This window comes from Nanorana parkeri, unplaced genomic scaffold (assembly GCF_000935625.1).
Source record: "Nanorana parkeri isolate BGI_ZX_2015 unplaced genomic scaffold, ASM93562v1 scaffold537, whole genome shotgun sequence".
Taxonomy (NCBI): domain Eukaryota; kingdom Metazoa; phylum Chordata; class Amphibia; order Anura; family Dicroglossidae; genus Nanorana; species Nanorana parkeri.
In genome coordinates, this window is record NW_017306805.1 from 933,941 (window position 1) to 999,102 (window position 65,162).

The 65,162-nt window shown below is 42.8% G+C and overlaps 3 protein-coding genes across 7 annotated transcripts in view; 2 read left to right on the plus strand and 1 right to left on the minus strand.

Moving 5' to 3' along the window:
• Positions 1-1,968: 1,968 nt before the first annotated feature.
• On the minus strand, positions 1,969-26,482 carry LOC108791239 (hydroxysteroid 11-beta-dehydrogenase 1-like protein). The gene is made up of 7 exons (XM_018561662.1): positions 26,161-26,482; positions 24,732-24,862; positions 14,364-14,475; positions 7,234-7,325; positions 6,950-7,043; positions 5,758-5,923; positions 1,969-2,288 (listed from the first exon to the last, which is right to left on the minus strand). Exons 1-7 carry the CDS (start codon positions 26,480-26,482, stop codon positions 2,093-2,095), a joined length of 1,113 nt encoding a protein of 370 aa, XP_018417164.1. The 3' UTR covers positions 1,969-2,092.
• Positions 26,483-33,683: 7,201 nt separating this feature from the next.
• On the plus strand, positions 33,684-46,219 carry CUNH19orf70 (chromosome unknown C19orf70 homolog). Its single transcript, XM_018561679.1, has 4 exons — positions 33,684-33,774; positions 38,686-38,842; positions 43,596-43,647; positions 46,081-46,219. Exons 1-4 carry the CDS (start codon positions 33,746-33,748, stop codon positions 46,176-46,178), a joined length of 336 nt encoding a protein of 111 aa, XP_018417181.1. The 5' UTR covers positions 33,684-33,745; the 3' UTR covers positions 46,179-46,219.
• A 15,396-nt stretch (positions 46,220-61,615) lies between these two features.
• LOC108791243 (survival motor neuron protein-like) overlaps positions 61,616-65,162 on the plus strand; it is a 25,833-nt gene continuing 22,286 nt past the window's right edge. For all 5 annotated transcript variants that reach the window (XM_018561669.1, XM_018561670.1, XM_018561672.1 and 2 more), the window contains exon 1: positions 61,616-61,838. In XM_018561669.1, coding sequence (XP_018417171.1) covers positions 61,791-61,838 — 48 coding nt within the window. In that variant the 5' untranslated portion in view covers positions 61,616-61,790. The remainder of the gene's footprint in view (positions 61,839-65,162) is intronic.

Genomic DNA, 65,162 nt, shown 5'->3' on the forward strand with positions numbered 1-65,162 from the left:
TTTACTATTGGCTATTGCAAATTGAAATAGCCAATAGTAATGTAGCAATGTATTTAAATGGGAAAAAATGTTTGTTTGTTTTTTTTCTATTCTGACATCGCTCCGTGTCAGAATAAAGAAAAAAAAGAAAAAGCAGTGTTTCTCTCCTTGGCGGCCGGGAGATCACGGCTGGCTCCGCCCAGCTTTCAGAAGCAGGCTGTCGACCGGCCAATGGCTGGCCGCTCGGCCAGCTTCAGCTTACTGGGGCGGAAGTTAGCCGAAGGATCGGCCGAAGCTACGGCTAGATCCTTCGGCAGCTTCGTGAATAGACCCCTTAGTTATATGCTGCCATCTAGTGACCCTTTGTGATAATGCACTTGTTTTTCATATTCCTTTTGCTGAGATCGATGATACATTTCCCTTTTGTATATGTTCCACCCTTCCTCCTCGTCAGTACTTCCTGTGTCATGGATGCAGCTACAGGCCACATGTAACAAGGGACACATGTATTCCACATAGTACGCTACGAAAGCATCATCTTTTGACCGCATAATACTGAAACCATTCATTCATCTGTTGTTTCCTGTCATCTGCTGTAACCTGATGTTCACAATAAAGCAACCCTTGTGGATGAAACAGTATTGGTGAGTTCAGCTATCTGACAATGATTGTCCTCAGTGATTGAATCTGCTTATACAGGCCAGGCATTGAGGTCTCAGCAAGGGATAAGTCACTAGCACAACAATCGGAGTCAGAATATACACCACAATATGGTGCACGTGTATGTTATGTGTATCAGGGAGGGGAGGTTTGTGCTTTTTAAAAAAAAATTATTTACACATTTTTTATTTTTTTATTATTATTTTACTGTTGGGGGGGGGGGGGAGTTCATTCATAACTGGGGACACATAGTACTATGTGTCCCCAGTTATTTACAAACACCGGAGTGATCAGACAATTGCTCCAGAGTATGTGCTTCACACCGAGGATCGGTAAATATCAATGATACTTACCGATCCCATGCTCGGCCACGCACACAGCCGCTGTCATCCTGAAACTGACAGGAGGACAGCGGCTCCGCTCTCCTCCCTGCCTGCCGCTCGACCTCTCCCCTCCATTTTTTTCTGGATCCGGGCCTCCCCCAGTGCCGCGGGCCCCATAGTGACCGCATTGGTCGCTATGGTGGTAGTTCCGCCACTAGTTAGAACCTTTTATTTGATTGCTAACTGTGGAGATTTCCCCCGCTTAATACAAACTCCCATGAGAATGAGACAGAAAAAAAAAATCAGATGTTCTCTCATATTTTATCCAAAACTAAAAAAAATCTGCTAACTCTATTGCAAAAGATGTTTTTATTATCATTTGTCACTGAAAAAATCTACTGTTTTGGCTGCCACTGAGGCAGGAAATGAGGGGAAATCATATACAGTAAACTCCCAGTTATCCGGCATCCACTGGGATTGGCAGATTCCGGATAAATGTAGTTTCTGGTTGCGTTGAGAGTTACTATTAAAAATAGGTCGAACTAATGCCATATGCTATACCATATCATAACATAAACTCTGTATTGACTTCATATTAATATTGAAATGCAGTAATCAAAAGCAAATTAAGTCAAATAGACACACAATCATTTCCAGGATAATACATGCCGCAGATCAGCAGAACAGTGAAAACACAGGATTTTTTATTCTGATTAAATGAGAGTTCTGGTTAGTTAAATACCGGATAACAGAGCGTTTACTGTATATGCAATATATATATATATATAAACATGTTTGTAGCATCCAGGGAATCTGGGAATCCAGATGGTGGGCACCAGAAGGCTGTATCCTTTACTGGTCGGGGCCTGCTTTGTATTTAAGTACACATAAGTCTAGGAACTGTATACTTCACGGGTTAATTTGAAAATTCCAAGCTTTCTTCATGCAATGGATTATGAAGAGGAGCTTGTTAAAGCTTTAAAAATAACCTGCATGAGGGTTTTTTTTAATAAAGACTGGTAAGCAGTTTGGTATTTTAAAAACAAATTTTACATTAACATCACAAACAATATCATAATGCAAGTTTTGCTTATAATAAAAAAAAAATGGTTTCTAGTACTTTTAATTTTTTAGTGCTTCTCATCTGACGCTTGTTGGTATGACCTCTGTATCATCCAGTCTCTGCTCTGTGGAAACCAGTCTCTGACGAAGCAGACGGGTCTTACATACCAAGGATAATACATCTCTGACACACGGCTGGTCCCAGCTGACACCACTGCTAAGGCTGCATCTTGGGCAGGGTAAGCAGGCATAGCGATCTTATCTCTAGAGATTAAAAAAGACAAGAACATGTAAATGGTCTACCTTTCTGTGCCCCGACAGCTTCAGATAACCTCCTCTTTAGTTTCCCTTTTCCCAGCTCAAACATATAACAAACCAATACCTGGGAACACCTTCCTTTATTCTAAAACAGATGCCTTAAAATGCTAAAGAACACAGGGCTGATTTGAAAAAAAATGCAGCAAGGGCATTGTGATGGACGTTTGAGAAAGCTTATTTTGTGGTTCTTCTTTTCTACGTCTTTTTAAAGCAGCTCTGTCTAGCTAGATGCTAAGATGCTAGCAAAAATCTGAGTGCAGAAAGTAAATATCCAAAACTGAACTATAAGGATGATGGCACCACTATTCTCTATGGCAGGTGTATCCAAATTTGGCCCTCCAACTGTGATGAAACAATAAAACCCATTAAGCATCATCCTTTGAGAGTCATGCCTGTGGCTGCCAGTCTTGTAATGCGTTATGGGACTATAGTTCCACAACAGCTGGAGAGCTGAAGTTTGGCTACCCCTGGTCTATGCCATGATCCTACCGCTCTACCAGAGCCAATGGAGTAGTACACTGTAAATTGGGAAGGAAAGTTGTACAGAACAAGACAGCAGTACTAGAAACTGATGTGCGTATTTGGGTAGTTTGGAAATGAGGACACAGTGACACTCTCTGGGATGATGCCTTAGAGCTAACCTCGTCAGTTTTCATCAAGCTTCAGCTCATTGCAGGCAGGGAAGCTCATCTGTGGCAGAAAATGAAATGTCTGATCACCATGGTGGTCTGAATGCGGTAATTATTACTATTTTGTCCAACTCATAAAAATGTTTAACTGCTTGCATACCAACCCGCAAATACCCCCTTCATTACCAGGCCATTTACTGTATCAGTGCTGTAATAGTTTGACTGACAATTACTCAGACATGCACTGTACATGCACTTTACTGAATGTAAAATTCATTTTATACCATTTATATGGAAGGTAGCCGAGTGAATAAAGGAGCAGAAGTGAAGTGAGCCGAACGCTGTTCGGCTATTCACTTCAGCCTTGTACGGCTGATTTCAGCCGTACATCTACTAAAATCAGCCGTACATCGGTTGCCTTCGGTCAGCCGAACATGCTCTGTATGTTCGGCTGAGCCGAAGTGCAGAAGGAGTTCGACTCAGCCGATCCATCATCTAGATCGGCTGAGCCGAAGCTCCGGCAGCTCACTCGCTGCCGTTCGCCTCTATTCTCATAGGGGCCAAACGGCGGTGAGTGAATAGCCGAATGTTGCCGAGCAGGATTTGGCTCGGCAGAATAGAAAAAAACATAAATGAAAAAAAGAAATGTTGAAAAATGATTTTAAAAAAGTTAAAAAAATATGAAAATGTAAATCTAATTAAGAAAATAATACAAATATTTTAAAGAAAAAATTAAATAAATAAATAATATTTTTTTTAAAACACAATGCACACAGAATAATGTTGAATCTTACAGATGCCGGCAAATTATAAACAATTGGGCGGAGCTAGCAGTGGCATCACCTCCAGCTCCGTCCAACTGTATTCTATTGGCCGGCACCTGCCCGAGTCTTCTAGCTGGTCCCGGGCAAAAAATAACAACTGGGCGGAGCCGGCCATGACGTCACGGCCAGCTCCGCCCAGTTGTTATTGTTTAATGAGAGATCAGCTTCCCCAGGTCATGTGGGGACGCTGATGTGTCATTACAATTGAGCGCAGCGAGCCGTGAGATCACAGCTGGCTCTGCCTAGCTGTCATTTGCGTGAAGAACGGTCGGCCCCTCGGCCGACCTTTCTTCACGCTTCGGGTGTCACTACGGCTCAGCCGAGCTGAAGCATATGGGTTCGGCTCGGCTGCATTTAGCTGCTGTACAGGCTATAGCAAATAGCCCGTACAGCAGCTCTTCGGTTAAACGGGCTCCGGCGGCCGAAGTGAGCCGAAGGATCAGCCGAAGCTACGGCTGTGTCCTTTGGCTTTATAGTGAATAAAGCTTTCTTTTGGTGGTATTTAACTAGTTTGCTACCAGAGTAATTTTTTTGCACACATGTTAAAATCTGCATATTTGGCTAGAAAATTACACAGAGGCCCTGTAGAATAGAAATTTGAACAACTGTTTATAAAATCTAAATTTACAGTACAAAATACACTAAAATAGATTTTGAGTACACACAAACACAATGTAACCCCAATTTCTGTGTAAACAATGCAAAGGTGACTTTGTTTCTAGTAAACAGAGACCAAACATGTATGCCTCAAAACTGCATGTGCCAGCAAAATGGCAAAAAATTATGGTAGCGAAAATGATCAATAGGTGACACTTCAATTGCTCATCAATTTAGAGTTAATGAGAGACCAAGAAATATTTTTCTCATTCTGGCGTGAGCGGCAACACCCAATATGTGTTGCGCTATCATTGTTTATATGTTAGCTTTTTTATGTGTGCGTGCAGAGCGACAGGAACAGACATCCAATGTGATAGTATTGGGCAGGTGACAGGTACTCTTTCTGGAGACATCAGGGGTCTATTAGACCCGAGATTTTTACAGCTCTAAACATGGAAATGCTCAGAGCTGAGCGCTTTTTGAGCCACACACTGGAGAGGACATCAGGGAACATCCGTTCACCATCCTGAGACTGTTGTGGTCCCTGGCTCCCAGGAGGAGTTGGAGAGCCTGGAAACCATGAAGTGGGGACGTCTGGAAGGGGAAGACATACCTCACGAGTCACATTAAAGTGATCAGGTGGCCTTACAGGTGCCCAGATCGCTTTCATGTAAAAGCCCTAAGCTGCCAAAACAAAAACAAAACAAGCTCACGTCTGCTACAACGCACTAGCCTGCCCACTTAAATGGACCGCTTTAGGGCCCGGAAAGAAACAGAGATTGAAGCAACACCCCACCCCCTTCTTTTACTTTGTTCTAATTCTGAACTTGCCAAATGTTGTTTTACTTTACTTAAAGAACTTCGGGCATGTATAACATTAATCATTGCAGCGGGGCTACCCCTGTGCTGCAAGGGTTAAGTGCTTGTTTTGGTCTAGGGTCTAAAATGAAAAAAATATGCTTGCCCGATCCACAGTCCCACCTGGCTGCTAGAGCAGACTCTGCAGCCTCTTCACCCCCAGGCTCCAGGGGTTCAAGGACTCCCAGGAACATTCCACAGCTAGAGTGGAGGGGAAGAGAAGTGAGCAATCATTGCCACGGGACTGAGGATCAGGTGAGTATATTTTTTTCATTTTAGACCCAAGACCAAAACGAGCACTTAACCCTTGCAGTGTGGGGGTAACTCCACTGTAAGGGTTAGTTCTGTACATGTTGTTTTTTAATATTCAATTTTCTTGTGATATTCCACATTTATTTATTTCCTTTCCGGTGGAATTCTCAAGGTGCATTCTGTTTCACCCTGGTTTCTCATTGTTCCCAGCTTTTCCTGTAAGCAAAATTTCAATAAAACAGATGTTCCACTTACTTGACTTTCTCCATAGCTGATTGGGTATTAATGAGGCCAAGGATGCACAAAGTAATGGACACCTGCACATTTTTCATGGCTAGTTCATGTCGCAGAGACCAAAAGAATCCGTCCAATGCAAACTTTGTCGCACCATATGATGTGGTAAATGGGGTTGCAATTTTACCTGGATGATCAAAGTAACATATTAGAACAGACTCTCATGCTAGATTAATTTATGTATTTATTATTCTTGTATGCACTAATACTTTTCAGCAAAAGTGAATTATCCTTTAAAGCCGATATGTGGGTTAAGAAATATCGTCTACGTACAAGTGGTATATGCATTGTCAATTCAATCTTGGTGTCATTTGTATATCTCTTCCAGATCTAGCATGAAACAGCTCCTGCACTTTTCCTCTGTGCAGGAACTTCCTATAATAAAGACCGGTCACTGCTGCCCGCTCTCCTTGTACATGGTGATTGGTCTTGTATCCACCCCTCCTGTAGTTTTCTGCAGGCAGCCTGTAGTGGGTGGGCCAGCTGACTCCAACCCATGGCTCTCTAGGCTATAAACAGAACAGTGATCATGTCACTGCTACATTTACATGTACATTTAATACCTAGGATTCCATTAACATTTAGGCCGGGATCACACCTAGGCAGCATCGTTTTTGCATGTTCGTACGTGCGTGCTCAGCATGTGGTTATTTGAGCGTTTATGCGCATTTTGCCGTGTGTTTACACATGCATACATGAAGACGCGTGTTTTGAATGGCAGCTTAAGAAACATGCGGGCAATGGACGAACATGCGCACAAATGCACATAAATGTGCACAAAAATGTACAATATGCGTCTGACGCGCGTTTCCATTGAAGTCTAAGAAGCAAAAATGCTCTGTTAACTCCCTACCCTATGCTCTGTTAGCTCATGTACCTTTTCGGGCATTTGGTCGGTTTCCTGCTGGCATTTTGCTGCTCAGGTGTGAACAGGGGCCATTGAAAATCATACCCTGTTCTTATTCATTGTATAGGTCTGTCATGTGCCCAGACTTTACAAGCATGTTAATGTTTTTTGTTTTTTTTACTAATGTGAAATTGCACCCTAATTCTTTCTGCTCCAGTTTTGATAAATTCCCCCCATTGTATGGCACTGTATCTGGACCTCACCCATATTTTTCATCTGCCATAATTGATTTTTCAAAAAAATTACCTGTAAGAGAGGATAGAACAACAACGGAACCTTTTGATTCTGTCAAGTGGGGGAGAGCCATGGTGGCAAGATGGACGTAGCTGAGGAAGTTCACCTGTAAGCACAATGAAGAGTTATATGCTGCAATTGAGGTGACTGCCAATGATTGGTTCAATCGATAAGTGGCATAAGATTACCATTGCCTAGGTAGATTAGCCTGAAATAGTAGAACAAATTTTCGTTATTAGATAGGAGTATATTCTGAATGAAATGTCAAGGGTTAGTGTAGAAAAAGCAACACACACCTCCATTAGCCACCTTATGTAATTGATATTTCCGTCCCACATTTCAAATGGGCTTGTACCAATGTGATTTAACACCAGATAGTCCAAACCTCCTGCCAAAATACAAACAGTAACTGTTAAAAGATTTTTATTCTTTTTCAAAAGACAACATTCATAAAAACAAGGCCGCATTCACACATTAACACATTTTAGCAACGCACGGTAATGTATGGGCATATGTTAATTGGGGTTCCTTGCCATTCATATTTAATGGTACCCCAACACACAGTTGAAGTCAGAACACACTTCTGTTATAGCACACGACAATCCACAGTTGCATGATGTGGTGTATTGGGTTTGCTAAAATAGTGAAGATGTGTTTTTTCATGTGCTGAGGTACTGAGAAATTATGCAATGATGAAAAAATGAATGGGCTGCCGAAATGCAATGCACATTGCAGTGCAAAAAAACATGCAATAATGCATGTGCGTCAACGCCCCACACCAGGCAAGTAGGCAATGATAACCAGGAAAAACACCAACAAGCACTGATGTTTTATTGATAATTAGGGCACAGTCAGATAAACATTACGTTTTGCCTTGAACTCACAGGGTTATTCACTAAAGGGTGAAGAGTTTGGAGAAGGCAAAGAGGGGACCCCATGGGTTTTTTTCAATTGTAAAAAAAATTGACTCCAGGTGCCAATGACATTATTATTATTACTATAATACAGGATTTATATAGCGCCAACAGTTTGCACATCGCTTTACAAAATGGAGAGAGACAGTACAGCTACAATGCTATTTCAATACAGGAGGATTAGGGGGGCCCTGCTCATGAGAGCTTACAATCTATCAGGGCACAGCCTTCCCCCAATTCCAAATTGAAGATTCCAAATCCCCCAAAAGTGTGCTCCTGCGCAGTATACAGCATGTTAAATGACATTAACAGGGGTCTGTGGTAAATATCTTTTTATTTTTATTGTTAATTTTTTTTTTAAGTATTCAGCAATTTTACATGTGGGAGGCTAGCAGATAATTAACTTAAGCAGAGAGTAATTACCTTTTGTACAAGGTCCACTTTACAAAAATACATAAGTAGTAACCATTGCCCAAGTAGACTAAACCACCTCCATACATGTAGACTAAGCGGATACTAGTGGCTTATAGTGTATATTTTTAATAGGCTCTATTATGTTTAGGTCTGATGTGGGAATATGCACTACAGCCATGGATTTATTACAGAGATTCTTTATATATTTTTTTAGTTGAAGTATTACTTTGACAGAACTCTGAGCACAGTGCAGTAGAGGCTAAAGGTTATGTATGTTATGTGCCAGCACAAGAAAGGTTGTCCAAATATCTCTAGGAGATTGGCAGAATTCTTTTTTTGGCCTTTTTGCATGTGCATTTTTTCATTGTAAGATAATAAAACCAATAAACGCAAAAGGGTTGCACATTACAGGTACATGGAAGCACATTTTCGTGAAAAAAGCTCAAAATGCATGTAAAGTGTTTTTTGCATAGTAATTAGCTTTGCATTGGCTAAAAAATAAAATGCCCAAGCCTGAAACACTTGCAAAAATGCCTGTACAAACACTCACAAAAACGCCCAAAAAAACACACAAAGATGCCCAGCTCAAGTGTGAATGGGGCCTAAGCGATTTTAGAATAAACACACATATATCTGGAAGGTTCTAGTCTTCAGGTGAGTCAGTATCATAGCATAACCTACAGTATGATGACAGTAGAACATTCCTAGTACCTCTGTAAAAGGTGATTGAAAAACACAAGTCAGGGAATGAATACAAGAACATTTTCAAGTCACTAAATATACCTTGGACTACAGTTTAAATCAGTATGAAGAAAGAGTATGAAAATCTGCCAAGAACAAATGTAAACCAAAAGTGAGGGACCATGCAAGAAGAAGACTAGGGAGGGAGGCCACCAAAAAACGTATAGCCAGTCTGATGGAGTTACAGGCCTTGCAACTTGAGAGACTATGCATACAACATAAGTTGTTGCCTGGATGCACTGTTTGCAGCCTTATGGGAGAGTGGCACAACAAATCCACTGCTAACTAACAAGGCATCTCACGTACAGTCTGCCAGAAAGTACTTGGGGACTCTGAAACTAACTTATAGAAGATGATATGGTCTGAAAAGACCAAAATTACGTTTTTTGGCCATCAGACTAAACTCTTATGATCTGGTATAGGCCAATCACTGCATGTCTTCATTAACAACATATTTCCACTATGAAGCATGGTGATAGCACAGGGGCGCCCACAATTTTTCGTCTGGAGATCTACTTTTCAAATGACGAGCTCAATGAGATCTACCAACAAAAAAACACCTGCATTCAGGGGCGGGAGTGCGTGGCGTTGCATTGAAATCAATGGCACCGCAGGCCAGCCCCTCGCCCACAGTGCGATCGCCTGCACCCGGAACCCAGGCACATTAGTGCCCGCGTTCCAGTCAAGTGCGATCCGCAAAAATGCTGTGAGCACTATTTTTGATAGGGGTCTAAGCCCTATAGTACTATGTGTCCCCCAGTTATTTACAAACATTGGAGTGATCAGCTAATCGCTCCAGTGTTTGTCCTGCACAGGGGATTGGTACATATCACTGATATGTACCGATCCTCTACCGCTTGGCCATGCACGGGGGCACAGCTTCCCCCATGGATTCCCCCCTGCTCTCCCGGGCAGAGGCAGCAGGGGATCCGACACAAAGCACTTCAGCCACTCCAGCGGAGCTGCTGTCACAGAACTAAGGCCGAGCGGTGAGGGGAGAGAGAGGCGCCGACTGTCAGATCCTGACCGAGCGTCTCTCTCTCTCCTCACCACTCGGCATTAGTTCTCTGACGGCGGCTCTGTCCTCCCCCGCCGCCGGTTCCTTCACTTCTTCTCGGATCCCCGCTGCATACAGATGGGGAGAGCAGCGGTGATCCAGAGAAGCCCCATAGGCCGGAGGAGAGGACATTGCGATCTACCAGTGATCGCTAGGCGATCGACCTTATGGGCACCCCTGTGATAGCATCATCATGCTGTGGGGATGCTTCCTCATGAGCCATAGGCCTGTGAGGGTAGAGCATAACTGTACCAAAAGAAATGAAGTTCCCAACAGGACAGGATAACTGCTAAAGACTCAGGGGAACCTTATGCTCAGGCCAAGACAAGAATAGCCACCAAAGGGTCCACACCAGCAGAAACTGTGAGGTAAAGCAACCTCCAACAACAAGAATGGTCAACAAAGGGAACACTAGGAGGCTTCATATCCTCAAAACTAGAGGTGCAACGAAATGAAAATTTCAAAACCGAAACGAAACCGAAATGAAAAAAAATGTCAGGCCGAAGATGAAACCGAAAATGTTTTATATTCTAACTTTTTCAAATTTTTAAAAAATATTTTATTTTTATTAATTTTTATAAACTTAAATTTTTTTATATTTAGTGACAGCTAGCTCCACTTAACTGTTTTCTATTGGCCGGCAGTTCTGCTGAAGTCAAGAAAAAGAAAAAAACTAAAAACTCTCCCAGGCGCTTTGGGAGTCTCCTGCTCCCGGCCGCCAAGGAGAGAAACACTGCTTTTTCTTTTTTTTTCTTTATTCTGACACGGAGCCGTGTCAGAATAGAAAAAAAATAATTTTGTCTATAGGAATGCATTGCTAGATTCCTATTGGCTATTTCAATTTGCAATAGCCAATAGCAAACTAGCTATTGTACCCACCCTCTGCTGCTGTCAATCAGTAGTGGCAGACCTGATGGAGAACTGCAGCAGAGGGCGGGTACAATAGCTAGTTTGCTATTGGCTATTGCAAATTGAAATAGCCAATAGGAATCTAGCAATGCATTTCTATGGCCCAAAATTATTTTTTTTATTTTCTATTCTGACACGGCTCCGTGTCAGAATAAAGAAAAAAAAAGAAAAAGCAGTGTTTCTCTCCTTGGCGGCCGGGAGACTCATAACTTGTGGACATAGTATTTTTACCATGTCCACAATCATGAATGAACAGGAAGTGATGTAGATCACTTCCCATTCATTCATAATTGAGGACACAGTAAACATACTATGTCCTCAATTATTTACAAACACTCAGCGATCACTGATCGTTTGTACCCACTCTCCACCCTGACACACTGTCACAGGAGGCTGGGCGAGGTTTTGTGGGAGAAGAACTCAGCCTCCTGTGACAGCGATGGCTGTCTCTGCCCACAACGCCGCTCTCCTGATCTGTGACAGGAGGCTGAACGGGGAGGAGAGACGCCGGCCACTCACAGCACTCTCCTCACCCGCACAGCTCAGCCTCCTGTGACAGTTTCTCTCCTCCTGGGACACAGAGCAGCGGCCAGTGAGAAGGAGAGAAATTGCAGATGCACCGCTATTTCGGGCAAAAAATTGCACTTTCGGCATTTTGCTAAAAGTGCCATTTTCGGCCGATATATTTCGGTGGCCGATATATCGGTGCATCCCTACTCAAAACAGCCAAAATTGGATAACAGGTTCACAAGGTAAGATCAACCAGTCATAGGATTATAAAAGTCCTAAGCCTTAAACGTTCGACCCTAGGTATCAGGGAAGAAAGCTCCAAAAAGGAGTAAGGATGTCCTGGACAGCCATCCAATCTCGTAAGAGATAATCAAGATAGAGAACCATCAAGCATAAAATCCCAAGGGGATAGGAGCTGGTGACAACCTCAATGAAACCAGAGAGACTGACCAACAAAGGGGAAAAAAGGGGTGCAAGAAGTATGCCCCTTAAAACTAGAGAGAAGTGGAAGACAACCACTTCATAATGGTGGAGCAACACTAAAAAACAGCAGGATGAGTAGAATCATCCACCCGGCGGTGACTCTAGAACCGGACAGGAAAAACCTCCTACAGGGCCAGTTAATTTGATTCAGGACATGGGAATACATGTCCCCTGATTTGCCTTGATCAAGTGAAGTGCCCACAGCCATGGAGCGAGGGGTAGGGGAAAAACATGTGACGCATGATCACCTGATTAAGGAAAGGAGCAGGTCATTTTGAGAAACTTCTAATACAGGCTTGCCATAGTTGGAGTGGCTTACTAGAAAATATCTGGACCCATGAAGACCCCTGGATGCATACCATCTCCCACTGAGAGTGTCTGCAGCATGGTAGAAACATGAGCTGTCTGCTCACCACCTAAGGAAAGAAAAAACACTCTGAAAACCCTAAGGGTAGTGTGGGCTGAAGTCACCCATAGTAGTGAGACTATCCTCAGTGTGTCTTTGAGAAGACATGTTGTCAGAGACCACTTAATGCTTTAGAAGCAGGAGCAGCAGTGAGATGGTACTTTCTCTAGGCCGAATGGTGGAATGTGGAGGTAAGGCGCAGCACTCCACCTATCAGACGACATCAGCGCTCTTTCCCTCAGTCTTGAGCAAAGAAGATGGCTAACCATAGCACAATAACTGTAAGGTAGCTCCTAGTGCTTCAGCCCAACAAGCCTTACTCAGTATGTGAGCCTTCAGAGACAGGGGTCCCACCCAAAGTCTGTGCCATGGTCCTTGACCTGGAAAGTGATCTGCAGTTAACACAGTACATGAAGGTCTGGAAAGTGTTGTAAAGAAGTGCCCAGTGCTGGAAGGTGACTTTCCAATCTAGTCTCACAATCTCCAGTCCAGTGAGGTCTGTGTATGGCATCCAAGGCTGTTGCTGAATGTAGGCTTATCCGAATAGCTGCTGTGTAGAAACTAGCTACAGCACGGTATCTTAACTGAACTGAAAAATTAGGTTAAAAAGGCAGAGCAAAGCTAAGGAAAAGGCATCCAACCGTCTAGGATATTCTGTTTTCCAGTGTCCCAACTCCCATAGATGGTAGCATATAACCCAGATGTCTAGGAATTACTACATTCCTGTGTCCCTCAATGAACGATAAAGAAAAAACCTTGAAGGATTGCTGCCTGATTATTTAACCTTAGAGCAACTTTAGAATCTGTATATATTTAAGCAGCAAGACACACACGCATGATCTGACTGCCATAATATCTACTATATTTTATATCGCTGCCATGCAATGTTCCTTTGAAAAATCTCTGACAATCTTAATTAGTCTAATCAAAAGCAAACAAACATCAGTTCACCGAGTTTACTGAAGGCAAATGGCCAATGGATAATTTCTGTAAGTAATAACTCTAAAGCAGAGATACCAGATAAAGAAAACTTATCAGTGACAAGGTTCATTTTATTCAAGGGCTGAAATAGGGTTGTTCCTTTTAGATCAAAGAAGGACATTTAAAAATGATTTCATGAAGCAGTTGTTCAAATAAAGTTTGAAAGAAACCTCTTTACAATGAACTGCTATTTCCTTTGCTCAGAGAAATACTCTATGTAAGGTGGCATTGCTAGGTTCCTTTAGAAAAGGCTTGTTGCTTTGCTGTCATACCAATCCAATGACTTTCCCATAAAAAGAATACAGCAAGTGAAGTTAGAACTCCTTCTCACCATATTTATTTCAGGTTGGTAATTCAGAAAGCAATCAAGCCAATGGATACGCATGCCAGCCAGAAAACAAGAATTTTCAGAAGCCAACAATGGCCGCCTATTTGCTTCTTTCACCATGGGCTACATATTTGTTCAATGCTGGAAAATGCAATTAAACTTAATCAGTTTGTCTATCTACACTGTAGTTCACACATTTCTAAGCATGTAATATTGTAGTTGGGTCTTGAAATTTGGACACATTAAATATTAATTTCAATAATTTCAATGAAAGACTTGCTAGAGGTCTACAAAAACATATAACCCGTGGGTCTACAGCATGAATAGGTACATCTATATGAACAGAGTAGGCAGAACTCCATTGCAGGCTGTGGAAATATAACTGCAAAATGGACAGAAAAGCTGGAAGAGATACATTTAGCAAAGCATGGTAAACACACAATTTTCATCCATTTATTTGAAAGCATTGTATTTAGCCTTGGCTGAAACATCACAGCATTATCACAACTGTCAGAACAATATGTGAATGTCTGTAATGGTAACAAACTTCAATGTGAAATGCAGTCATCTGAGGCTCCTATGGGATGCCTATTGTCACTTAAAGCCTTCCATCATTGGAAAGAAATCGAAAATGTTCTGAATTTTTAGAGCATTTGAGTTCCTACACCAATCATTTCTCTCACCCATGGCAGTTATAGCTTGTTCCATCACTTTTTCACGAGCTTCTGATGAGGCCATGTCAGCAGGGGCCAGCGACACACTCTTTGCTCCAAGCTTCAGGCACTTGGTTTTCACCTGCATTCAAGAGAAGGTTCAGAGAGTTCATTACCCGAGCCAGCATGAAACAATCCACAGCAAGGCTAACTCCGCTACTTCTGCAAAATATGCCCTATATTCACTAAATTAATATTTTACTAGTTCACAGCTTTCAATTATTTTTAACTTTGATGAAAAATCCATATTGCTGGACTGCTAAATAGGTGGAACATATAAGAACAGAAATTATTTGTTATAAATATTGGCATGGTTAGATAGGCTGGGCCTGGATTTGGCAGTGATCAAAGCAGACAAATGACTACCACCTATATTGCCAGTGGTCTCCCTGCTGCTGATATTTTTCCCATTGCTGATTTACCATGCCTTGTTCTGCACTGTGTGGAGGCAGCCATTTTGGTAGAGGCAGCATTTTGCTTTCTCATGCCAGAGCCTCCAGCAAAGAGAACAATAAGTAGCACAGTAGTGACATCAGTAAATCTCACTCATAAAATTGTAAAACTAGCAGTCAGAGGCAGCCTGAGATCTCACACTACAGATATACAGCTATGACACTGTATGTACAGCAGTGCCTTGGCACCCTCATATACCAGAAAGTGCACTGTTAGTTTTCAGGAGGAATTTAAGACAAAAGGAAGATTTTTCAGTGTGCTGATCGGGCACAGAGAACATCTCTGGATGTCCCCTATAACATAGCAAATCTTCACTTTCTAAATTGAAGTCCACTTTAAAGATGATTGTATATAGGATTTGAAAATGTTGAAAGGTATATAAAACTCTATCATCCACTAGTGGTTGCTCAAGGCTACAAATTAGAAGATTTGTGGCTTAGATGTAGTAGAGGTTCAATGGATAGCAGAATAGTCTTGCATCAGCTCTTTACTAACTGTGCAAGCCTTACAACCTAACTAACCTTGGGGTCCAGCTTCAAGATCAGTCAGCTTCAGCTTATCTGATGTCCTCCTACCATGGTCATTCTTACTGCATGTGGTGGGTGACCATCGTGGAGCTGCATACTATCAATTTTAGTATAGGAATCTGAGAAAAAAAACAAGTATGTCCAATGCAATGTGGGATTTACAACATTGTCTAGTATGAATCTTTCATCCGCCATAATTATTTTATATGGGGAATTTTTTAAAATGTAAATTTAATGTAAATTTACTTTGAATTTCTATTTAAACCATGGCTGAGCTGATGTATCATAGGAAAAAGATTCTGTGCATCTAAAATGACTCATCCCATGTCATTCTTAAAAGGGTATTCTAACAGAAAGATTGATAGACTCAAAGATGTTTGCTAACATAGGAAATGCAAGCCTTTTAACACATTTTCATTCTTGAGGAAACCTGTACTGAGAAAAATACAGCAGTTGTTGACCTCCTGTAAAAAGTGACAGTTGCCCAAAATGCTCAAGTTGCCAAAAAGAGCTCACAATTTTATTTCCCTACCACACATACACACTAATAGCAGTTTGAGGGGAAGCCAATTAGCACCTTGAGAAACACCAGTAATAACTTGCAATACCGCATACAGAAAGCATGCGGATCTGAACCTATCATCCAGGGTTGCCTTACAAAAAAAATACTACCGTAAATGGAAAAAAAAAAGAGAGGAAACAAATTAAATGTGAAAAATAGTATAGAGCATAGATCTATTATTAGGAAGGAGAAATGCTGTGACTTCACAAAAACTAAACCAACAAGTGGAACATGAATGAAGATAAGAAATCATTGTAACACTAGTCTGGGTTAAAATACCAGGTTTAGAGGAATAAAGAACATGGATGAAAGGATGAACGTGGCATGAAAGGATTTCAAGAGTCATGAGGAACACTTTACTCAGTCTACAAAGCATGTAATTTAAACTCAATTAGCATTGCCCTTGCTACAAACAAATCTTTATTCAGTGTGACATATCAATGATCATGCAGCTATGGAAAAGAGGAAATCAGGCTGAAACTGGATCCCAACTACATATTTACTTCTGTGGCAAAACTGTGCCAAGAAAATGTACATGCTGACTTTTCTGAATATTCTTTTTTTTCCTCTTTACAATTTGTCCCATTCAGCACCACGGAGCTATTGCATCTCCATTAAGGCTGGGTTCACACTTAAGCAACGTTTGTGGGCGTTTCTACACATGTTTTTGATAATACATTTTTGATAAATCAGGTTGCGTGTTTTATGAGCATGTTGTAGCTCATTAGTATTAATTTGCAGACGCGCGTAAAACGCACGCAGAAATGTGCTATGGTCATTAGACCATAGACTATAGCAATAGCATGCAGTGCCCAGCTGAAGCTAATAAAGCCAGTATTATACCGATGTTACCTCGGTTCATGAACACTTCTGTTTGCGAACAATTCGGTTCGCAAACAGGAAGTTTGGCAAAATTTTGCTTCAGTTTGTGAACTCCGCATCGGGTGATGAACACAACCGCAGCAATCTTCCCTGCTCTGACACATGGTCGTGGCTTCCTCTAGTCAAGATCGCAATCTGATCACAGTTTGATTCGGTTCGGGACTAATTCGGTTCGGGACCAGAATCGTGAAATGAATTACGTTTGTGAACCAAGGTATCACGGTATTATCTTGCATTAAAAGAGGGCTTTATTCACGGGATTACAAAACACTGGTAAGGCCCCATCATGAGAACGTGTTTCAACTCTGGTCACCAATTCCTAGGTGGGATGTCCATGAGCTACAAAAAATTAATGGATGGGCAACCAAATTAATAAAGGGGATGGAAGGTCTGAGTTATCAAAAACGCCTACAAAATGTGGAATTCACTTCCACAGATACCTGTATCAGGGGGAAACATAAACTGCTTAAAAAAACACTTGGATGAGTTCCTCAGTTCACAAAACATACAGGATTAAGATGTCTCATGCTTATACTTTCAGTAAAAGAGAAATATAAGCAGTATTTTCTAATTGTGGAAAATTGCAGCAAGGTATAGCTGCATCCATTTTTGCAATGTCTACCTACCTTTTAAAGATATTTTGCAGAAGGTACAAAAGGCTTCCCTGCCCTGCCATGACATCTTGCCAAAGTACAGGAAATGTCATTTGTTCCTCCTTTTATTAGGCATATTAGCTCATACATCTGTTCAATTGACATTTGCTGATTTCTTACAGTACCTAACATTCATCTTGCAGCATTTAAATGCATCCAGCAATCAGCAAATTGTCAATGAGTATTGACTGTTAGGTGCACTATAAAGTACAATTACCTTCAGTGACACATATAAATACTGCGCCCAAGAGTAAAAACAGATTAGAATGAGGGAAGTGACAAATGTCAGTATAAGCTATGATCATGATGACATTAAAAAAGGGAAAGCTGTACAGCATCCATTTTTGACTAATACCATTATTGCAGCAGTGCACAGGGTAAGGAAAAACCTCAGGCAGATATATGAAAAATCATCAATAAATGCATTAATGTATTCATTAAAAATAATTAAATGTTTTCTTAAATGCAACCAGTGTAAGTATCTGAATCTGCCTTGATTTTATCCTTTTATAACGCTCTTTAAAGCTGAATTCAGATGGAGAGAAGAAGGGGCAGCACTAGGAGACAATCGGGTATGCTGCATGTATATGGGAGACAAACAGCATGGTAATAAGTGAAAATGGGATGAACTCATCGGCCTGCTTCTGCACCTCCATTGTCCATTCACTGGCTGGGGGCAACCAGGTGACCTTGCTAATTCAGTTAATTGCAGCAAAGAAACGTCAGGTCACCAAATTCCAATCTGAAAGGGCTGAGTAAATCTTAGTATTGACTGGACTGAAATATAAATCCAAACAGATGATAATTGGAAAAGTCCTACTTCGCTTCATGCCTTATTACAGAAGACAGTAATGGGATCTCTAACTCATCCACCCACCTTCACTTTCCTATAGCAATTTGACTGTGGTTTGACAACCCTGGAAGGTTGTGCCAGACCCTAAGGGCCCATTCACACCACCTCCAGACCAAATTGTTTCCAGACCCAAAATGCATCCTAATGTATCCCTATGCTATTTCTGGCCTCTGTTCACCCCAGCGCAGTCCGCTCCAGACCAGAAAAATACTGCATGTCTCATTTTGTCTGGTCTGGAATGCACTGGAACTGCGGGTAGGTTCACACCATTTTCCGGACCAGATCTGGTCTGGAAAATGGTGTGAACCTGCCCTAAAGACAAACTGAATACATGGAAGAAATGAATGTTCCTGAATACACGGAAAACCCAAACACTAACAGGGTTATTCACAAAAGGGTGGAGAGTTTGGAGAAGGCAGGAGAAGTGATCAATATAGGACAACATAGCTGAACTGGATAGTGAGCTGAATTGGAGAATGTTTTCAAATCAGTTATGTTGTCCTAGATTGTTCACTTCTCCTGCCTTCTCAAACCCTTCATCCTTTTGTGAATAACCCTATAAAACTTTCTGAAAAGTACCTCTACCCTTTGCTACTCACTAATAAATAATATTACTATAATACAATTGCATACTGTCTATTGTCTGTCTGTATTGGTGCCTGCCTGACTGACTACATCCTCAATGCCAGAGTGAGAAATGATGATGCATTTCCCATACAAACGCTATCCATAACTCCAGTCCAGCATAAAGCAGTGAACAGCCAAAGACACAGTACCAGGTTCCTCACTGTTACTGCAGTTATGTGGCACGACTTAGTGCTTCCAAAAACCCAGATATCTGTATGAGCCTCATAGCACAGTTCGATGGGTCATCGTACACCCGTGTAAATGGTGTACATTGGCACTTGTCAGGAATCTAGGTGGCACTCATTTTGACAGTCATATATACTACCTGGCCATAAAAAAGGTCACCGCCTGGATTTAGCTAAGCAAATAGGTCAGAGCCTTCCACTGGATAATTAGTCTAGGTTCAGCAACATTATGTGCCCAAAAAGTAAGGTCAGTTGCCTACCTGAATATACTGAATGACCAGGTTTTTCAATCCATTAAAGGCATTTTTTCTTCCCTAATGATACATGCATATTCCATAATGAAAATTCCAGGATTGGTCTGCTTAAAATTGTAAAAGAATGGTTCAGGGAACATGAGACATCATTTTCACCCATGGATTGGCCACCACAGAGTCCAGACCTTAACCCTATTGAGAATCTTTGGGATGTGCTGAAGAAGACTTTGCACAGTGGTCTGGCTATCTCATCATCACTACAAGATCTTGGTGAAAAATGAATGCAAATTTGGATGGAAATAATTGCTGTGGCATTGCATAAGCTTATCAAAATAATGCCATGGCGAATGTGTGCCATAATCAAAGCTAATAATGGTCCAATCAAATATTAGTGTGTGTGACTTTTTTTTTGGCCAGGCAGTGTATATTGTTGCACTATAGTCATTACAACGTTTAGTGGATTGAGAAATGGGCATTGTTGTTTACTAATTACATACTGTTATTTTTAAAGAAATTGTACACTGCTGAGGCCATTCCTGTCCAAAGTTGTAATATACATTTTTATTATGAAAAATGTTGGCTGTATGAGCGATTTTTGCAGGTCTGGGAACCTTGGATACAAATCTACCATCCAAATCTACCATCCAAGGATTGATACGAATAGCCTGCAATGCCTATGGCACCTTTTTTTCTCTTGTGTTCTTGATCCTGCATTGCTTTTCTTCTTTATTTTCCATAATCTTCCTCTCTCATTGCAAATGCCATACTTTCAGATACCGAGGTCTGTTCTCTCACCGTTTATTCTTTGTTATATGATCTATCTGGTGTCCTCGAGGGACCTTTTTCTCATGTATGAGTTATGATATTACGCATTATTATGTGTCTGTAATGTATCTTATCTTGTTATTACCTTGTTATACTGATTTTGTTAAAAAAATAATTATAATATTGAAACCAAAAAATGTTGGCTGTAGTATCTTTATTTAAGTAAGGACAGTGAGGGTAAGTTGGCCTTGTACCCAGTCAAGCAAGATTTCTGCACTACAGCTTGCCGTCAGAGGACAGGCTTTTATGCTCTGAATATTGCTGTTTTCTAGAAGAAGTTTTCACAATTTTTGTTTTTATTTACCTGGAAAGTATTTAGCTGATTTAAACTTAAACATTCAGTTGGGCTTTAATAGGCTACTACATTCTGAGGACAGTGACTTATTCTGTCATGCATGTGAATGAAGTATAACTACACTTTGACTTATACCTGAAGGCTAGTGTAAACATGAACTTTGCCCATATTACTTCGTTTTACACAGGCTAGCATACACACCCATATGAACAGTTACCATTTAGAGATAGTAACCACAAACAAACGAATGTCTGTAAATTCACTATTAAAATACAGACATGGATATACCAAATATTTGACTTGAATCAAATTATAGTAATTTATGTTTGTAAGAATGAAATATTAGGATTCACTTTTGCTTTATCTCAGTACTGCTGTTCTTCTGTCGACATGCACTCCAATAAGAGCTGTATGGCATTTCCCAGGCTGAGTTTCCTGATAGTGACAACAGTGCACTGTGGCTGCATAATATGTATTGTAGTGAAATTACCATTTGTAGTCCCCACTGAAATCCCATGTGCCCGGGTGACAATGCAGGAGCCCATACGGGTGGGAACACAGCGCTGTCACCCTATAACAGGAAATGTCAGCATGGCATGATCGCCAGGTATTACTTTATTAAAAGCTGCAGATTCATAAAGATTTTAACATGTTATATTAATTTTTTTCATGTACTTTAAAATGGACCTTGCATTAAAATGTAAGGTTTGCTTTACTCGCAGCCCCCAAATACAATCGTCTTTAACCAGTTGCCGTCCGCCCGTAGTAGAAAAACGGACGGACGGCACTGTCGCATTCGCGGGTTGCCGTCGCCAGACGGCATTTTTTTTCTGCTCGCGCGCGCCCCCTAGCGGGCACGCACGGGCAGAAAATGAAAAATAAACTTTGCTCATAGAAAAACCTACCCTCTGCTTCCGACACTTCCATCATTGTGTCTCCCAGGAAAGCTGGGTTCTCAATATGGGCTCCTGAAATGGGTTGAAGAACATTCTCATAGGATTTTAAGCACTCAGTTCTGGTAGACAATGGTAAGGCACAGTGATGTCACCCACATCTACTGAAAACATTGGAAGTCAGGACGATGTAAGTATTTTTTTACTTTTTTTGTAGAAACTTTATTTTTCGATGGCCATTTAAACCATTTGTATTTAGGAGTAGGGGCTGTATTTTCATGGAAGGTCCGCTTTACGTTTGTGTGTATACATAAGGGTGATACCCAAAAGGACCAAAGGGTCCTTTGTCAAAAGTGCCAAATAAGCACCATGTACTTGTGTAATTTGCTCCTAATTTATATAAAAATACTAGTTTAATGCAATATGCTTGGAGATTTCAAACATTATAAGTCCTTGAATCAGGGTGACTTTCATCCCTCTCCTAGTGCATATTACTCAATAGGTCTGCTCAATATACAAGTTTGCCCTAGACCCCTAGACCTATATTATGACTTTGTATGTAGTCATTTAAAACCTATTACCAGAAAGAAAAAAACTACCCTTGCAGAGGGGCTACCCCCAGACTGCAAGGGTCACCTTCTCATTTTTGTCTAGGGGTATTCTGTAAAGCACTTTTACTTGCCTGATCCCCCCCCCAGGCTCCCTCCTGGTTTCAAGACAAGCGCCTGCAGCCTCTTCCCCCTTGCGCTTGCTGATGTAATCACCTACAATGCAGGCCCATAGCCCTGCTGTATACATGAGCACACAGAGGGACATTTCACAAACTGGAGCGTAGTGAAGAGAGGTAAGTGCTGACTGCTGGGGGAGGTTGGATCAGGTAAGCAGAAGTCCTTTACAGACTATTCCTAGACAAAAATGAGCAGTTAATCCTTGCAGTGTGGAGGTAGCCCCACTGAAAGAGTAGTTTTTTACCTGCACATAGGATTTAAAGTTTATGTAAACCCTAACAATTAACAAATATAGTGGACACTTTATTTCAGGCATATCAACAGTTATTTTTCTGCACTTGCAGGTGTTTAAAGGGCTAAACGTGGGGAAATGTGCATGTATTCTAGAGATGAACTAAATATGTTTTTTTTAGATTGCCTTGACATATGCCATAAAACGTGTGATTTCTATCAGCAATGAAAAGGATGAAACAAACCATCACTTCTACCTGAGCATTTTTTCTTAAGACTTTTCCTAACCTTCCTTTTTTGCTTTCTCCACTAATTTATCAGAAGTGTGTGTAATAATCCTTCTTTTTAAAGCATAACTGTACATTTGTCATGAATCTGAACTAGCTTAAATGTTTCTAACATTTCAGTAGGGCAGATACTCTGTGGTGCCTTCAAGTTCAAGGGTTAGTTTTTAAACCGATCCCTTTGTGAAGTCCCATCCTCTAGCATTCAACTGTAAAATGCTAGAGTCTCTACTGTTTACTGAAAGTGTATGTAAACCTTGACAATGAACTTCTCTTGTCTGCTCCTTTTTGGTCTGTTAAATAGCCCGTCGTTTGCAGCTTGGCCACTATAGCAACCAACTACAAATTTTGCAGTTTCTGGCATTTGAACTGTGGCCAGGTGGCTTAGAATGGTCACTAATGGCCTATGTTCTAGCTCCCTCCCATAGGAAGGGCTTCCAGCAGTTTTTTTCGTTAGTGTGTGTTGGAGTAGATAAGGAGAGCTATACAGTGCTCTAAACGGTGCTCTATAGTACTTTACACAGTACTGTGTTGTGCTCCTCAATGGCATCTTCTGGTACACTCCCCCCCCCCCCCCCCCCGGCACGCTAATCCCTGATGAGGCAGGGATTAGCGTGCTTTAAGATACTAGGTAATGGAGCCACAGTAGCTGGGTGAAAGGGGATTTCCTGCTGTTGCAGTGTCAGCAGGATCCTTTGCCTACTGTCTCCATACCTATGAGGCAAGGGCAGTAGGAGGCAGGGGCAGCAGGAGGCAGGGGCAGCAGGAGCAGAGTACGAGGAGGAGAAGAGTTAAGAAGCTGGTGGTGAGGAGGAAGAGAAAATGGGGCATGCTTCCCCATTTGTTTCACTATGATTTGGGAGAATGTTTAATTTCTCCCAAATCCCAGGATTTGTATGTGGGCAGAATGAGTTTGTTTGGGATACTGTTGTCCTCACTGGCACCGAGGATCACCGAAGGGAGCAAAAAATGTGCCACTTAGAATAGGTGCTGATGGAGAACCTCTTGGCTGCATTTCCAATAGTGGCAAGATCATGTCTCATGTCCAAAGTGCATTCGGTCGTCTTCAGACCCCACTCACTAATATAAAAATGAACCACTCACGAGTCAGCAATGAATACAGATCCCATGTAATTGATGCAACCAACTAATTTTTTACTCGCAAGCCGCCGCCCCCCCCCCCAGTGCAAAAATGGTACCTTACACCTTTACCAGCTCATGTCACTGCTGTTGGCATGCCACCTCTGCTGGACTGCCACTGTTAGCATTACCAGCTCATTGCACCTTTCCTGTTGTGCCACCAATACCAGCTCCTGCCACCTCTGCTGGTCAGCCACCATTACCAGTTTATGATGCCTCTCCTGGCCCTGATCTGCTGGCCTGTTAGTGCCATCATTTCTAGCCCCTGCCATAGCTCAGTCCTGCCATTACTACCTTTACCAGCTAATGCCACATCTCTGGGCCTGCCACCATTACCAGCTTATGCAACATCACCTGGTTTGCCTCTGCCAACATTACCAGCTCCTGCCACCCGTACCAACTACTGCCTTCTCTGCTGGTCTGCCACCAATACCAGTTCCTGCTGCCTCTCCTGACCTGCCATCATTACTAGCACATGCCACCTCTGCTGACCTGCCGCCTCCTATGGCCTTCTCTGCTTTATTCCAGTGCTCTTTCACTGTAAAGGTTCTATGCATAATGTTCTGCAGCTGGGCCTCAGCTGCAAAATATGTTATGTTTGCTGCTGTGTAAATCATGTTTTGTGTCTTTTAGTTTGCAGCCTAATCCAGTGTTCCAGCATTCAAAAATATTTGTGGTTATTGTCTCACTTAAATAAGACACTGTGAAATTTATTGTAAGATAAATCCTGTCTTGTCTCTCATTGTTACACTGTTGCCTAACCAAGCTGTTTATATGCCCCCCTGTGAATGTACAATATTTGTGTCTCAGCACTGATAAAAATGTGCATATTTAGAAATCGCCCCGCTCTTCACCCAACTCTCCAGTCTGATCAATTGAACCTCTGGAATGAATATATTGTAACTTCTCTCCCCCCAAGCAGATGATTGCAATTTTTGTTACTTACCTTGAGCAGAGCATCTTCCCTTCTTGCTGTTAGTAAGAGGTGTGCACCTGCCCTGGAATAGTGGTATGCTATTTCTTCACCAATGCCAGTACTTGCACCTGTAACTAGGACCTTAGCATTGGCAAGACTTTCTGGAAAAAAAAATGATAAGCACAATTAAAGCTGAAGATTAAACTATTGCTTATAGTTTTAATATTTTGCCTTCTCTGGTTCCAACCCCCTTCATGAAATGTTTTAAATAAATCTTTTTCTGTTTTCATATCTTTTATGTTGTCATATCTTTTTTTCCAGTATCCATGACAACCAGAATGTGTCCAGTCCAACTTTATTTTATATAAAAATAACATTTTAAAAGTACATGGGGACTTCTGAGATTCCTGCCGCAAGAACATATGGAATCCCATCTGCCCCCTTTCAGATGTGGCCACTGTACCTACCTGAAGTAATAGACAAGGTGACAGCAGCTGCATCTGTCAGCATGGTACAACATGGTACGATTACATGCGCTTTTTGGGATATATGACTGTAGCTTAATGCATCTATCCTGTGTCTAGGGACAATCACCTATCCCAAACCACATGTAATTGTATCATGCTGTACCATGCTGACAGATGTGGCTGCTGTCACACTGTCATTTACTTCAATGGGTACAGCAGCCACATGTGAGCTGGGAAACCTGGGATTCCAGTCGCAGGAATCTGTAGGTACTTGCTGCAGAAATCTCAGAACATGGCATAAATCCCCATGTGAATGTAGCCTAATCCTTCCACATGTCAATTAGAATTCAAAAAGTAATCTCCTAATACAGGTCATGCAATGTGGCTCTTTATGTTCCTGAATTACCACAGTGCCATTGTATTTGAAATGACATAACCCAGGTCTTACTAAGCCTTTTATTTCTGAGTTCAGCCATGCCTACCCTTTAATTATAAGAAAAAGACAAAATAAAAAAAATCATAAAATAACCAGCATGGGGTGTTTCCTCTGAAATGTACAAATTGTCGCAAAAAAAAATTTGCATCAATAAACAAAAACAAATGCTCTGGTGCATACTCAAATGTTTGAATGAGGCCTTAGTAAATCAGTTTCACAATGTTAGTATGTAGTACTCTTCTAAACCAGGAAATAGAAAAATGCAGCATATTTGACAACTCAGTAAAATATAATCACAAATTATGCTGGCTGCAGTGTTATATTTCTATTACCATCATAATAAAGTAATATACCGTATACTATATGGTTAAGGGTATCACAATGTCATATAGACACTGTAATGTCTCCCACATGCTTGCAATCACATATACTTATAATATCAGACACAACTTTGAGTCACATATTAAACAAACTATACCACTGACATTTCACCATGCTGCCCCAGATAGACCAGATCAAGTACGTAGTAAATTATTTATTCCATACATTTTCTTACCAGGGTCAAAAGTGTCTCTGTACAGATATCCAATTATTGCCACAAAGGCAACAAAGCACCATCCTTTGATAAAGTAGCCCATAGTAGAAAGTGGAAGGCTCACAGTCAGTTCAGCTGTAAAAATGTGTAACACAACATGTATTGTGTGTGTGAAAGCTTTTCCTTTGGAATGCAGTCTACCAAGATCTGGAGGTGTCACATGGTCTATGTTCTTCCTCCATAAAATAGATTGCAGTGCAAAAATGCTGCCATGCCCCGTGTTGCATAACACATGATGAAAAAAAACACACACAGAGGTTGTAATTCTGCTTTTTACATCCATTTCTTTGATTCTATTGGTATACAAAGAGACTAAAAAGCTGGAATAATGTGTCTTTTTATCAGAACATTAGTAAAAAAGTACAGTACTTGAGTTAGTTAGTTTGTAGACCACCAATCAGATATTGTTTTTCATTTTTCTTATGAAAATGTAAAGAATCCTGGGTGTTAATTCCTAAACTAAGATACCAGAAAATGCTTTTGTTCAGTTTAATATACTCAAATACTTTGTACTAGATGTTGAGAAAGTATAATAGGTATTAGGTTAAAGTTAGCCTGTGTACACCCCAGAGTATGGACATTAAACAAATTACTTTAACCAGTTGACATCCGCGGACCCCCTTCCCATCCAGGCCATTTTTCAGTATTCAGCGCTGCGGTACTTTGACTGACATTTATTCCGTCATACAACGCTGTACTGAAATTAATTTTATACCATTTTTTGGGGACAGATAGAGCTTTCTTTTGGTGGTATTTTTTTACCACTGGGGTTTTTATTTTTTACTATATTAAGGAAAAATTACCAAAATTTTTAAAAAAAAAACTGTTTCCCCTATATTAAATGATAAAACATTTATTATTACCCAATTTTTTGGTAAAATATAAAAGACGGGGTCACGTTGGGTAAAAAGACACCAAACATGTCAAGCCTTAAAATTGCGTGCGCGCGCGAAACCTCAAAAAATTATAATACCCAAAATTGGCCACAGACGACGCTTTAAAAGCTTTTACCGCTCATCAGTTTAGTGTTATCAGTGATTGATGGCCCTAAAATTATTGCTCTCACTGCGACGTTCGCGGCGATATATGTAACGTGTATAGCGCAATTGTCGTTTTCGCGCACTGGTGCACCGGACACATATTTACGTTTATATGTGCGTAAACGTGGGGGAATTAAACATTTTTGGGGGGGGGGGGTAACTTTTTTTTTTTTGTTCTTTTATTTACCTCCCGAGCTGGTCACAGATGGGGCAGCGGATCCCGGGATTGAAGGTGAGGGGTCAGGAAGGGGGGATGGCAGCAGACAGGGGGGAACGAAAAAGCGGCGGCAGCGGCGGCGGACCGAAAAAACAAGCACATATAGAGCCGCCGATCGTCTATATGTGAAACACCCGGTAACGGGTGTTTGCATTGCACGGGCCTCTTCTGCCCGTGCTCGCCCGCTAGGGGGCGCGCGTGCAAGCAGAAAAAAATGCCGTCTGGAGACGGCAACCCGCCAATGCTGCAGTGCCGTCCGTCTGTTTTTTTACAACGGGCGGACGGCAACTGGTTAAAGATATTCACGAAAATCTCAAACTTCACAATATACACTGCCTGTCTAAAAAAAAAGTCAACACCTGGATTTAGCTAAGCAAATAGATAAGGGCCTTCCATTAGATAATAAGTCTAGGTTCAGCAACGTTATGTTCCAAAAAAATGAGGTCAGCTGCCTACCTGAATATACTGATTGATCAGGTTTTTCCATCAATTAATTTTTTCTTCCCTGATGGCACATTGGGTATATTCAAAGATAACAATGCCAGGAGTCATCAGGCTCAGATTGTGAAAGAATGGTTCAGGCATTATGAGACAAAGGGGGTAAAGTTGACCTTTACCCCCTTTGACTAAAAATTACATCAGTATACAGCTCTGCATGCTGATATGAGATCATCTTACATTCATTAGCTAAACAAACATATGTTTCTTTTACTTACAATTTGTTTTTTTCCACTTCCTGGTCCACTTTGGGACAAATGATGTAATTGTGCCCAAGCATTTCATCCTGGGAAGATTACATCAGCAAAGTGCAGAGCTGGGAAATCTCATGTGTAATATCATGAGATCTCAGGAAAGGGCATTTTCTTCCCCTGAGATGATGTGCATGGTTACATGTCTAGTCACATGTGCCAGAGTCCCAGGAAGTAAAGGGAGATCTAGTAACCTGCTCTTAATTAAAGGGCCACTGTCAGAAGGCTGGGGAAGAAAAGAGAAATAAGGTATGCAAAGAATACAAATCCGGCAATTATCTAGAAGTATGTGTTTGTAGATTGTCATTAGTAAACATTTCTATAGGTGTGTTTGTTGTTATTTTAAAGATATGGGTAAAGTTCCTCTTTAAAAGGAATATCGGTGTACAGACATTTTGATTTTGTACTACACTTGTGGACCAGTGGACACCAGCTGCTGACTAAAACACTCCATTTGCAGCTGTTGTGAAAGAACCCTAAAAGTTATTTTACTGCTTGTCCGACATATGTAAACACATTAGTGTGCATGATCTGGGTACAGGGTCACTTCAAGCTGTAGCACATGCATTAGTTGTCATTGTTATTACCCACTCACTCTACTAAAATAATTATCCTTATGGCAAATAAGCATTAGCTCACTAATTTGAGCTAATTAGCTTAAAAATGTAAAATAGCTCAAATGTACTTTCTACAGATATGCAGATGTCTAGCTATGATCAGGGCCGGATTTACTCTCTCTGCTGCCCCAAAGCCAGGTCCTCAATGCGCCCTCATACACGCCAAAACTCCCCCCATGGAGAATGGCAGACCTGCAGGCTGCATACAAGTGATCTCAGCGTCATCACCGAGATCACTTGTATAACACAAGCGGCGGCTTCCCCGCTGTACATTTAGCTCTGCTTGCCCAAAGCAGGGCTAAATGTAGAAAACAACTGCATGTCCCGGGCATTGGGAGATAGAAATTCCTCACCCCTGCTGCCCCTCTACTCCCTGCTGCCCCAAGGCCGGGCCTTGGTTGGCCTTGTGGGAAATCCGGCCCTGGCTATGATAGAAATCTAAACATCAAAATAGCAGGAAACTGGATTTGTAAGGAAAAAATACAATTTTTACAGAATAATAACCTAAAGGCAAACAGTCTGCCACAGATGTTCAGAAGCGTTCATACAGATGTATAGTATATATTTATATGACAAAAATATCCTCACTCTGCTCTGCACTGTTGCCTGCACTTCACGACTTAAGGTGCCCATACACCTTACGATTATCGGACGAAACGATTTTCGTATGACGGCCCCATCCTGCCCCGATTATCGAAAGGTTCAATCAGCGGTTGGTAAAAAAAAACACCTGGACGACTTGCGGTAATTAACCGCAATTATTTTAGTTTGCGCATGCGCAGTGTTAATCGCACGACTTTTGACGGATGGAAACGCCACCAACCATGCGAACATCGTACGATCGACCAAAGTTTTCAAACATGCTTGATCGTCAAAGTCGTACGATTGTACAGTACTATCGGTCGGGCACTCTATTCACACGTTACGATGGTCGTACGAAAAGTCGATCGCATACGATTATCGTACGATAATCGTAAGGTGTATGGGCACCTTTATTCACAAATGCAGGCAATGGTGTCAAATCAGTGTGATTGGAGAAGAAGCTGTTGCACATTTGTCTCTTTCACTATGACCTGTCAGTTCCCTCCTAGTGGTACTGCAATTTGCCAAAGCCAGTTGGGTCAAGGGACGGTAACACAGCTCTTAACTGGCCCTCATTTGGAGGAACAGCTCCTGTTTTTGGACTATATCCCTTTTTTAGAGGGAAAAGGGAAAAAGGGATTTAGTCCAAAAAGAGGAGCTGCTCCTTTGGCCCTTTTCCTATTTAAAGTGATACTAAAGTCAGCTTGTATTAAGCTATTTCATATGCTGATGAAATCACTTATAATGGATGCTGCTCCTTGATGTTTAAATGTTTTAGCTTCCTGCAGAATCAGCTGGTCCCCTGAGTACTGGCACTGACAATGTGTTTTAGGGTGGCTCCTTTCCCTTGCAGGGTCCTATGGAGCCACTCTTGTGTGTACTAGTTAGCTGTGTGTGTCACCATAGACATACAGGCATGGCAAGACAAGCCACTCCCTGCCTCCACACCTCCCTCTTTCCTTCTCTAAGTAGATAAGACAGCTGCTGCAGACTGTGCTCTCCCTTGTGATCTTGAACTGGACAGGAAGTTTAGGGATGCAGAGCTGAAAGAGATGGAGTCAGCTGCTCTGAAACATGATGATTGTAAGTGCTTGGGCAAAAATAGAAAAAATACTTTGCTTAGTCTGTTTGATCTGGATTCATTATTTCCAGAGTTTAATACTACTTTAAATGTCCCTCTTGTAGGCCCATTTTATAAATAAATGTACTATTTAGCTGATAAAAGTAGCACCGCAGCACAGTGGGCGGTGTAGTGGTTAGCACTATTGCTTTGCAGTACTGAGGGTCCCTGGTTCAAAGGACACTATCTGCATGGAGTTTGCATGTTCTCCCTGTGCTGTGTAGGTTTCCTGCGGGTACTCTGGTTTCCTCCCACACTCCAAAGACATGCTGGAAGGTTAATTGGCTCCTGTCTAAATCGGCACTCTATGTATGTATGAGGGCAGAGATTGTGCAACTATGTAAAGTGCTGCGTAAATTGTCAGCATTGTATAATAACCAATAATAAATATTGTATCGGCTATTTTAAAATATCCTAACACATACCCCCCCTTCCCTATGACAGCTGGCAGCTAAAATTGTTGATGGCACTTTCTGCCTCAACCAGCACAGAGATTTTACAGCTCGCAGGACAACAGAGAGGGAGGGAGTGAGTCTAAAATATGGTAGCTTTCTTCAAAGAGACACAGATTCTTTAATTTCCGATTTAGAGATAAAGCTTAACGATTTTTAAATATCGTTTTATAGGAAGAAAAAGGAAAACAGTCCATGAAAAATATTTACAGAAACAGATATTACAAAAAATGGACGTTAAGCAGCAACACAATAAATAGGTTTTCAATGGAAAAGTACTTAACAAGGTTTATGTGGTCTTTGGTCCTAGAACAGCAAAATCCATTGTTCAATCTGATGTATTAAGGTCATCAGCTCTCGTGAATGACCTTTAGTGATCTAACGTGGTTTAGAAGAAAAATGGAAAACCCTCTGCTGCCAATTCAGCTTTTTAGTGGATCCTCTACATCAAGGGTGCCCACAATTTTTTTTGTTAAGATATACTACTTAAATGACGAGCTACATGAGATCTACCAACGAGAAAAAAAACTCCCTCGCTCTCTCTCTCCTCGCTGTCTCTCCTCTCTCTCCTGGCTGTCTCTCCTTGCTCATCCTCCTGGCTGTCTCTCCTCTCTCTACTGGCTGTCTCTCCTTGCTCATCCTCCTGGCTGTCTCTCCTTGCTCTCTCTCCTTGCTCATCCTCCTGGCTGTCTCTCCTTGCTCTATCTCCTGGCTGTCATTCCTTGTTTTCTATCCTGGCTGTCTCTTTTTGCTCTCTCTCCTGGCTGTCTCTTTTTGCTCTCTCCCCTGGCTGTCTCTCCTCTCTCTCTCTTTCCTGGCTGTTTCTCCTCGCTCTCTTGGCTGTCTCTCCCGCTCTCTCTCCTGGCTCACCTTGCTGTATTTTGCAAACAGTGCAGTGCAACAGGCTGTGTAAACTAATAATCTTTGGTGTAATACATAGCACTTCAACCACCAGTATCCACCAGAAAGGTGTCAGGGAGCTTGGCTCAGCAGACTCAGGCTAATAGGTAATCATGTGTGCACAGCTAAATAAATATACCAAAATGGAATAAAGGGGCCACCATTCACACCCTTTGTGATCTACCAGCATCAGTTTTGAGAGCTACTGGTAGATCATGCTCTACCTAATGGGCACCCCTGCTCTACATCATAGATATCCAAACCCTGGCCCTGCAGTTGTTGTGGAACTACAAGTCCCATTAGGCATTGCAAGACTTTGACAGTCACAGGCATGACTCCCAGAGGAAGATGCATGATGCGATTTGAAGTTTCACCACAGCTGGAGGGCTGAAGTCGGGCTACCCCTGCCCTAGAAGGTGTGTACAGAAATGACATAACCAAGCAAAGGGTCTGAGTGGTGAGAGGTAGAAATGCTGAAGGTTTCCTGCTATTTTTAGTAGACCCTCCCTCCAGGCCAGATTTCTAAATGCATCAGTAATTGCATATAACCATCTGTTACAGTCTGATAACCAATATATTACTGCATAGCATGAAATCCCTGTTTCATAGAGACTGAACATTTTTATGTATGGCTTCCTCAGAAGGAATAATGTAATCAGCTTCCTTTACATTATAGCATAGTCATGTGGGGTATCAAATGAATCATGATATATCTATGCATTCACATAGATGATTGGACTAGTAAGCACTTTTGTATCTAGATCTATAAATTATGTGTAGATTTTTAGTATGAAAAGGGCTGCTTCAGGTCAAAAGAAAGCCAGACTCAGAAGCCAAGTGCTACACGCTTCAGGGTACAACTGGGAGATAAAGGGGCCGGAGTGGAATGCCCAGTTCTTAAAGCAAAATGTCTTCAATATTACAGAACAAGTCCACTTGTATGGGACTACTGCCACTAGCTATACCGTGATCTGGCTAAATAAGAACCTTCACAGACACTTGTGCTTTCAAAATCACTTTCCAGCTTTTAGATGTTCCTGCTTTAAAGTGGGTTTAGCTGCGTTTCCATGCGTGTAGCCACCTTTAGAAGTTTGGGGATGGCCCCTTCCTGTTCCAACATGACTGCGCACTACAAAGCAAGGTCCATAAAGACATGGATGAGCCAGTTTGGGGAGGAGGAACTTGACTGGCCTGCACAGAGTCCTGACCTCAACCCGATAGAACACCTTTGGGATGAATTAGAGTGGAGACTGCGAGCCAGGCCTTCTCGTCCAACATCAGTACCTGACCTCACAAATGCGCTTCTGGAAGAATGGTCAAACATTCCCATAGACACTCCTAAACCTTGTGGACGCCTTCCCAGAAGAGTTGAAGCTGTTATAGCTGCAAAGGGTGGGCCAACTCAATATTGAACCCTACGGACTAAGACTGGGATGCCATTAAAGTTCATGTGCGTGCAAAGGCAGGCGTCCCAAACTTTTGGCAATATAGTGTATTTCCAAATGCATGTAAATGTGTGAATGAGGTTCCTGCCTTTCTCTCCCTTTATTACACATTTGTTCTGGGTCTTTAACACAGGAGTGCTTAATCCAGACAGAGGCTAGTATCATTTCCTGCAGGCTAGTAATGACAACCCTGAAACTTCTCTTATAAAGTTTTCACACCACAGCAACAGCACATCACTTCAGGCTTCTTATACACAACACAAGGCACGGCACCGTGCAGTCCACTAACCAAATCTAACTCCGCCTACACCACACCACGCCCCCGCTACACCAGCTCCACTCCCCGCCTGACTGTACCGTCACATGATCGTGACGTCACCCCTATTCTAACATCTCCGTGGCTGTGTCCTTGCCGGGGAGAAACATGGCGCCTGCCGTACTGAGACTTGTCAAGTGAGTCCCGCACTGTAATAAGTCTATGAAGAGACGGTTTTCAGCTTTCAGGCTGCAGTTAGTAACAAAGCATTAGCCGGAGCTGACAGAGATAATGGGGCTCTGTACGACTTTGAAGGAATACTTAGCAAGACTTTGTATGTAATAAAATGTATGCTTTTATTTTGGGTGGAGTCTGAGGGGTGTAAGGTAATGGAATGGATAGTAACCCGTGACAACCAATGCTTACATTTTACTGAGTTTGTTAAATGGTTTCTTCAGATTGGGTGCCAAGCATGCTGTAACTTGCATCTGAGATGACACTTGTGTACCCTAACCCAAAATAAGGCAGTGTGTGACCTTTTTATGTCACAGAGATTCAAGGATACTGAATAGTATACATTATTGCAGTGTTTCTGAACCTGTCGAACCTAAGGCCTCGCTCACACCATCCTCAGTGTGTTCCTGCCCGCATTGCGGCCGACTCAGTTCATTGTAGGGCGGGAGGGGGCGTGGTGGTGCATTGAAGTGAATGGCACCGCAGCCACACCCTCCGGTCGCACGGGAACGCAAGGCACATCAATGCCTGCGGTCCGGTCAGAAAAAAATCTGCAAGTACTATTTTTTTCTGACCGGACCGCAGGTATTGATTTTCCTTGCGTTCTCGTGTGGCTGTGGTGCCATTGACTTCAATGCACCGCCACTCCCCCTCCCGCCCCACAACAAACTGAGCCAGGCCGCAATGCGATCGCTCCAGTGCGTTCCGGTCACAATTGGGCCGGAACGCACTGAGGATGGTGTGAACGAGGCATTAGGACCCACAGTTGTTCTTGGTCATTGAGTCTTGGCCCAAGTCACACTGGGCCTAAAGTGGTGAAATAGTCTCATCTCTCCCCGGGCCCTATCAATGCAGCAGGGGGTCCGGGTGACCTGGGGAGGGAGGGGACTGCTTCAATACACAAGGAAGTCTCCCGTGCGCTGCCACACTGCGTCCCTGCTGAATGGAGCAAGAGAGTTTAAGGACGCTGTGATCCACTGGAGAAGGGGTTGCGACCCACGTTTGGATCAGAACCCATTAGTTGTGAAACGGGGCAGTAATGTATATCTAATGGCAAAGCGTTTGTTACTTTAGTATAGAGTCAGAAAATATGGAAATCTATGCCTGGTTTTCACTGTTGTCTGAAGATTTACTATTTTTTTAATGTACTGGTCATCCCTGAATATGGGACAGAAAGTGATGGGGAATCCAAAATTTTAGGACCTGTTCACTCCAGCCAGCCATGCGAAACGTGCAAGTGCTGGTCTGCAATGACAGGTACTGTGCCAATGTGCCGCTTCAAGCACATTATACTGTTTATTTTTTTTAGAACTTTATTGAAATGACACACGCACGTTGCAATTCAGTTTTACCACGTTGCACCACTCTGTTGAAAAAAGTACAGCATGCCGCAGAACGGTGGTATGACCTGTGCTCATTTAAAACAGATCAAATTGTATCGTGTGTGTGGGGGGGCTGTGCTGACCACTTTTTTCAGTGCCACCCCAACGCTTGTGGTGTAAACAGGCCCTAAGGCCTGGTTCACACCTGGGCATTTTGTAGCGCGTTCGAACGCTCTGCAAAACGCTCAAACACAGAAATCCCATTATTTCCTATGGGTATGGTTCACACCTGGGCGTATTACAGGCCGTATGAACACGCTACAAAACGCCCTACCCCCCAAAGAAGTACAAGAGCTTCTTTGGGGCGTTTTTGTTGCGCGTTTCCATTGGGATACAGCCAAGTAGCCCTCGGAAACACGCGTTTGTCGCACCGCAAATCGCTGTAAAAACACGCATCACGAAACACGCGACAAACGCGCATATTCGATACGCCTAGGTGTGAACCCAGCCTTACAGTTGTATCCAGAACAGGGGGTGAGGGGCAATTTCCAGTGGGGACATCTTCCTCACCCTGGAGAGATTTCCTCTCAGTTCCTGTTGTGTCTCTGGAGAAGGAAGTAATGGGAAATGTACTCTGTGGGATACTAGTATTCTACCCCATAATGACAAAGTCAAATCAGAATTTTAGAAATGTCTGTGAATTTATTAAAAACAGAAAAAACTAAAATATCACATTGGCATAAGTATTCAGACCCTTTACTCAGCACTTTTTTGAAGCACCTTTGGCAGCAATTTCAGCCTCGAGTCTTTTTGGGTATGACGTGACATGCTTTGCATAGCTGGATTGTGGGATTTTCTGCCATTCTTCTTTGCAAATCCTCTCAAGCTCAGTCAGCTTGGATGGGGGCCGACAGTGGACAGCCATTTTCAGGTCTCTCCAGAGATGTTCAATAGGGTTAAAGTCAGGGCTCTGTCTGGGCCACTCTAGGACATTCATAGAGTTGTCTTGGCTGTGTGCTCAGGATCATTGTCATGTTGGAAGGTAAATCTTTGGCCCACTCTGAGGTCCTGGGCGCTGTGGAACAGGTTTTCATTGAGGACATCTCTGTACTTTGCTCCATTCAGCTTTCCCTCAACCCTGATCTGTCTCCCAGTCCTTGCTGCTGAAAAACACCCCCACAGCATGATGCTGCCACCACCATGCTTCACTGTTGGGATGGTATTGGGCAGGTGATGAGCGGTGCCTGGTTTCCTCCAGACATAATGTTAGGAATTGAGGATAAACCCTTCAGATGCTTTTTTTTTTGCAAAACTCCAAGCTGGATTTCATGGCCTCCGTCTAGCCACTCTGCCATAAAGGCCAGATCGGTGGAGGTCTGCAGCGATGGTTGTCCTCCTGGAACTTTGTCCCATCTCCACACAGGATCTCTGGAGCTCAGTCAGAGTGACCATCAGGTTCTTGGTCACCTCTCTTTCTAAGGCCCTACTCCCCCCGATTGCTCAGTTTGGCCAGGTGACCAGCTCATGGAAGAGTGCTGGTTGTGCCAAACTTCTTCCATTTGAGGTTTATGGAGGCCACTGTGCGCTTCGGTACCTTCAGTGCAACAGACATTTGTTGTAGCCTTCCCCAGATCTGTGCCTTACAATAATCCTGTCTCTGCAAGCAGTTCCTTTGACCTCATGGCATTTGTTCAAATACGGTGGGGGGTATTCATCAAAACTGGGGCAGAGAGAATCTGGAACAGTTGCCCAGGGCAACTAATCAGCTTCTCTCTTCAGTGTGTTCAGTTAAGATTTGAAAATGAAAGAGAGATGCTGATTGGTTGCCCTGTGCTTCTGCTCCAGTTTTGATAAATTCCCTTCAGTATGCATTGTCAGCTGTGAGGCCCTCTATAGAGAGGTGTTTCCCTTTCCAAATCGTGTCCAATCAATTTACCGTATTTTTCGCTCCATAAGACGCACTTTTTTCCCCCCAAAAGGAGGGAATGGAGCGAAGCCCGAGACATGCAGTTTCGGGCGCCGGGCGAGTAGTTTTTTGTACATTTAGCTCTGCTGAAGCAGAGCTAAATGTTCAGTAGGAGCCGCTGCTCGTTTAATACGAGTGATCTAATGAGATCACTCGTATTAAAACCGAGCGGCGGCGATCGAGATCACCATAGAGCAGACGAAGAACGGACGTTCTTCGTCTGCTCTGTGTGATCACTGAGACCGTGGCACTGAAATCACAGCGCCACCTGTCTCAGCGGTCACTAACTGCAGCTTCTGTCATAGAAGCTGTGACAGAAGCTACGGTCTGTTGAGTGCTCAATAAGGCGCATTGGACCTCCTGCGTCCTATGGTCTGGTGCGTCTTATGGAACACAAAATACTGTAATTGGCCACAGGTGGACTCCAATCAAGGTGCAGAATCATCTCGGCAACGATTAAGAAAAAATGGGAGGCACCTGAACTAAATTTCAAATGTTGTTCAAAGTGTCTGAATCCCCCATTGTCTACTCCCCCATTTCCTGTGCAACATTCCCTGGCAACAAAGCCTTGCCCCATCTTCTACATACACGACAACACCTCCACCAGGCATCCACACACCAGAATGCGTGTCCATTGTGAAGAAGTTATTGCTGTACAAGAAAGCAAAGATTGGAGGAACAGACAGTGGGACAGGTGAATATAAAGCCTATTCTTTTGCAGGTCCTGCTTTGTTCAGAAGAAATGAAACTCTGTAAGAACTGGTAAAATTCACCTCTGGCCAGTTTTTTTTTTTTTTTGCAGAGTATGAAAAATAAAAAACAAAAAATAACTCTGTGTGCCCTGTAAAATGTTCCAGTTTCAATGCACTGTGAGAAAGGGAACATTGAGCAGTTAAAACATTTATCTAAAAAAAGAGTAATATGTGATGGGCAGCACAGGCCAGGTCAATGGGTTTCCTCCCACACTCCAAAGGCATTCTGGTAGGTTAATTGGCTCCTGTCTAATTTGGCCATCATATGTATGTGTGTGAGATAGGGACATTAGATTGTAAGCTCCTTGAGGGTAGGGACTGATGTGAATGTGTAAAGTGCTGCGTAAATGGTCAGCGCTATATAAATGCCAATAATCAATAAAATAACTTGTAATTCCTCATTATAACACCAGAAAACTTCAGATGTGCACATGGTCTGCTAAGACCCCATATACAAACACAAAAAGGGTGTATTTTCTGACACGTTTGGTCAAAAGAGTAAGAACATTACAGTGCGCTAAGAAAAACGTATAGACTGTCATTTCTGACCTCCATCTAAGAATGCTAGTTTCCTGGCTATTTCTGCCTCTGTTACTAGGTCACTGTCTCATAACAAACTTGAATCAACTTTCAACTTGCACCAAATTTTCTTCTCTGCTTACTTCCAGGGTAGGAAGAAAGTGTTGAAGCTAAAGAATCAGCCAGACAGCCTAAAAACTATAATTTTTAGCACAGATTTGAATTGCCCCTCTCCTTCTCAAAACATTTGTTGATTACTTTATTTCCAGTTGATATGGTTCTTAACTGTTCATGTTCCTGTTTACTATATTTTAGATTTACCACAAAAGCTGTGCTAGCTGGAGGAGCTGTCTATGTAGCGTATGACTATGGACTTCTAGGAAGTGGTAATCGGGGAGAAGAAGCCTTGAAAAAGACTACAGCGGCTGTGCCTCCTGCTGTTCACGAATGGGCAGACTACTTTGGTTTGCAGGTATAGTACAGTGGTTTAGAACTTCAAGCTGGTTGCACATAATGCCTCTAGTGTATCGAAGTGCCCGGTTTTGCAGCCTGGAATTTAAACTAAACCTGTGCTTTGCATACTTGACTTCCTTTTGCACCTGTGGGAGCAAAATAATGTATTGGTTAAGCTATGAATTGCCAGAGTCATAGTTCACACATGGTTATAGACAAGCCTTGTGAAGGCACTTATTGGCCCATGCATTTACATGGAGTGAGTTGAATACTCTTTCATACCCATAAGAGACAAATATTTAATTCAGCTCCCAATGCTGAACAGAATAGTGGCAGAGCAAAGAGAACTTAAGTATATGTTGGGGGGTGGGGGCTTGGAACAATGTCAGTACTTCTGCTCTGAATCTTGAGGATGAATTGGCCCACAGTGTCTGCAGCTACAGATGTCACTGATGTCTTGTGTTTTATTTAAAGTTAATTTACTCCTAGTAAAAAATATTTAAGTACTTGAATGTCCACAGCATTCATGACAGTAGTGGACATCTTGGTAAGTTTAGGAGGCTTCAAGTGCAGCCCCTGACATGTCCAGAAGCTCGCACCATAGTTTAGTTTTTATAAATGTCCTATTATTATTTTATTAGGATAATAATATATCTATTTTGGGCAAACTGATGCTCATCTAGAAAGCTGTTTTTGAGAAGTTACCTCCCCCGGGTCCTTTCTTTTGTTACGAAGCCAAAGTTTTAATTTAATTTTTCATTTGCAACATTACATTGTGACGCACCAAGAAAACCTAACCTGTTTGTGTAAATTGTTAGCATAGCATTGAAGTATGATCATTTGTATTGCAATGAGAAAAATAAATCTAATGATCTGCGCTTATAGATAATAAACTGCTAATATGGGTGATGAAACTGCCACAAAACAGACCAAAAGGTCCCAAAAATATAAATGACGATTATGCGGCGCTAGATACCCTATTAAACTTAAATAATAACAAATCTATAAGATACCCAACAATCTTAATAGTGAAACATAATCAATAGTGAAAAATAATCAAGATGTGCCACAAACAAACTGTAATGATTGTAAACAATGTGACCCCAGACTGGATAAACAACCATCCAGATATGCATTATCACAATGGATAATTGGTGACTTTATAATCAAACTCAATAATAAATCTTTAAAATGTGATGAATGTCAATTCAAATTCATAATTCGTCCTTTGAATCCAAACTCTAAAAAGTGCTGGTGCTTAGTGGTCCTCCCAGTGTAACACACGAAGCCCCCCGAGCAGTGCACACTCACCGCATATACATCGCTTTTACACTTTACAGGTGACCTGAAGTCGGTATTGGATCAGACAGTTTTCAGCGTCTCCTCCCAGTTGTTTAGCGAATCTTGTTTCCCATATAATAAAGAAATCAAAAGGAGCTCCTCATAGTGCAGTATAACTCAAGCGTTTATTATAAACAAAGTAAAAACGCACATGTGTATTAAAAACGGTCAGTGTTTCATGAGCTCCTGTGCTCACTGCCTCATTGACTGTGACGTCAGATAGGCGCGCCCCAGTGCGTTTCGTGACTCAGCACGTTTTCAAGGGGATAGCAGGTCTTATTTAGGTTTACTAGGGTATCTAGCGCTGCATAATCGTCATTTATATTTATAATGAGAGAAATAAGCATGTCAAGGACATTTCCACATGTTTGACATCATTAAAATTCTGAATTACATTGTGGTCTTTGATTGTAGACTTGGTAAAAGAAAATGTCATCCAGAACATCCATTGTAATTCTTAAGACCTGGAGGGTTAGTGAAGAGGGGGGATTTATTTTAAATGTATTTATCATTTATTACATTTTATTTATGGGGTATCTTAATCAGGTCAGCGGAAATCTGATCCAGCCACCTTATGCATTCCTGCATCAATTGATCACTTCCACAAATAATCTATTGTCTCTGTGATCAGCAAGCAATATGAAAGCGACATGTGATTTGGCCCCGAACTATACCAAATTCAAGTGTATATAGGGTGTGACAGCTAGACATGTAAAACTCATCAATGTTGAATTATCTATGCATTTTAATGCAGGTATTTCAATTTCCCTGGCAAATGCTGCTTGTAAAATGCACCAATTTTCTATTTGTATTTTATTAAGCTGTTTAATGGCCGGTTTACACCACAAACAGTGCGTTCCAGAGCGGTCAGCCTCTGGAACGCACTGCATCACAACCCAGCTGGCTCCCTTTGTTCAGGGGCAGTAGGGGCGTGCATTTAAGTCAATGGCACCACAGCCACGCCCGCCCGCACCCGAACGTGTGGCACATATGTGCCTGCGTTCCGGTTCAGTGCGATCTGCAAAAATAGTGCTTGCAGCATTTTTGAAGATCACACTGGCTCGGAACGCAGGCACTAATGTGCCACGCGTTCAGCTGCAGGCGATCGCACTGCGGGCGGGGGGCCTGGCTGCGGTGCCATTGACTTCAATGCACCACCATGCCCACTCCCGCCCCTGAACGCAGAGAGAGCCGGCTGAGTTGCGATACAGTGCGTTCCAGAGGCTGATTGCTCTGGAATGCACTGTTGGTGGTGTGAACCAGCCCTAATGCATGCCAAAGCAATTAATCGCATGTGATTGCTAAATGTTCCAATCATGTGGAGTTAATTGCTGCAAGATCCTACTGCATGCTACTTGTTTAGCTTACTCCATAGGGAGCCATTTGCTTCTTCTGCTTGAATAAAGTGTTGAGGGTTTAGAACCATGGTTTTTGCCTGTCTGTGTCCTCGTTCTGGAAATTCAATCTCTCTATCTGGCTTGATCACCAATGTTACCTGTGCTAAAAGCAAGAATAAACACACAATTGAATTGTCACCAGAACAGGAATGGAGGGGAAATCTTTCAATGGGGACACGTGTTCCTGGGATAACTGTCTAAGAGGGGATTCCCCTCACATTGGAAATATATCCTCTCATTTCCTGTTAGTAACCCTCCCTGACTCCAAATCGTTAGTCCTTATCCAAAAAATAAATATACTTTAAATATCTTAGTAGCAAAAGATTAAAGGATTAGTTCACCTCTAGGCCTCATTCACACGAGAAACGGCCGGCACGTACAGCTCCGTGCTGTGTGCACGGCTATATCGGGCAGCTCCCGGGAAGGACAGGGGCTGCATGTGACTAGTACGCAGCCCCTGTCCTTCTCTTTGGGACTACGCGGCCGTATGCTGCCCTACGTTCACCCGCCCTGCACGTCGGTGCGGGGGGTCTATACTCGTATGCTGACAGGATGTCCAAGCCGGGAAACCCGCACCCGTATGGACCTGCACTTGGGGTCAGCGTAGTCCCATAGAGCAAGACAGGGGCTGCATACTAATCACACGCAGCACCTGTGAATGAGGCCTTATTTTACAAACATGGCCTATGCAGTCAAGAAGCCCGAGTAGGTACCAATTACTAAGCAGCTTTTAAAAATCGCACCCCCAACATCACGTTAGCAAGCGCCGTCTTTTGTCAGAGCCCTTCACATGCATAGTGCGCATTTTCTCCTGTCGCTATGGCAGTGGAGGGAGTGTATTGCACATATGCGGGGGTCTAAACAAAGACGGTGCTCATTCTTGTGATGCTGGGGGTCGAGCATCCAGCAGGTGGTTCATCCTGGAAACAGGAGAGGACAGAACTATGGAGAACATTGTGAATTTTTCCTGCCAGGCTTTGGTGCGGGCACAACTAGTCTACAGGTATGGAGGATACATTGCTGAAGATTTTTAAAAGCTGCTTAGTTAATGGCCTACCTACTGTGAGTTCTTGACTGGGTAGGGCTCTTTTTTTAGGTAACCCTTTTAATATCTGTGTAGCGAAGTCCCAAGGCCATTGCAGTAACAAGTGGTATTTTACCCTTTGTGACTGCAACACAGGGCATAAACCACATTCAAAATAAAGGGCACCACGATGAGCTTGTGTTTTTAGTGAACCACCTGTGCTTTGTATTGTGCTGGTGCATGAAAAGGTTTGCTTTCATAGGTTGGCAACCAATTTAAAATGCCTTATCAAAGGAATGTTAATGTGCAAAGATGTCGACCTGCCCTACGGCTGACTCCATACAGCAGCTGTCTCGCTCTCACTTGCCAGAACGGGGAGGTGCTTGGGTGAGCACGATGCTCATTTGTGTGAGGTGGTAGATCTGTGACACACACAGAAATAATTGCAGGTTCAGGAAATAGTGTAACAGTTTCCAGGCTGCTGAATATCTGTGATGCCAGCAGATCAATGGATACCTCCAGATAATTTTTTATTAGGTATACAGTTCAAATATGACTGCACGCAAATATTGTTTTCCTTGTTGTAATATCACACTGCAAATCGTCACACTTAAGCATTCTTTGCATCTTTTAAAAGCCTTGAAGCAATCATTTCATTTTTATATCTACTGTTTTAGTCTGGCTCCAATGATCAGTGTCCCTGCAATACCAACATCCTAAATGGGTGGACAGATTTAAAAATGTTTCTGCAGATATGTCATTAGAAGAAGATACAATGACTCAGTCCTGCTGCTATCATATATGTTGGGAATTCATTCAGATGAAATGGGCAAGGAATATCAGACTGTTTTCTGTGCATTGTTATAATAACACAGTTTAGCTGCTTCAACCTACTGTTGAAGCAGCAAGACCATTTTTTTAATGGGACTTCTAATTATATATAATTATGTCAACACTCTGCTTTTCATCATAAGAAAAACAGTAAAATATGATTACATTTCCTTTCACAGCTTCCATCTACACCAAAGCTTGACTTTTCTCTCTGCGAGTCATGGAACTGGGGTAAATATGATCCTAGTGCCTCTGTATAATGCATACAGTATTTGTTTTGTGCATTTTGTGAAACCAGTATATCGTATTTCATTTTTCATCTTGAAATGTGCCTATACATAAGGGAAATGTGATCATTTGCAATCTTGAAATTCAGACCCTCAGATTATTTCACCCAGCATGCATGTTGAGTTTTCTTTACTGACTGTGAGGGTGTAAACGTGCAGCTTTGTTTTACTCTTTAGGGCAGGGGTAGGAAATCTTGGCACTCCAGCTGTGGTGAAGCAAAAAATCCCATTCTGCCTCTTGGAGTCATGCCAGTGGCTGTCAATTTTGCAATGCCTACTCTTGGATTTTTGGAGGAAAAAAAAAAATCCATGGACTGTTTTTACATTTAGACGAAGAAGGAAAAAAAAAATTTCCCTTAAAAGTGGGGCTACCCTCTCATAGCAACGGTTATCTACTCTTTAATGTCTAGGAGAGCTGTGTAGAGACTTTTTTATTTACCTGAACCCCGCAGGCCCTCCCTCACTGGCATTTTGGAGGCCCGCTAACATCATCACATACAATGAAGACCCTCCTGTGCTGAACTACAGATCCCATAAGGCATTGCAAGCCACAGGCATGACTCCCAGAGGCAGATGCATGGTGGGATTTGGAGAGCCAAGGTTGCCTACCCATGCCCTAGACCATGATGGCGAACCTTGGCACTCCAGCTGTTTTGGAACTGCAAGCCCCATGAGGCATTGCAAGGCTCTAACAGCCACAGACATAACTCCCAGAGGCAGATGCATCTTGGGATTTGTAGTTTTGGCACAGCTGGAGTGCCAAGGTTCGCCACCACTGCCCTAGACAGTCCACAAGCCAGAGCAGAGGTGGGGCGGGGTGAAGTCATTAATGAGCAGTGTAGGGAGTAGCACTGTTACTTCAAAAAAACAGAGGATGGCATTGATGGCTCATTATGCAAATTTTTCATTCCTGATTATTGTGGTGACTCTCTTGCTTCACTAGTTAGTCACTAACCCAAACAGGTATGCAGATATTTTGGACTTTGACTTTACTCATCTTCATACTTGTTCTGGGTCATGTGCTCAACGTATTGAAACTAGGTCAGCATAACAGCCAGGCATCTAGCATTTTCAGGTCAACCATGACAGTCCCTAGATTTCTTTTAGAAGCAGTTTACTTTAAGGGCTTGTTCACACCATGCCCGGATCATGTCCAGACCAGAACAGTTTGTTCTCGGACCAAAAAAGCATCCCAATGTATGTCTATGGTATTCTTGGGCTCTGTTCACACCAGTGCAGCCCATTCCAGACCAGACAAAAAAAAAATACCGCTTGTATCATTTTCTCTGGAATGCATGGAAATGCATAAAAGCATACAAACGCACTGGACTGAACCTGAAAGCCTATTTTAAGCTATTAAAAAAAAAAACCTCCCGGAACGTGGGAGGATTGCGGCAAAACGCAATGCACCGTGTTCCAGGTTTAGCCTAAGTGTACTTATGGTCATCTGCCTTCCACAACTACTATTTTATTTAGGTGAAGAAAAACTTTAGAGCAGCATGTTAGATTGGTGTTTGTTTGTTTTTTCTCCTACATGGCTCTCAGTAGTTTAGCCTTGCCAACTTTGACATGTGTTAGAAAAATTGTACTCATCTCTGCAGCCACTTAAGGTGCCCATACACCTTACGATTATCGGACGAAAATTTTTGTCCGATCGCATAGTCGTACGATTTTCATACGACAGCCCCATCCTGCCCCGATGATCGCAAGATTAATTTAGCCGTAATCAACTAAAAGCACCTGGACGAAATGCGGTAATTGATTTGCCGTATTTTCGTTAGCGCAAGCGCGGTGTAGATCGTACGACTTTTGACGGACAGAAACGCCAGCAACCTTACGACAATCGTACGATCTGGCAAAGTTTTCAAACATGCTTGACCGTCAAAAGTCGTACGATTGTACAGTAATGTCGGTCGGGCACTGCTATGCACACATACGATCATGGTACGAAAAGTCGATCGCATACGAAAATCGTCCGATAATCGTAAGGTGTATGGGCACCTTTAGTGTTAACTCTAGCAGGTAAACTCTTGGGTTGTTATATCAAAGGAGTTGAGAATCATCACTGATTATATTGTAGCTGAGTGCACTCCGAATGCCCAATCATGTGTATATGAAATGAATAGGAATTTTCTTTTCACATGATAAGATAAATATAGTGACTCTGTACTCAATTTAAGTGAAGATTCTCAACTCATTTAGTGAATCAGCCTCACTGTAATTGTTCTTGCAGGGTTCAGATTCTCAACTCATTTAGTGAATCAGCCTCACTCTAGTTGTTCTTGCAGGGTTCAAAGATCATGTATATGGGCACTCGGTGAAGTCCAGTTCTGTTTACTACTAGTACTAATTCTTTTTACTGTCCTCTTGTTTTCAGGGGTGCAGAAGTCTGTGTCTGCTCTCTCATCTGCACCAACCAAAGTTTGTGAGTACACAGCAGACAGCTGGAAGTATGTAAAAGACTTGGTGAAGTGATTCCTGTGTATATAAGAAAAAAAAATAAACATTATTTATACCGTTCTGGTCTCTATTGCGTGATTTGAATAAAGTGCAACGTTGTCTTTTTTTTTTTATTCGAAAAAATAATTGATCGGCTTTGCAAGAAATTTTGGGGCAGAAAGATTTGTGATTTTAAATACAAATGAAGGGTTGACATTAATGATTAAATTAGGTTGGGTGGATCTGTTGATATAATAAAAATCATCTGGTCCTTAGCAGGTCTTAGAATTAGGTAAATACAACCTCAGATGAACCTTTTCATAATTTAATAGGAAGTTTGGATCATGAAGAGAGAGCCTCAAGGCAAACCATTATTGTTCCTTTAAAAAAACATCCATATTGCTCTGTGAATCCTGGGCCATTGGTGTAACCCTATGGTTAGCGGTTTATATAGTAAATCCTGTTTTGACAGAGCTCCATATGACATACGCCCGGCCCAAACCTGCTGTATATCAATCACACGTGACTATACACAGTTCTGAACCAAGTGTGGCGTCACAAGGACGTGGCGATCATCACCAGGGTTGGTAACTCCACAGTTAACCCTTTACCCACAAATGTTGGCTGCCACCATGTGTTTTTTTACCGGAAACACAGACCGTGCCCAGCAAGTGCTGTGACAATTTAAAACACTTAAATAATGCCTATGCTACCGCTGTCCTCTCAGAGAGGAATATGACAGGATTCACTATACACTGAGTGGCCAGTTTATTATGACTACCTGACGTTTTTAGGCAAATTAGCTATAATTTTGCGCTGAAGTTGCTAGTGGGCCAGACCGTTATAAATAGGGAAGCAGTTTGTTTACCACCACAGTAGACGTGATTTTTTTTTCTGAAGATATGGGTAAACAACGCGATTTAACAGCCTTTGAACATGGGATGATTGTTGGCGCTCGGAGACATGGAGCGAGTATCAGCAAAACAGCAGAGTCTGTTAAATGTTCAAGAGCAGCTGTTGTTAAAGTGTTTAAAGACTGGACTGCCAGCCGAAAATCTGGGTCTGAACGTGCGAATTGTGGCCGTCAGCGACTAGTTAATGTTAGGGCAGAACGGAGAGTGGCAAGACTGGTACAAGACAACAGAAGGGCAACAGTGCAGTGTCAGATTCCTCGCATCACCTTTCAACATCTCGTGGAGTCACGAGGCGGCCCAACAAAGTCATCTCGTGGAGTCATCTCGTGGCCCAACGAAGTACTGATGGGATGGTCATAATAATCTGGCCACTCAGTGTATAGTAGCGCTCTTCACACAGGAAAGGATACTTTAAGGTCGTATGTAGAGCGTAGAGATAAGCTTAACGATTTTTAGGTTGTCTTTTAATAAAAGAAACGGTGCAGAAAATATACAGAAGAAGATATTAATAAAAAGATAACCGTAAAATAAAAGGAGAATACTCAACAGTCCTGGACTTAAAAGTTCTGACAGAGTTTAATAAGCAAAATAGAAGTCCGAAGAGCTCTCCTTCAAGCGAGCTTTCAGCAGATGATGTCCGGAGATTAAAGGGGAACACTTCTGCGATGTTAAGACTTCTTGATGTTGCTGGAGTTACATTCCTGATGTTTCAAAAACAAGAGCCTCTGTAGCTGCTTCACAGCATCTTTTGTCAGCCCTCTAGCGGTTGTCACGGAGCCGGCCCCTAGGGAAGGGCAAGCAGGGGGGGATGAACCTTTATTTAATACTATCACCACCCAATTCTAAATTATGAAATGGTGCTGATATTGTAACTCAGGTTTATGACTTTTGGGTGAATGCTGGGTCACCTGGGTCATTAACTCTACCAGACCTGCTTGTGATTATATTAACTTGTCCGCATGTAATAGATGAATGCCTGGTTGTATGTCTTTAATTAGGGCCGCCATAAAAGGTTTAGAGGTGATTTGGGACTCTCACTTGTGCTGGGGGGGCAATAAAGATCACAGGCCAGATAAGCAGATCTTTGTTCTGTGGAATGTGGATGGACCTGGCAAATGACAGCCTGCATTTGCTCTGAACTGGGGACAAGAGAATGCTATTTTTTTGTTGTTATCAGACTTAATCACTATTATCGTCACACTACACACAGCGAGTGCTTTTCACTCACCTCATAGTTCTAGCCGACCTGTGACAATGAGACTGTCACAGGACGGCTCAGTAGATCGGGAAGTGAGCGAACACATACCGGCATTCGCTCACCTCTCGATCCTGTCACGGCTCTCTGCCGTGACAGGGGAGGGACTGGATTCCCCCGCTCCGATCCGCCAGCGCTGACTGTCGGAACGGACGGGGGAGGGGGCAGAGCCAGCTGTCACTCACGCAGCTAGGCGGATCTCGACATCGATGTCGGGATCCGCTCTGGCTGCGGCGTCTCAGAATACCGCGAGCTGTAGCTCGCAGTATACTGAGCTTAGGGTGACGGGAGGACGCTAGTTTGTGTCCTCCCGTTACCGTAAGGAGAACTATGGGGAGAAGCCCTGACCCCATAGTTCTCCTTTAATGCTCTCCTATCCTGACTGAACACGATTTATACCTTGGAAAAGTAGTTTTTATAAACATCAGAAGGGTGTTTGTAATCATACAGTCCAAACATGACAGTTGTGTTGACTGTGTTCTGGTAACTAGATGCCGTTATCTGTATGCAGCTTTTGCCAGGCTTGGCATTAGGGATTGGTTTTTAACTGGATATGCCTAATATACTATGCTAAGTGCCAGAGTCTGAGCTAATGGCTGCATCTCAAATCTATTCACCTAGTCAAGATGCACTAAATAAGGGCCCCCTATTATACATAATTCAACTGAGCTTTTGGTTGCCAAAAACATGGTCACATTAGATTACAGAGTGTTTGGATTCAAATGTAATTATTATATTGGCAGATTACATGATTCTCTTCCTATCGAAGCATCACGGTTCTTTAACAACAGCCTTGGATGTCATTAATGAATCGGTATTACTCGAGACTTACAATCAATGGTTCCAAGTCAAAGATTCTTGCTATTGACAGTCCCTTTAGACCAGCTAGATTGGGCTACACAGTTCCCATATTTGAGGATTACAAACGAATATACAGATGTTAAGCTAAAAAAAATGCTTGAGCCAAATATCCACTTTCAGCAACTAGTAGCATACACTTGATCAAGATTTTATTTTGCTTAAAATTCTCTGTGATTCTACAGTTCCCTCTGTTTGTCTTCCAAAGAGTTTTTAAAAAGCTCAATTCCATGTCCCTATCCTTTTATCTGGTAAAGCACCAGCCCATGCCTCAACTACAAGAGTCTGCAGAATCCCACAGTGAAAGAACTTCTGTATAGAAGCACAACTGTGCAACTGGTTTATTCAGCCCACCACACATAAACCTTAGATATGGGGGCTTGGCCACACAGATGAAACTTGTGTGTAAAACCAGGGTAAAGCCATAAGCTCCGATAATGCAATACACCGATCAGCGCCAGAAAGACCAACCTTAAGCCAGAACACTTCACTACGCATCCAGTAGAAGCTGCCCCGTTCCAGTCGCTGAATTCAGAAACCTACATAGAAAACAAAAAATAACCGGGCGCCTTTCCTGGGGTAGGGAAAATCTTTTTTATTGATTAAAAAGTATACAGAAATATACTCAAAATTGAAGCAGTATAAAAAAACATCGAATAGCAATCCTTGATGAAGTTGCTGCTATAAATGTAATGGAGGAGACACTCAGGAGACTCTTCTCACAGAGTGCCACTGCTTAACGTGCTTTCGGGGACATGTCCCCTTCCTCAGAGCTTAGACAGCCCAGCTTTCTATGTGCTACTTTATACTCTAAGGGTAATCACAACATCAGTAGGATCGAAAACCCACCAATTGTGGCTCGGCCTTATGTTGCTAAGGAAACTAGTTCATAGCGAATTGCAAGGAGCTGGGCGTTTATTGAGAAACTCACCCCCATTACCCCACTGAGCTGGCCGTTTGGGGGGAAAAACAAATAAAACAGAAATAGACAAAGAAAGAAGAAACTGGAGGGAAGTGAAAAAACTAGCTAGCCTTTGAACCCCTATTCAGCACATTAGACCACCCAGGTGCCTTGTGTTTAGTAGATTGACTTGTGTGTGAGCTGTCAGCATTGGGGATCCACAGAGTCCCATTCAGCCGGCGGACAACAATTTGACAGGCTGAACTCACATACATAGGCCGGACACTCAGCTATAACCTATCGAACAACTTAAAAGTTCTCTACGGCTTCCAATGTGTATCAGACTTGGGAGTCGTCTGGAGAAACTAACTGGGACGTGGTCTATGGAGCGTGAAAAAATGGATCAATACCACTAAAACCTTATAACTCCATAAGTTGTAAGCTGACCGTTCCAGCTATCCAAGAATACTATACACCACAGTCCCACTAAGGAGCAATCTTTGGAAGCATGAGCTCCAAAAACTGGAACTATTTCATTAAATGCTAGACGTAGAACAACAATAAGGATGTTGTCATATCCTTTCAGCAGCAAGAAAGTGGATACACATTCCTGGGTCACTGTACTATGTTCCCATCCCTTTGTGGACCCAAAGGTACTCACAACTGCAGAAGTTGGAGGATGTCCTGTGTTCAGACACTTGAAAGCAGAATGATGACCCAGAAAAGGATGCGTTTCTCTCACAGCAGAGAAAAGGCATCCATCACCAATAAAAGACACTAGCACTAACTGAGACCGCCTGGGGTTGGCAGGAATTATAAAGGGTTATCCTAATAGCTTTGATTTGCCAGTGTCCAATCACACAACAGTAGCTGCATAACCCATTGGCCGGGGGGTGGGGGTCAGGGAAGGGCCCAATCTCTTCGGGTGATGGACCAGTTGACACCCCATTTCACCTTTTTTGTGTGTGTTCTCATGCATGTTCTTAGCCTGATAAAAGGTAATGCAGCCACCAAGGACTGCTAAGCTGCAATTTAATACATTTTTGGGTTCAGTTATGCTTCAAGTGAGGGGCTTTTTGTTCCTTTTAGGCCACCTCATCATAACCTGTCAGATTGTACTGTTGTATTTATCAGGTATAAACAATTCATACATGACCCCTCTCCAGTCCATGCTCAGATTTCCTGCTCGTCATAAATACTCCGTTCTTGCTCTGCCTCTTCATTTCTCTGACTGCAAACCTGCTGTACCTCACACCTCCCAAGCCATGCTCCCACTGGTCCACTATCAGATTATGCTCAGACTCTTTTTTTTATTCCCTGTCCACAATTAGATCCCATTGACTTCACTTTCCTCCCCCATTCCGCATTAATTTCCTCTCACTTCCCACTGTCATGTCCTATAATATCTCCCCCACCTCCACTTCAAAATATAGCCCAGTGTATTTCCACTTTTGCAGCCAAATTAGAATAACCTACTGAATATTTCTTACAAGTTCGTATTCACATAACATAATTTTAAATAAATATTTTAAAATTATAGCTCACTTTTTTACTGGGTAATTTCTGAAAACTCCAAGACTGAGTTTTTTCCCCCTGCTATGTTAAAAATTGTCCAGAATAGCTTCCTGTCTGCCCAAGGGCCTCCTCCAAGGAAGCACCTTTTTTAAATACTTATTTTCATGTATGTTGTATGGATGGGAATACATAACAAACATATACTGGAGTTTTCTCAAATGTGTTTGGAAAAGTGGAAATACACTTTAAGTAGTATACATATTTTGTTGTACAGGGATACTCCACTGGTACAGCATGAAAGTATATAGGTAGCTGGAGGCTGCTGACATCACAGCCAGCAGGAGATAGGTTGGGAGGTGCTATATTAGATTAGGTTCGGGGGCTGGGGAAGGAGAGCCTGTGGAATTTCCATGTAAAGCTGTGTATGTGTGTGTGTATGTATGTGTGTGTGTGTGTATATATCTATATATATATTAATATATATATAGATATATACACATACACAGCAAGAAGAAGACAAAGGGTGGTCCCACCAAACATTGATTTGATTTGGATTTCTCTTCTGTTCATTTACTTTCCATTTTGTTAATTGATAAAAAAAATAAACTATTAACACTTTTATTTCTGAAACCATTCTTACTTTACAGCATTTTTTCACACCTGCCTAAAACTTTTGCATAGTACTGTGTATATATATCTATATATTGTGGCATTGCGTGGCAATACCACGGTATAATGTAGCATCAAAGTCACCCAGGACTCCCAGCAAGAGGGGCTGAGCGGCTCCAGGAATGTACTTTTACCAGGAATGAGCTGGCTTTACAACTCCTTCCGGGTTTTCTGGATTATAGTTGTGATCCTGGAGCCGGGAGATTTCTAAGCGAACTGGGAGGGAAGAAATTTCCATTCCTGGGCCCGGGCTTTAGTGGTGACCAGCAGCAAATGATGGTGCACCTGTGCACAGCCTTTATGACAAGGATGCTAGTTCATGTTCAGGGTTCCACCTGGGAGACAGAGGAGGTCTCTGTGCAGGAGTCAGGAGGGCTCCACCCTGGAACCAGTCTGTGTCTGGCAGACTGAGGAGCATATGACCTGTGTGTTGAAAAGCAGCCTATGGGGCAAAAGACTAGCCTGTGTGGCAGGCGGTTTGGATACAGCCTGTATTGTAAACAGGCAACGTAAAGTTGGTAAGACTTTGAAAGTGTTATTTTTGGCTGAAGAAAAGCTGTATGTTATGTTTGAAAACCCCTGTGAGGGAAAACCTGTGTGGACTTTTGAGTTGGATTCAATAAAAGTGGGCACAGAAGCCCTTAAAAAGAAGTCATAAGCGAGTGGAAGAGTCCTTAATGCGCTACCATTTTAAGCTAAATCTCACAATATATATATATATATATATGTAAATATACAAGCTGTACACTCACTACTTTACATTGTAGCAAAGTGTCATTTCTTCTGTGTCGTCACATGAAATGATATAACAAAATATTTACAAAGATGTGAGGGGTGTACTCACTTCTGGGAGATATATATATACACATACACAGAGGGTGCCCAAAATTGTATACACATTTTAAGAAAGGAAAAAACGATTAAAATTGTAATATTCAATATATACCGATAACAAAAGATGAATACAAACACATTTGACTTCTGCAATTACAAGAGTCTCGAAGTGGTTACCATCAGCATCCAGACACTTCTGATAAGGGTGAACTACTGCTTGAGCATCGCTGACCAACGTGTCCACGTGTATCACTGCGCATGCAGTTTAAATATCTTCCCGAAGTACCAGCAGTGTAGCTAATTTTCTACGGTACACCACATCCTTTAACCACTTGCTGACAGGGGTGTTTATACCCCCTTCCTGACCAGGACAATTTTACGTTACATAGTTACATAGTTACATAGTATTTGAGGTTGAATAAAGACATTAGTCCATCAAGTCCAACCTATTAGGATCTCATTCTAGGAGTACCCGTACCCCTGTATATTACGGTCCCTTAAGAAATCGTCCAAAAGTTTCTTGAACATTATTGCTTTAATATGTGATTTTTCATTTTATTTTTTTAAACCTTTTTTTTTTTCACTGAACTTTATTGCTATCACATAGGGAGCAAGCAAGCTCCCTATGTGATAGCCAATTTGCAGTGACAAGGAGACGTCAGGGGTCTTAAGACCCCTAATGCCACCTAGGGACCCCCAGAAAAGCTGATGAAGCAGAGACCTGCTTCACCAGCTTCTCTCCGGTTTCTGTACCGAAGAGTGACACTGAATGCAGGCAGTGATGTAATACACATCACTGCCTGCATTCAGAAGAGGAGATCAAACGGAGCTCGTGTATTGAGCTCCGTTTGATCTCCGGCCGCAGAGCTGCTGTGCTGGTCCCGGGCTCACACCGGGAACAGCGGAGCCCGGGATCGCCAGCAGTGGCGGCGACGGAGGGGGGTAACCGGCTTACATTCAAAGCCGGTTTCCCGCTCGTGCCCGCCGCCTAGCGTTAAGTCAGGTGTTAAGTCAGGAGAACATGGGGGTAACTTAACTGCACCTCTTCGTCCTATCCATTTGTCCTGGCAAATTCTCATTGAGGTAAGTGGCGAGCGTGTAAACTATTCCAACACAATAGCAGAAGCAGGACTTGTTGCTGTGGGATGCCTCCTGGATCTCCCTTGTGCACATCATACACAGTACTGTGCATCTCAAACTTATCACGAATTGTTAGGTGTGTTGGAGATTCTGTTGCATACTCACACCTCCATTGTCGTTGTACTTCCACAACGTTCTTGAATTTCAAATACCACTTCAAAGCGGTCTTGCGCTCCTCGAACGACAACCTTCTGCCATTTTCTTTGACTGCCTGCCTGTCACATGGTGATGCTAGCATTCATTTGATTAACGCCATTTTGTGAGCAAACGTCATACTACACATAGCTACCGTAATTCAATTCAACTCCGAAAAGTAATGCACAGACTTTTTTTATGGGAGAAGCAGTACTGATATCTTATGTAGTTTTTCCATATACAGTATAAGCGTCAACTTGGGACAGCAGTCTATAGGGTGATAAAAAAAAAACCAGTCCCTTATTACAAGGTATGGGTGAGACTCTGTCACCAACTTAGAAAATGACAAGTAAAAGCACTTGATTCCCTACAACAGCCCCCTCCCTCTTTGCATATCATAGCCTTCTCCTCTTCTAGGAGTGTCTTTTTGCTGGCCCAGTTCCTCTGCGCCCCACCCTTTCCCTCTCTACATAACTTTTTATGTAGCTGCTAGAGGAGCAAAGGGCAATACTGTAGAGGACCATTCTAGTGACTGCTCTGGGTCTGCTGAAGCTGCTGACATCACATCCAAGAATGGTGGCGCCCAGCAGAAGTCTCAGGGCTTTTAGATGTCAACACAATTGAGGCTTCACCAGGTAAACAACATGCATAAAATGTTAAATGCACATGTAGCGCTCACCCCCAAAGGAGCCGCTGAATGCCCGGTTCATCTCTAGTTTGTCTAGGGTATGTTCTTCAGCTGCCCACCTTCGGGTGCCCATAAACTGATGTCCGCTCCAGTAGTAAAATGCTGAATAACCTTTTATTAAACATCTTCACTGAGGAGAGAGGGTATAGGGGTTCTAAGCGTCCAGGGGTAACCAACAGGAGCTCCAGACTCACCAGACTTTGTAGGTATGTCAGTGTAGAGCCACTTGGGAGACAGCGGGTGGCCACTGATGTAGCAGACATGCAGGATGAATACAGATCCTCAAGCAGGAAAGACACCGACCATGCTCCTGAAGTCCTCTTAGTTCCAGGGTACTTCAAGAGCCTGCATTGGTCCCGGTTCTCTTCCTCTTTCAGCATCACAAGCCTCCTCCATGTTGGAGGCCTCAGGGAAACCTTTCCCTCACACCAGCCCATGCTCACCCTCAGGCCTAGTCTGGGGGGCAGGCTGAACAGGATGCAGCCCTACTCCATGGCTGGTCCCGGATAGTCTGAGCACATGGCAAATCCCACCTGTATATGTACCCTATCCCAGCATGCACCACTGGCTGAGAGAGAAACTCAGTGATTGGCTGCTGTACTGTACATACACTACAGTGCCTCTCATTGGCTGTCCTACAATATGACAGAGTCACACTCCGCCCAGGGGGGTACAGGCAATGTCAGACACCTGGAATTAACCAGATAATTGCCACTATAAATCCAGCCAGGCTGACTACAGCCCTGGCTAACACTAAATGTCTAGTAGCCACATCACAGAAGGTGATGGGGCTACACACATATTATCTTATGGAAGATTTTTGTTGAAATGAATGGTCAGCAGGGTCACTTTAACAGATTTCTCTCTTCACTTATTTGCTTTGAAACACGCGGTTGACATAATGTGGCCCTGTGAACATTTATTCCAATAAATTACCACTGCTTCATTTAAAAGATGACCTGGGGAAAAATACTTCTGGAAGTGTAAAGTGCAGACACTGAGGTTTACAGCTTTACCTCTAAACTTGACATCTGGTAACACGCCAATCAGTTTCAATAACATTTCTTTGTATCCCAGGATGAGTAACTCTGTCCATTGGCTTCTTGCACCCTCTGCCCTGGGTCCTGCCTACTGTTACCAAAGCAAGTGCAGTAAAAATTGTTTTTAGATATTTACCATCATTTTCCTTTTTTTGGCTTTTCCCTCACGTCAGCATAAGTTCCCACCCTGTTGTTTTTCAGCTATTTTATGTAACACTGTGGAGGGGAGGTTTTGAGGGGAAGATTTATGCACCAGTGATGGGTAGAGATGAGTCTGGGCTTGGTGCCAACCCAGTTCGTTTGAGTTCACCGAAGTACGCTCAACACAATGACCGCCTGCAGCATTACCATGATTAAATCCCTCTGTGGATGGGGCCAGAGAACCACTCAGTGTGTGAAGCCTAAAGTCCAGTGGATGCAGCTCATGCTGAGTGTGACCACAAACACCTCTTCTTCCCAGTCTTCCGTTTCTACTACCCCCACTGGGCAGTGTGATCCTCAGGGTTGCCTCGAAATTTTCACGCAGCCTTATGCCTCTGATGTGAAGAGGGCTCCTGATGTGAAGGGAGGGGGCTCCCTTGGATAAGGGTCTGGTATAGATTTTGTAGGGGCACATATTGTTTTTTACATTTATGGTTTTTACATTTTAGACTGTGGTGCCTCAAGATTTTGAATACTTTTAAAGGGTGTTGTAACTAAAAAAAGGTTGAGAAATACTGAACTAATCTTTGTGCAGTAATAAGATGCTGTGACAGGAGTGCAATTCAAGGAAAACCAACCTTAAAGGGTAAGTTCACTTTCCCAGGTAAATTGGGAAAAAGGAATTACCCGCTCAAATCTGGCCTCCTCTCCCTCTCACTATACTTACCTTTCGGCAAACGGTCGTTCTCCTTCGCCGGTCTGGGTTTTGGATTTTGCATTTTGCTAGCAAATTGCGCTTCTTAGGTGACTGAATGGGTGCTCCCAATTTGTGAGCGAAATTCAAAATCCAAAGCACAGAGCTGTGCTGGACGGTAGTACGGGGCATGGATAGTACACCCTTACCGGTGGAGGGCAAAGACCACGGGGTAGGGGGTAAGAGGGGGCCAGATTTGAGCAGGTAATTCCATTTGCCCAAATTACTTGGGAAAGTGAACTTACCTCCTAACCCCCTTCATCAGCCTAACACTGATGTAGCAGTTATTTAAGATCTCCCGCACAGATACTAATTAATAAAAAGATGTAAACACGATCCGTAGAGTTGTTCTTAGATTCTGACAGCACAGGCATAAAACACAGAGCATTTATAAAACCATTATAGTGGTAACTGCATATTGCCAATGTTACTTATGTTAAAGTGGATGAGTAAAAAAACATTCTGCACTCCCACTTTATACCTATAACCTGAACTATATTCCCAAATCCAATACCTGATGAATCTTCCACCCTGTAGCTGCTGTGAAGATTATAGATGTTGTATTGTCTAGTATCAGCTTTTATAACCAGTGATGCCTATTCACAAATATCCCCCTCTAATGCATCTTAGTGAATACTAAATCATGTACCAAGTCACATACAGTACATAAATGCAAAAAAACAAAAAACAAAACCCCTACATTTATTTAACAGTGCTCTACCCAAATGTCATGACACTGTGCCCACCCAAAATCAGATGCAGTATATACATAAAAAGTCCAATTTCAGATAGAAAGAAGCTATAAAAAATATATACCAATAAATAAATGCATACAAAAATATCAAAATTTATAAGACAGTGTTTCACCCAAAAAGCAGTATTTAACCACTTCCGTACCGTCCACTGTATATAAACGGTTTTTAGGTGGAGTGGTTATTCTGGGAGGAGATACCAGTACACCCTCCTGTGTCTACCTTTGTCCATGCCGTCATTAGACAGTACAGAGCCGACTGGAACGCCTCTGGGCCATGTAATCACTGTGGTTGGTCATCACTGCAATCACATCTCAATGTTTTCATTGCCAAACCCTCCCCTTCCTATCATAACAGAGGAAGGGGAATGAATAGGAGTTTATGAATTAAGAAATCATTTATTTATTAGTAACCGATGAATACAAAAAGCAGCAACAAAAACATTTTTGTAATCATTTCTTTTAAATTCTTTATTTAGGACAAACATAAATAACAAAGTCACAAACAATAACATACAGTAGTCATCCAGACACAACGTTTGTAATCATTTTTAACCCTTTCATCCCCTCTCCTCTCCTGTATATGTCAGCTCCATTCTGTCTCTGATCTGACCTGTATATTAACCCCTCACCTGCCCATCTCCATCTTCCCATGATATGCGGCCTGTACTTTAACACCTTCACCTCTGCTTCCTCTGTATATGATTTGTACATTTATTAGGGGAAATCCATAAAAACTGGAGCAGACAGAATCTGGACCAGTTCCCTATGACAACCAATCAGCTATTCTCTTCAGTATAGTCAGTTAACTTTCAAAATTAAAGAGAGAAGCTGATTGGTTGCCATAGGCAATTCCTCCAGATACTATCTGCTTCAGTTTTTATAAATTCCCCTCACTGTATCTAGTGTAGCATTACCAGCTCCATGTTTAACCCCCTCAATACCAACATGTTTCTTCATTTCCAAATAATTGTGTCAAAAAATCTAATTCCCTCAGGGTGTCTAGGTTTCAAAAAGGGGTCACATTTGGGAATTTATGCTGTCCAGGCACTATATAAATACCTGTAATAAATCAACACAGTTAAAAGGCACCACATAGTATAGTACATTATTTTTAATATGGATATTAAAATCACCATGAAAACAAACAAGACTCACATCTCCAAGTGCTGTTCTTTGCACTGGTCTAAAACTTAATGAATCTGCCTTTCTGCCTTAGCTAGTAACAGTAGGCCCTTTGTGTACTATATCCAGGATGTGCAAAGTTGCAAACATCAATATTCACCTGCTCAAGGCACATTTATCTCCAAGTTTATAAACTGCACCTAATTTCAGGTGGAGCAATGTTATAATAATGTTGATATTTTGTGCATATTGTATATGAATAGTATTTACAAGAATGTGTTAGATGTGAATATTTGTAAATTATAGAAGAGATAGGAAGAACTATTTATAGTACATGACACTAAAAATAAGAGTGGATGAAGTCTATCCTTGGAATTCATAAAGAATGTTATAGACACTCAGGTGAACCCTGGCATCTATCTGTGCAACGAATGTCACAACTAGTGGCAAATTCATGTGCCTGTTAGAGAGAGGTACATGATCTGTCACCAGAGATGCAAGATGGGGGGCAACACAGAGGCTGGAGTGTCCAACTTTCACTATAAACACATGGTGGGGGGTGGCATTGAGGCTGGAGTGTCCATATAAGAGGTGCCTTGGCGCGGCAGTGCGGCTTACACATCCTTTGCAGAAGACGTGTATCCAAACCTCTGTCATTGTCCTTAGTGGTGAGACAAGTTGTTTTACATGCTGGTTTGTGAGTGTGCCATGATGCCTTTCTACTGTTCTACTGTTCAAAGCCCATTTCGTGTGCACCTTACTGTATAACTGGTAACAAATTGTTGAGTGCGTTTGTCGTTTGTTTTGCTTTACCGATTTGGTGCAGCGACGCATGGGGTTTCTCAGCTGCCAATGGGATGTGCGGGATCCCTTGTGTGTTTCTGTACCTTTAAGGAGGTGGGGCGTCCTCCTGACAGGCCTGCACCCAATTTGATATATTCTGCCCCCATGTGCTCCAAGATGGAGACTCTCATAGTTTAGAGTTAGGACCGCACTATAAGAGGTGCCTTGGCGCGGCAGTGCGGCTTACACATCCTTTGCAGAAGACGTGTAACCAAACCTCTGTCATTGTCCTTAGTGGTGAGACAAGTTGTTTTACATGCTGGTTTGTGAGTGTGCCATGATGCCTTTCTACTGTTGGAGTGTCCATCTGTCACCATATTCCAGAAGAATCCCATGGCACTCCTTACTGGTATATCACTTCGGATTGGTGCTGTAGTGACTGCAGATGGTTTCCGCTTCAAATACAAATAGCAAAGTATCACCAACACACCATGGTCAAGTCTTCTAGAAGTGGATGGTTTATTGATACAAACACATCTTGTCACATTGCAATCTTTCGGGGCCACTTAGGGTCCCTTCATCAGGCATGACACTTCTTGAAGACTTGACCGTGGTGTGCTGGTGATACTTTGCTATTTGCATCTTTCACCATCTTTCACCATGCATCATTGCACCATGCATCTTTCACCATGGATACATTGTGGAGGGTGACGCTCAGCGTCACCCTCCACAATGTATCCATGGTGAAAGATGCAAGTAGCAAAGTATCACCAGCACACCATGGTCGAGTAGGGAGTGGTGCTGAGGCTGGAGTGTCCATCTGTCACCATTGTCACCTTTGATGCATGGTAGGGAGTGGTTCTGAGGCTGGAGTGTGCATACCAGACACTATATCCTCAGTGCTACTCAATAATGCTGAGCCTGAAAAATCACAGGCTCAGCGTACCGAGTTCCCTAACCAACCACTGCGCTTGTCATACATGCAGATGCAGTGGCCAAGTTTTGCTGTTGGTGGTTGGAGTCTGTCTGCTACGGAAATCTGAGAGACTAATTCCCCATCAGCCCCATCTTCTTTTGTGACTGACAGTGGATGGATTCCATAGCTGCTGAGGCCCAATGCATCCTGCTGTCAATTAGTGGAGGCGAACTTGATGGGGGACTAGTCTCTCAACGTCCCCATTATCAGACCATGAATGTGAAAGCTTTCTGCACGGGGCTCATTGGTTGCTAGGAAACCAACAGCCACCAGCATCCTAGCAACCAATGATGCAACCCCGCTCCCATTCATCTGCCAGCTGGGAGATTTACCCACCAACGACTGAATGTAAACAATGAGGCTTAGGATGGTGGCTGACATCATTGCCCAAAACTGGCCATTGTGATACTTGGGTAATGATGTCAGCCAGTAAACCCAGCCCCTTTGTTTTCATTCAACTATTGGCCAGGGAATCTTCCAACCGGTAGATAAATAGGATGGGCATGCATCATTGGTTGCTAGGATTCTGGTGGCCGCCGATGTCCTAGCAACCATGGAGCCCTGGGCAGGGAACTGTCACTTGATAGGTTTCCAGCACATTCATGCCCCACCCTGAGCACTCTGTACTCCAGCTCAGAGTTGGTCTTAATTACCACCAGTTTTCTACTCTGTAAACTAGCGGTAAGCCTTTTTGCATCAATGGCAGCCATTGGGGTTGCCACCTGTCCTGGATTCACCCGGACAGTTCGAGTCCTTTATGCTCTGTGTCCGGGTTTCAGGCCAGCTGACACCCACACACAGGCAGAAAAGGGCAACCATGGAGTCCTGGTGACAAAAATCTATCTATATAGATAGATAGATATATCCATATAGATATATATATTTATTCTTTTTATTGATTTATTTGCATTTTTATCAGCTCAGAGAAGATTGCAGCGCTGCTCTGTCGCCAGCAGGGGGCGCTGCGGCGTCTATCAGGCGATCCGTCCTTTTGTGTGGCTCCTGTTCTCCGGCGCAGTGCGTTTTGGGAGATGATGTCTGCCGATGCTGCACTGGCGAGCCTTTGATAGGGAGAAGACTACATTTCCCAGAAAGCCTCGCTCCGTGGTTGCAGAGCAAGGATGGGGTACCGGTGGCTGGGATCGGTCTGATACACCGATGACCGGAGGATGGCAGCGTGTGACAGGGAGATAGTGTACCATAAGGACAGCTCCCAGGTGACAATCAGCGAATGCTACCTGTGATGTATAGGGCTATGATGCGGATGTGTGCGAATGAACATTCATCTGGTGTGAATGATATTTTTTTCTTCTAATGGATCAGGATCAGTTCACCGTATGATGAGATTGACACAATTCTGCTTGTATGTCTGTATACAGGTGTATAGTACACAGCGAATGCCATCTAGATGGGCAAAGGCATCGTACGCTTTAGCTGAGTGTAGCTGGGATTGTGTGTGTGATGTATTACATGTTGATGGAGTCTCATAAATGAGGTGCACTGATTGTAAAAAAAATGTATCATGCATTACTCCAGCACATCACATCAGCAGACATCTAGCTGGCATACTGTCTCCTGGCTCATCTGTAGGATTGTACAAATTGGCATCTGATTACTAGCGAAATAACCTATTTTGTCTGCCTAGCAACAACACGGTGGAGGCTGAGAGTAAACTAATTCATTGGTCCTAAAGTCATCACCTTGGAAGGCTTGACACCCTGCAAGTTGTCCCTCGCAGCACATTGAGCCATAATTGCATTGGTTGTTTCCCAGTCTGGAACATTTCAATGATTTGACGTTCCATTAGTGTCGCAAATTGTGCAAGGGTATGAATTATTGGGGTGTTTTAAGCATTGGATTACTATCCGTCAGGAACACTGATCACCTTTCATTTCTCGGGGATCATATCACATAGAATGCTAATATTACCTTTCACACTGTAGTTTGGCTTCCATTTTAGTTGCATGGATGACATTTTTAATACTAAACAGATGTATGAAGTAGTGTTCCTTCCATTTGTGCTTCCTACACTTGCCATTGTGCTTGTAGTGGTGGGACGGATTTCTGATGCTGCTACTTTACAAGTTTAAATGTAGAAAGTTTGGAGTTTAAAGCTGAATTCCAAGTCTACTCTACATTATTCTGCATACTTACAGTAGTCCAGCTTGGCCTAATGTACGTATGGATATGATATACCTGGTCAACCCACAGGGATCATGTAAAGCATTGTGTAGCCGGAGCTACTAGAACAGGGGTGGGCAACTCTGGCCCTCCAGCTGTTGTGGAACTACAAGTCCCATGAGGTATTGCAAGACTGACAGTTACAGGAATGACTCCCAGAGGCAGAGACATGTTGGGACGGCAGGGGGGCCGGAGTTGCCCACCCCTGTACTAGAGTGTTTTACAGCAAACGTCTGTATGGCACTAAGCTGAGCAACTTCCCCTCTGAAAACACAGGGGCGCTCACTCTGCACAGCGGCCATTTAGAGAAAACCTGATATTTTTATCCATGAATACAAAGGTGTTCTCTGATTGGATAAGGGATAGTGAAGTCATGATAGGCCCCTCGTCCATTCAGAGAACGCCTTTTATTGATTGATAAAAAATACTAGATGTTCTCTGAATGGCCGCTGTGCCGAGCGAGTGACCCTCTGTGTTTTCAGATCAGAGGGGGAGTCACTCATCACACCCAGAAGATCGTTGTCTACCTAATCCAGTGCCTTGAAGGATCCCCGTGGCTCTACCTGATATATCATATACATACATTAGGCCAAGCTGGACAAATGTAAGTATTCAAAATAATTCATACCTAGAGTTCAGCTTTAGGTGATACAGTTTATCGGCTAACTGAAATTATTAAAGATGCAGGCTTTCAGGATTCCTTAGATCCCTTCTTCTGGCTTCATAACTTTCACAGAGAAATGTATAAAGCCTGAAGAAGGGATGTAAGGAATTTGAATTCTCTGCTGAATGATTTTTCAGAATTTCGTAAAAGGAAATCAGAATTTTTTGTACAAACTTTCAAACAAACTTCTAACTAGGGCTGCAACAACTAATCGACATAATCGATTATAATCGATTATTGACAAAGTTGTCAACGTTTTCAATAATCGATTAATCGGCTTTTGATCGGTTGGCCCTGTTCAAGGCTCCACACACGCTGCGCGCCGCACCTCCTCCCCACCTCACGCTCGCCGCTGCCTGACCCGCCCGCATCCACGCTCTTTATGCCGCACCTCCTCCCCGCCTCACACTCACCGCCCGCCCACATCCACGATCGGCACAGGGACGCAGGGAGAGTCCATCACTGGAGCCATTTTTTAAAATGTATTTTATTGTTTATCCGATTAACCGATTAACCGAACTTAATAATCGGCTAACTAATCGATTTTGAAAATAATCGTTAGCGGCAGCTCTACTTCTAACCATGTATTTCTAGCTTAGCTGTTGTACTGTTATCGCTAAAGCAACCAGATATGAGTGGATCTACCAAAAGCTGCCTACAACATAGTGTTCATATACCACAGGCTGCTCTATGACACTCTTTAGGGCTTGTTCACACCAATTGCGTTGCGTTCCAGAGCTACTGAGATTCTAGTTCCCTATCAGGTCCACCCTACTACTGATTGACAGCAGGAAGTGGGCAGATTCTATAGCAAATATCAAGCTGGCTTTTGGCTATAGAATTCACCCACCGCCTGTTGTCAATTAGTAGCAGAGCGGACGTGATAGGGAACTAGTACTTTAGCATCCCCATCAGGCTTTGCCCACTCTGCTCTGTGACAGCTTCCATAACAACCACCGATGTTGACAGTGGCGCCAGAGCCTGATGGAGATGCTAAGCATTCCCAGTTGGACTCTGCTTACTTGTACATCACTGCTTGTTAAAGTGACATTAAACCCTCAGATTGTTTAACATAAACCAATACTGTAATGTGTGCCTTACTGTAATCCATGGTTGTTTCCCTTCTCTTTGCTGCTCTTCCTTTTAAATCCTCATGTCTTCTCATGCTTGGGGAGAACTTCCCTTTGCAGCTCAGGGCCTCTTCCTGTAGTGCTGGCTCAGGTTGCAAACCTACACACAGACACCATGTATCCATTTCAGGGACAAGGCAGTCTGCTGCAAAACAGAAGTTCTGCCCAGCATGAGAACAGATACAGATTTAAAAGAGCAGCAAAGAGAAGGGAAACAACCATGGATTACAGTAAGGCACACATTACAGCAGTGCTCCCCAATAGAGCTGCAACAATTATTCGATAAAGTCGATTAAAATCGACGATGGAAAACGTTGCCAACGTTTTCCATCGTCGATTCGTCGGCTAAAATTCAAATTTCCGCTCGCCGCTCACGCACGCTGCTCAGTTAAGCCGCTCGCGCCTACGCTGGTGTCACGCAACGCCGCGCCCACGCTGAGGACATGCGTCTGGCCCTCTCCTCCCGGTGAGCTTCCCAACTCGCCGCTGCCTGCCGAGAACGAACAACGCCGCTGCCCGCCGACAACACCGTCATTCAAGGTAAGTCGAGGTCGGCCGGGAGCTTT

Bases quoted from the DNA above. Each gene is read 5' to 3' on its own strand.
- LOC108791239 (XM_018561662.1), bottom strand. From the start codon at position 26,482: ATGGATGTAAAAAGCAGAATTACAACCTCTGTGTGTGTTTTTTTTCAT. The intron at 7,326-14,363 runs GTGAGAGAAATG...GTATTTTGGCAG, and splicing joins ACAAGCTATAACTGCCATGG to GAGGTTTGGACTATCTGGTG. The intron at 7,044-7,233 runs GTGTGTGTTGCT...TTGTGCTTACAG, and splicing joins ACATAAGGTGGCTAATGGAG to GTGAACTTCCTCAGCTACGT.
- CUNH19orf70 (XM_018561679.1), top strand. From the start codon at position 33,746: ATGGCGCCTGCCGTACTGAGACTTGTCAA. The intron at 33,775-38,685 runs GTGAGTCCCGCA...ACTATATTTTAG, and splicing joins GCCGTACTGAGACTTGTCAA to ATTTACCACAAAAGCTGTGC. The intron at 38,843-43,595 runs GTATAGTACAGT...TTCCTTTCACAG, and splicing joins CAGACTACTTTGGTTTGCAG to CTTCCATCTACACCAAAGCT.